Source organism: Salmo trutta, chromosome 35 (assembly GCF_901001165.1).
Source record: "Salmo trutta chromosome 35, fSalTru1.1, whole genome shotgun sequence".
NCBI classification, from domain to species: domain Eukaryota; kingdom Metazoa; phylum Chordata; class Actinopteri; order Salmoniformes; family Salmonidae; genus Salmo; species Salmo trutta.
This window is the reverse complement of record NC_042991.1, coordinates 6,111,156-6,182,864: the sequence shown is the minus strand read 5'-3', so window position 1 is coordinate 6,182,864 and position 71,709 is coordinate 6,111,156. Positions and strand designations below refer to the sequence as shown.

Genomic DNA, 71,709 nt, shown 5'->3' with positions numbered 1-71,709 from the left:
GCTGAGGCGCGCGAGCAGTGTGGGTGCACTGATCGAATAACATGTATGTATACATTTATTTCGCAACGCTCACGCGCGCACACAACACAAGCGGTGTGGTCAGAATGTTAGGGTTACAATCAGAGTTATGGTTAGAATTAAAGTTAGGGTTAGGGGTTAGGGTTAGGAGTTAGGGTTAGGTTTAGGGTTAGATTTAGGGTTAGGGGTAAGGGAAATTAGGATTTTGGTCCCCACAAGGATAGCAATACAAAACTGTGTGTGCGTGTGCGTGTGTTCGTGCCGAGCATTATTGTTTGTGCGAGAAAGGCCTTTCATGCTAGCCGCATGGCGCTCTGTCCATCTGCAGCAGGCTTCAAACACAGGTGAGATCAAACTCTGCAGCAACCTGGAGTGCGATAGCTGGTGGACTGATTCACAGAGGAGAGGGCAGGTATACTGTTCAATAGAATATAAACAGTGACAGGTCAACTGGGCGATGGCTGTTTGGCTTTAATGTCACATGAATGGTCGGGGGTCTGTGCCCTTGACATGTGCTGGTTCCAAGTACTTGTCCTCCCCCCACCACCACCACCTCTCCCTCTCTCTCTCTCTCTCTCTCACACACACACACACACACACATACACATACCTATACCAACACTTGTTATTTGGGCTACTCTGTGAAGCCATCTGTCTGTTCAAGTGTAAGATGCAACCTCTGGTAGCTATGTCATCCATTTACAACATTTGAACCTTTGCATTTTTTACACTCATGCTGTGCACTTATCAAACAGTTATGAAGACTTGCATCCCACCAGCCACAATATATTTTACATGAGAACCACACAAAAGCTGGCAGCATCCCAGCTGTGAGATGGAACTGAAAGGTATGAGATGGCTTGCCATCCCCAGAACAGAAACCTATTTTCAATTACATAGGATCCTCTCCTCTCAGCGTATGTATGTGTGTGTGTGTGTGTGTGTGTGTGTGTGTGTGTGTGTGTGTGTGTGTGTGTGTGTGTGTGTGTGTGTGTGTGTGTGTGTGTGTGTGTGAGGAATCGCTCTGAAATGCAATTCCGGTTCGTGTCATGAAATCCTGTCCAATCTTTCAACAAAACTTCAGAACAGGTTTGGTTAAAGTGAAATAGATTTCTATTTTTTGCTAAACGTTCTGCAGGTACTGTGTTGATGAATATTTATATACTTTTTGTAATTGGAAAAAACAAACTTCTGCAAAATCGTCAGAGAACTTTATGTGTCGATCTGAGTGTGAGTTCGAAGAGAAGAAAACTTGGTAACACTGACACGAATAGCTTAGTAACTCGGATTCAACAGAAGCAGATTCAATTATTACGCCATTGTGGAGAGTGAATCAATCCAATCCAGATAGTAGTTTTAAGTGGTTATTCACGAGTTTGGCTTCTCGCTATCTGACGAAAGGAGTAGTGTAGTTGATAGAGTTTGGTATGAAGGCTTTTGGCGTGGATAGTAGTCCGGAGGCCAACCCCAGGTTGTGGATTGGGCTTGGTAGCTGGCCTCCCGGCAGCGTCAAACAACCCCAAACAGGTACCCAAAAGCACCCCAAACAACCTTAAAGTGCACCAAACAACCTCAAACAAGTACCCCAAAGTACCCCAAACAGGTACCCAAAAGTACCCCAAACAAACCCAAACAGGTACCAAAAACCTTTGTAGATCTGACCCAAGAGAATGCAGTTATGTAGTGAAAATACAGGTGGGAATCACATAGTTGGCAGAATTTAAGCTTAATAGAAAAAATTTAAGCAGTTCACGAAAAAATAACTGCTTTCACCTGTGTGATAGTCAATATCAAGGAATGAATTCTCATTTAACATCTTCCCATTCAATCTCTTATTTCTTGTGTATGTTCTGCACCAATGTAGAAGGCTGTAAGCAGTTCAAGGACGGGAATGATTTCACCTGTGTGCAGTACGCCTACATAATATCCCAATGTTTGTGTATAGCTTTATGTGACTACCCACTGGGCACAGACGTCAATTCAACGTCTATTCCACGTTGGTTCAGTGTAATTTCTTCGAAATGACGTGGAATAAATGTTGATTCGACTAGTGTGTGCTCAGTGGGCATTTCCTTTATTCAATCCCTTCCCACTGAAATTCTGTTGAACCAATGTGGAATAGGTGTCGAATTGACGTCTGTGCCCAGTGGCTTTACTTACACAGAACAAAAATATAAACACAACATGATGGTCCCATGTTTCATGAGCTGAAATAAAAGATCCCTGAAATGTTCCTTATACAAAAAAAAGCTTATTTCTCTCAAATTCTGTGCACAAATATTTCTCTATTGCCTAAGGCAATCCATCCACCTACAATGTGTGGCATATCAAGAAGCTGATTAAACAGCATGATCATTACACAGGTGCACCTTGTGCTGGAGCCAATAAAAGTCCACTCTAAAATGTGCAGTTTTGTCACAACACAATGCCACAGATGTCTCCAGTTTTGAGGGAGTGTGTAATTGGCATGCTGACTGCAGGAATGTCCACCAGAGCTGTTGCCAGAAAATTGAATGTTCCTTTCTCTACCATAAGCCATAACGTCGTTTTAAAGAAATTGGCAGTACATCCCAACCGGCCTCACAATCACAGGCCATGTGTGGGCGAGCATTTTGCTGATGTCAATGTTGTGAACAGAGTGCCCCATGGTGGCAGTGGGGTTATGGTATGGGCAGGCATACGCTACGGACAACGAACACAAGGGCATTTTTAACGATGGCAATTTGAATGCATAAAAATACCATGACCAGATCCTGAGGCCCATTGCGAGGCCCATTCTGTATTCCCAGTCATGTGAAATGCATAGATTAGGGCCTAATAAATTTGTTTAAATTGACTGATTTCCTCAGTAAAATCAATGAAATTGTTGCATGTTGCGTTTATATTTTTGTTCAGTATATATTGAAAGGCATCTCAAACCAGACGCCAGTGCAAGAAAATACCATAAACAGTTGAAGGGTCCAATCATGCTTTGTCTGTGTACAGTCTCCTGTTGGCATTACAAGTCCACTTGGTCCATATACAACAATTCATAGTATTCACTTCCATTCAAACTCGTAGCTCTCGTGTTGTTGGGCCTTGAGGTTTTTGAAGAGGTATAACCTCTAAGAAGCACAATTATGAGTAAGAAGAGCTTCCAACCGAAAAGGCTCTCAATACAGGCCCTCCTTATATCACATCATATTCAAAACTCAATCCTCCTTTCATTTCAATCTTCAGCCATTCAAGCGTAAAATACTTTATTTTTGTCACCGATTCAATTGAATTTACGGAATCAGAAAGCATACCATGACCTTGTCTTTCCCTTGCTTATAGCAGCATTAGAAGTACTTACTTTATTTATGGAGGGGGATGTGAAGTGTGGCAATGTTCAGATTAATTCCTCTTCAAGCCACCAGAGAGCAACATTTAGCTATCTTTTAGTTAGTGCATAACAAACAGATGTTGCAGCTGATGCAGGGAGCTACTGTGGCTTGTTGCCTCTGCATCATAGCTTGCCTTTAATGACTGCCAAAGCAAAAAATGCCCTATACCTTACACGGTGGAAGAGAGTGAGTGAGAAAGGGAGAGAATGACAACACGCACACACACACGCAGGCACACACACAAGGTCAATATTATTATTTATTTTTTCAATCAAGAAAGGTTTGAGTTCTGTTCCTGTTATTTGTATGCAATTACTGGATCTTGTTTCTGGCCCAATCAAGACCCATTCAAACTATTTTCTCATCAAATGATCACACAATAACTGTTAGATTTCATTGTAGAAACACACAATAGTGTATTTTAATCTAACTCACACTGTATTTTAAGTTTCAGGTTTCCATCGTTAGATCCCAAGTATCTCAAGTTTTATATATATATATATATATATATATATATATAAAAGTTTTCCAATGAAATAGCTTTTTGTATGTTGAAGTACTCAAAAGATAATTTCAAAAGTAAATGTATTTTATTTCTTTTTGAAAGTGTTTTTGTACTTTTTTGGTTTAATCTACCTCTGTACATGCTCTGCTCCTTCTCTTCACAGTTGCTGTGAAACTTTTTGCTCCTTTTTCTTTCTTGCTTCCTTCTTTCCATCACTCCTCTGGCCCTAACGAGCCATATGACCGTACCGTAACCCTTCAGATTCATGTTTCTCTCAGTAGGAACCAACAGTAAAGACCTGCTGAAAGTCCTGTTCACATTTCTCCTCCTCCTCTTGCTAATACGGCTAAAATTACAGACATTCATAAAGTCGATGAATCCCCTTGCCTAGCGGCGCTATTCTGTCCCTCTGTGCCGGGTCATAATGCAGTTCAGTCACTTTCAGGCTAATCAGATGCCCTGGGCCATGAAGCCATGAAGCCATCGCCTTTAGAGAGTTCACATGCTCCATCCGCCAGACCTCGTCTGTGAGAACGAACTCTTAAACCTCATGCAGACAATGACTCATAGGCCCAGTTCAAAAATGACAACCTTTTCTCTATGTTAGACTGAATTCCAAATCCACCCCTGGCACCCTTCCTATCGTGAAGGCGATAGATGGAGATGGAGCTAGCTATGAACACAACGCTCATAGAACCTACATATCGGATCCTCTCAGACCGCCACATAATGTCTAGGCGGCGGCGTTCAGCACATCAGGGAGTTAGGGGCGGCGCCCCACTTTTGATAGGTCAAAAAATAAATATATTATATAATTCATGAAATGCTCATAAAAGTGTGCTAAATGTGTACATTTTCCTGTTTTAAAAAAAACACAAGCTGTTCAGTTACTTACTACTCCGCCCCTCAGTGACTGCCAGAAGCAGCAGCAGCTCCACCTCCGTGGGGCACATAAGCCGTGCGAACATTGCTTGGATTGTTTTGCCAGCTATTTACTGTGAGGGAGAACTGCTCCAATGAAATCGCAGGATTTCCTAGGATAAATTATAACAGCACAAAGTAAATGGACCTTCCTGGGGTGCTCAAATGTGCGTTCAGTCAGAACTTCTGGGTCTGCTCTAGTCTCCCTCCCGATGAGTCTCTCACGCCAGACAGCTTACAGTACTTCCACGTGAGACTAGATCTGTTCGATCAGGTAGAGATAGCGCTAAATCAAAAAGCTAATTGTAATGAAGTTGTAAATAAATAATCATAAGAATCATGGGAGCCTGGGACCTGATAAACCGGACAACTACATCCAACAAGACTCGAGGACAGAGGTGAACACTAGCTAGAACCTTCTCATCACGGATCTGATCTACATGTTGTTCATCAGGTTCTACACTAGGTGACATGTTGTGTGGGCTAAAAGAGTCATTTTGAGAAACATTTAAGAAATATTGTAGTTTGCTAAATGTTTTTGTAAATGAACCGGTTCTCTACCTTTAATAAGCAGCTAGATAGCACTCGTTCTAAATAGTATAATCTAAGCTGTTCAAAACAGAGGCAACATGTGCATGTCACGCCCTGACCTTAGAGATCCCTTTTATTCTCTATTTGGTTAGGTCAGGGTGTGACTAGCGTGGGCAATCTATGTTTTCTATTTCTTTGTTGGCCGGGTATGGTTCCCAATCAGAGGCAGCTGTCTATCGTTGTCTCTGATTGGGGATCATACTCAGGCAGCCTTTTTCCACCTTTAGTTTGTGGGATCTTGTTTTTGTACTGTTGCTTTACAGCCCTACAGAACTGTGCGTTTCGTTTTGTTCTTTGTATTTGTTGTTTTTTCGATGTCATCTAATAAAGTAAGATGTACGCCTACCACGCTGCACCTTGGTCCGATCCTTCCATTGACGAGTGTAACAGAAGATCCCACCACAAACGGACTAAGCAGCGTGGCCAGGAGGAGCAGACATCCTGGATATGGGATGATATCTTGGACGGAAAGGGATCCTGGACGTGGGAAGAGATCCGGGCAGGAATGGATTGCCTTCCATGGGAGCAGACGGAGGCAGCAAGGGAAGATCAACGGCAACTCCGAAGTTCACGACCACAAAGGAAGCCCGAGAGGCAGCCTTTTTGGGGGGGCACACGGGGTGGTTGGCGGAGCCAGGTTTCAGACCAGAGCCAACTCCCCGCACTCGCTTTAAGGAGCGTGTGACCATTCAGGCACCATGTTATGCGGTGATACGCAATGTGTCTCCAGTGCGCATCCACAGCCCGGTGCGTTCTGTGCCAGCTCCTCACACTTGCCGTGCGAAAGTGAGCATCCAGCCAGGACGGGTTGTGCCGGCTCAGCGCTCCTGGTCTCCAGTATGCCTCCTCGGTCCAGGATATCCTGCGCAGGCTCTACGCACTGTGTCGTCAGTGCGCCTTCACAGCCCAGTGCATCCTGTGCCAGCGCCCCGCACTTGCAAGGCTTTAGTGAGCATTCAGCCAGGACGGGTTGTGCCAGCTCTACGCTCCAGACCTCCAGTGCGCCTCCACGGCCCAGTATATCCTGTGCCAGCTCCGCGCACCTGGTCTCCAGTGCGTCTCCTCAGCCTGGTACGCCCTGTGCCTGCTCCACGCACCCGGTCTCCAGTGCGTCTCCCCAGCCTGGTAAGCCCTGTGCCGGCTCCACGCACCAAGCCTCCAGTGATGATCCATGGCCCGGAGCCTCCAGTGATGATCCATGGCCCGGAGCCTCCTGAGAAGATCCATGGCCCGGAGCCTCCTGAGAAGATCCATGGCCCGGAGCCTTCAGCGGTCCGGAGCCTCCAGCGACGGTTCCCGGTCCGGAGTCTCCGGCGACAATCTACGGTCCAGAGTCCCCAGCGACGATCTACGATCCGGAGTCCCCGGTGACAACCTACGGTCCAGAGTCTCCGGCGACAACCCACGGTCCGGTTCCTCCGGCAACGATCCACGGTCCGGAGCTTCCGGGGTCTACGTCCCGCACCAGAGCCGCCACCGAGGCTAGATGCCCACCCGGGACCCTCCTCTATAGAGTCAGGTTTTGCGGCCAGAGTCCGCACCTTTGAGAGGGTACTGTCACGCCCTGACCTTAGAGATTCCTTTTATTCTCTATTTGGTTAGGTCAGGGTGTGACTAGGGTGGGCAATCTATGTTTTCTATTTCTTTGTTGGCCGGGTATGGCTCCCAATCAGAGGCAGCTGTCTATCGTTGTCTCTGATTGGAGATCATACTTAGGCAGCCTTTTTCCACCTTTAGTTTGTGGGATCTTGTTTTTGTACTGTTGCTTTACAGCCCTACAGAACTGTGCCTTTATTTTTTTTTGTATTTGTTGTTTTTTCGGTGTCATTTAATAAAGTAAGATACCACGCTGCACCTTGGTCCGATCCTTCCATCGACGAGCGTAACAGTGCAGCAGTGGTCATTCGGTTTTTGACATGCAAAAGTGAAATAGGTGTATTTATGCTGTTGTTCAAATCCACAGATTGCTTTACACAGTATATATTCTCAAAGAAACTACCAGTAGTTCGAAAACTTTGCATCATATTTCTGTCATGCTGCTTTGTTGACCTCACACGGCCGCCACTGTGTCTAGGGCGTGGTTAGAGGCACAGGTTCGATTTGGGATTCTGCATTATTCACTCCCACTGACCCATGGTGCAAGGCAGAGGCCCTCTGGACCTGGCCTTTTTCCATTTCTTTAACCATTTCCAAGCTGAAGCAAAGCCCTAGAGCTGTCACACCTGCCCTGTCAGTTCTAATCTCTCAGCTACACACCATGAATGGGCGTATTAAGAGTTTAACTGAGATCAGCAGAACCACCATCCAAGACATTCAACTGAAAATCTAAAACCAGGCACAAAACCAGGTGGCGAAAGGATTCGTGTCGTTTGCCAAAGCCCTTGGTGTGTTTTCCGTCTCCTCCAGCCTGGCCTCAGAGCCATACGAAACATACTTTAGGTCATTCTGAGCACCTCCAAGATGTATGATTGATACTAATGGTCTAGCTACTATAGACAGAGACTAAAGTAGGGAGGTTTGTTAGGGAGGATGGTTGGGTCTAGAAATCCAAAGGTTGTGTGTTCAAGTCGCGTCGGGGACAACTGTAGCATTTTAGCTCACCCTTCCCCTGACTCTTATTCTAAACATCCTAACCTGCTACATAAATTCACCTGACCTTTGTCGTTTTAATTCCCGTAACCTTCCACGTTAATTATCCTAACCTTTCTCGTTAGTTTTCCTAACTACCAATGTAAATTCTCTGTGTTATTCTCCTTTGTTGTTACAGTGCAACGAGCAACCTGGTCTCAAAGAATGGCATATAATACTACACATCGCCAAGATCTATGATAAGTTACAGTATGTCATTCAATTTGTATGCTATTGTACAACTGGGTAAGACGTATGATACTATACATCCTCTAATTCGTATGATATTGTACGACCGCTATTCCATTCAAAATGTAAGCTAATGTAAAGTAAAATATTATACTAAATGGAGTGTTTCAGATTTACATATAAAATAATACGAAATGCCCTGAGACCATGTTGTCTCTTCTCCTCCTCTCGCTGTCTCTCTGTCTCTGGATTTCAAGTGTGTCCCGGGGTGGTTCTGGCTTTAGAGCAGGGATCACAACTCTCACAACTTAGCCATGAAAAAAAACCTGATCCAAACAAAACAAGATACATTTGTAAATCAATAAACAGCTTGTGGTTGAAAATATCAAAATCATTATTCATTTATGTTGCCGTCCAGGCAATTTGCCATTACAACAACAAACTATTTCATTGCTATATCAATTGACAGAAGGGCAAAAATAATTCTGGATTGAGACAAATGTTTGTAGCAGGAGGATTGCACCATACCTGCAGTGTACATGCAATACCATCCTCCTACACATAACATCCAATAATACTACACACTTCTTCCACTTATTTCCTACCTTAGGGTATAGTTTTATTCAGTTTATCTGCAGATACACCAGACTTGTGTCACACAATCTGCTGCTAAACATGTGTACAACATGAAAGTCATTTGCAGCTTACGTCTGGCATGAGATGAACAGGACTGATGACAATGCTATACACACACCCCCTTCTCCCATCGCCTTCAAATGCTCTCTTTATCTGGCTGTTGCTGCCTCCACCTCAGAAAGCCATCTTGGCTGAACATGGCTCCAGTACACCAAGGCCTCATATCTCCCAGGCAGACAGACTGAGCAGACAGACCCAGCAGCCTGAGCATCCAGTCGCTCCTGTCTCTCTGCCCACCAGGGACCAGCACCAAGTGGACCTTTTATCTGTGTTTATCAAGCCTGAGATGACACGCACAGCACAGCACATGCAGGCAGACAGCAGTGGTAGAAAAAGTACCCAATTGTCATACTTGAGTAAAAGTAAAAATACTTTAATGGAAAATGACTCAAGGGCCTCCCGAGTGGCACAGCGGTCTAAGGCACTGTATCGCAGTGCTAGAGGCGTCACTACAGACCTGGGTTCGATCCCGGGCTGTATCACAACCAGCCGTGATCGAGAGTCCCGTAGGGCGGCGCACAATTGGACTAGTGTTGTCTGGGTTAGGGGAGGGTTTGGCCGGGGGGTACTTTACTTGGCTCATTGCTCTCTAGTGACTCCTTGGTGGGCCTGGCACCTGCAGGCTGACCTCAGTCGTCAGGTGAACGGTGTTTCCTCTGACACATTGGTGTGGCTGGCAGGCGGGTGTTAAGAAGTGCGGCTTGGTGGGTGTAACGCATGACTCAACCTTCACCTCTCGAGCCCGTTGCAGTGATGAGATTGATAAGGGGGTAAAATACAAATAATTTCAAATTCCCTTCATTAAGCAAAGCATGCAGCACCATTTTCTTGTTTTTAACATTTATGGATAGCCAGGGGCACACATAATGCATTTGTGTTTAATGAGTCCGCCAGATCAGAGGCAGTAGGGATGACCATGTGTTCTCTTGATAAGTGCGTGAATTGGACCATTTTCCTGTCCTGCTAAACATAAAAAATATACTTTTGGGTGTCAGGAAAAATGTAGAGTAAAAAGTACATTATTTTCTTTAGGAATGTAGTGAAGTAAAAATAAACATTTTCAAAAATATGAACAGTCAAGTAAGGTAGAGATACGCCCAAAAAAATCACTTAAGTAGTACATTAAGGTATTTTTTACTTTACACCACTGGCAGACAGGCACACACACACACCAATGTATAGGCATTGGACAGCTCTCTCCTCATGTTGTTTGCTGTAAGCCCATGCAGCTCTCAAGGAAAATATTCCATGCTATACTGCTGGTGAAGCTTGTTGTGTATGTCTTTGGGGGATGCTACAGTCTTACATGGCAAAGGCATGTATCATAGCTGGCTTAGTTGGTTTCTCCTGTCTTCAGTCTGAAAGTCAATGTATGTTCAGCCTAACCCGATTTACATACAAATGTTCACAATGGTGGAGAGCATGGTTGTATCTGATATGATGGAGAGGACCACACAGCCAACATTTATCTTTAAGACTAACAATATGTTTTTCTCTCTTATTAATTATGCATGATTTGTGAGGTGTAAGAATGGACTTTTAAGGTGAATTGACTATAATGGTGGATATAAAACCTTTTCCTTTGATACTCATAATCTACTACCTCTATACTGAGTGCACCAGAGGTTTCTTATGGCATCATTTTTCTTGCTTCAGGTAAACATGGTCATTTTGGCCCAACAGGGCTGAGGCACCCCAGTCAGCCTCGTTTAGTGGAAGTAGCCATCTGCAGTGTGATTCATGTCTCGACAGGAAGCCGAGCTCTGATGATCCATAGTGGGGGGTATACTACCCCCGTGTGGCCGTATAGAGTAGCTGCAATTCACTGACGGACAATTTTCTTTTATGTAACCTTTATTTTAACAGGGAGTCATGCTAAGGCCAACTTCTCTTTCACAGATGAGCCCTGTATACACATCAATACACAAAAAGCTAAATACAATCACAGAAAACAAACACATTCTTCAGTAAAAAAGGTCCTCAATCAGACTTTTGAATTGCCCTAGACCAGGACTCTTCCCTCAACCCTCTTCCTGGAGATCTACTGTCCTGTAGGTTTTCAGTCCAACCCTAATTTAGCAGTTCTGATTCAGCTAGTTAAGGTCTTGTTGAGCAGCTAATTAGTATAACCAGGTGTGTTAAACTAGGGTTGGACTGAAAACCCACAGGACGGTAGATCTCCAGGAAGAGGGTTGGGCAGCCCTGTCCTGGAGGCACCAATTCATCCAACTTTAGAGAGCTTTGGAGATCATTCTACAAGTAAAGGTGTAAAAAAAACTAAAAGCAGATTTACCTAACTCAGTAGAGACCGAAGGGATCTCCTTTCCTGAGACGGGGTCTGGTGTCTCGTACGTTAACAATGAAGTACGGTACGGTGGAAGTTTATGCAGGAGTGCTTTATAAACAAAAAGAGTGCAATGCGTTGATCTATGACCCTTCCAAGAGGGCAGGCCTTACTTTCTAATACAGAAAAATTGAATGATACAATGAACGATGGCGAGTGAAATTACGGGGAAGGAGTTCATTTAAGATTGAATGAATGCCTCTACTGAAAACACTATATTTTGTACACAAAAGTTGAAACTCGAATTTTCGAGATTCTCCATTTTACATTTGTAATGCACTTTGGGTTTCTGAAAAGAAAAGTGAGTTACAAATCAAATGTATTATTATTACTAAAATGTCTAATAAAAACAAAATAAACTTCTGGATAGATCCATCATCCAAGTCACGGACTCAAGCAGCCAGACCTTGAATCTAGTGTTACTGCTGGGCTGTAAAAATCATGGGCTGACGCACACCCAAAACATTTGGTAAAGGTGCTGACTAACAGAGAGTAAACTGTCAAAAAAGAAAACAAGTTGCACACAATATATAGCATGGGTACTCAAGTACTATTTGAGAAAGTCCAGTCACACAAATTTCCTAGGTGGCAAAGGTTCAGATGGATACTGCCATATATCGGTGTAATAACAAACACGCACCTCGCAACTCACGGGACCCCAAACTGTTAACACCCCTCTAGTTTTAAAGCACATTTCCTGCAAATTCTACACATTTTGCCATATCTTATGTTCATATACCTGAGTAACGTAACAAAATCAATCGGCACCCCGTAGGGGTCAAGGCCCCTAGGCACGTACTCTGGCCATACAAGATCTGGATAGCTGATTAGCTAACATGGGCTAGTTGATCAACTGGACATTTCTGTCAGGGAATAAAGAGCTCTGTCTGTCAGCGATATAGTAGGCCTGCTGTTTCTGAATCTCTCGCGGACAGATGACGTAACAAATAGTACAGTAATCGTTCTTAAATTGAGCTTCTGAACAAAAATCACCCAAGATTTTAGTTCTGGGTTAACCGAGAAGCCCTGATACAGCTGGTGGTGTGCCAGCATTGTTGATTTAACACTGCACAGGAACAGGGAAAAGCCTCTGTTCCATTAACACTCAGTGTGTGTGTGGGAGGGGGGCATACTCTCTCAGGGGGGATTCCAGACAGGAGCAAGGAGCGTATGTTCACAAGATAGCTTTAGCTTAGCAAAGAAAATGGAGGAAGGACATACCACAAAACAATTCATTCAAACAAAAACAGGTTTCAGTGCAGGGAAAGTATTTCAACATTATCATTAACTTAAAGCATAATTTAATAAAAAATAAACAATGCTTCCAAAGCGGCTCTGCCACAGCTTCACCACAACTGCTTCCCTCTCACCTGCACCTTTCCCTGGGCAGCCACACCACAACCAAAAGAAAGGTTATAAAGGGGCGGGGAAGCACAGTGAGAAAATCACATCACTCAATGAATCAAGCAATAAACTAGCTCTCACTTAAAAGCACATGGGCAGAATCAGGCACAGTAATTAAGAGCATTCGTCACACCTGTGACATTTATAAGACTTGTATGCCCTATAAACAATAATGAGTCGGTAGGACGTCATGAAATGGTAGCCTAAAGTCGTCAGGACGCTGTGTCATGGTCACCTGGAGGTTTTGTCTAGTTCCCGGTTGGTCACGGGGATGTCCCAGAGGACATTTTTAGGACTTTCTTTGGCTATTGTCTCATGGTCCCCTAAAGGTCTCCTGAAGAATTGTGGGACGTTGTCACGGCCTGACCCTAGTAAGATGTTATTTTCTATAGTAGAGTAGGTCAGGGCGTGACAGGGGGTGTTTTGGGTTGTTCCATGTTTTCTATTTCTATGTTTAAGTTCTAGTTTTTCTATTTCTATGTTGGGATTGTTTGGGTTGATCTCTAATTGGAGGCAGCTGATCCTCGTTGTCTCTGATTAGAAATCATATTTAAGTAGGGGTTTTTCTTCCTGGGTTTTGTGGGTAGTTGGTTTCTGTTTAGTGTATGTCACCTGACGGAACTGTTGTCCGTCGTTTTGTTGTTTTTGTTAAAGTGTATTCATTAAAAGTAAATATGAGCACTATACACGCTGCGCCTTGGTCCCCTTTATACGACCCGCGTTACAGACGTTGTGTCATGGTCCCCTGGAGGTTTTTGTCTAGTTCTCGGTTTGTCCCAGGGATGTCACCTGATGGTCACAAAGAAACGTTCCCGCCCAAAAATCTAACATTTTACCCAAGGCACGTGCACCCTAGTTTCATTACAAGGCCCTGATTAGTGAATGAATCCAGTCACAGTTCAATTTATTTTGGCAATGCTAGGGGCATCAACACACACACACAAACAGTGATGTACATATTGGACACACTTTGACATTTGACATACAACATTACAGTGTCTTCAGAAAGTATTCACACCCCTTGACTTTTTCCACATTTTCTTGTGTTACAGCCTGAATTTAAAATGGATTAAACTGAGATTTTGTGTTACAGGCCTACATACAATACCCCATAATGTCAAAGTGCTATTATGTTTTTCTAAATGTTTACAAATTAATATAAAATGAAAACGCTGAAATGTCTTGAGTCATTAAAGGAAACGGAACGGAGCTAAGCACAGACTAAATCCTAGAGGATAACCTGGTTCAGTCTACTTTCCAACAGACACTGGGAGACAAATTCACCTTTCAGCAGGACAATAACCTAAAACACAAGGCCAAATATACACTGGAGTTGCTTACCAAGATGGCATTGAATGTTCCTGAGTGGCCTAGTTACAGTTTCACTTAAAATCGTCTTGAAAATCTACTTGAAAATGGCTGTCTATCAATGATCAACAACCAACTTGACAGAGCTTGAAGAATTTTTTTAATAATAATGTACACATGTACAATCCAGGTGTGCAAAGCTCTTAGAAACTTACCAAGGTAAAATAGCTGTAATTTCTGCCAAAGGTGCTTCTACAAAGTATTGACTCATGGGTGTGAATACTGATGTAAGTGAGATATTTCTGTCTTTCATTTTCAATATATTTGCAAATACTTCAAAAAACATGTTGTCACTTTGTCACTATGGGGTATTGTGTGTCGATCGGTTTGAAGAAAAAAAAAGAAAATCTACTTAATCAATTTTGAATGTAGACTGTAACACACGTGTCAAACTCATTCCACGGAGGGCCGAGTGTCTGTGGGTTTTCGCTCCCCCCTTATCCTTAATTTAAGAATTAAGGTCACTAGTAAGGAACTCCCCTCACCTTGTTGTCTAGGTTTTAACCGAAACAAAGGAACAAAAAACAGCAGACACTAGGCCCTCCATGGAAGGAGTGTGACACCCCTGCTGTGACACAACTAAATGTGGACTAAGTCAAAGGGTATGAATACTTTCTGAAGGCACTATATGTGTATTCATTCAGTAATTATTAAACAGGTCCTTACCTAGGATTTCAACTCACAACCGCATTCCAATGTTCCTGCTACTCCACCATGTCTGTATTAATGACTGATTTCACCTATTATACTTATCATAGCAATTCAGAAGTAACATTAAAACAGAATAATATGCCCCACCAACATAAGACAACTATACTGATAACTAAATGAAATCAATGAGAGAATAGTCAGATTAACCCATAACTAAAATAGCAGTTCAGATGGTACTCTCTTCCTAACTGCAGAGATGTATTACAGGTAATTAATGTTTAGGGGACTTCTACATTTCTACAGATCAGCATACCCCAAATCCAGAAGTTGTGAGTTCAAATTCCAGTTGGGGTCATATTGAAAAGTCACTAATAAATGATCATGTCAAATACTGTAATTCATTCATGTTTTTTTAACTATTTCAGATGAACAGCATACCACTTATCATAAAACCCCCATACCATTTCATTACTTTACTTATACTGGTTTGGGACATCTGGGAGCCATCAAGTGTTGTCCTAAGCACTAGTAAAATGAAAGTCCTGAGAACAGCCTAAAAAGGTCCTGACACAGTCCTCAGTGATGTACTGGTAACTTACAGGGAACTACACAAAGGTCCCCCTGAGAATGTTACCTTTGGACTATCAAGTGACGTTCTCAGAACATCAGTGGGATAACGTTACACCGGAACCCATAAGAAACCTAATGGGAACGCCGCCAAATGTCTTCAGGACGTCCCGATTGCTGGGTGTTGCCATGGTGAGGCCTCTCTTAGGATGAAGTTCACCTCTCATGAATCATGAACCATGCTGGGATGCACCAAGTTCTTTATATTTTGTATTATTGCATTGGGCAATCTTTAAATAAAAAAATATGCTAACACTTGCAAAGTTTGTATTTAAACAAGACTAGCTTCACATTAATACAATGTGAAATTGTATTTTCTATGGTTCTATTCCACCAGTGCAACTAGAGTGGAAAAAACACTAGATCAGCGATACTCCAGACACAATAACGCATACAAAGATCTCCCTCGCCCTCCATTTGGAAATCTGACCATAATTCTATCCTCCTGATCCCTGCTTACAAGTAAAAATTATAATCAGGAAGTACCAGTGACGTGCTCAATATGGAAGTGGTCCAATGAAGCCGATGGTAAGCTACAGGACCGTTTCACTAGCACAGACTGGAATAAGCTCTGGGATTCATCCGATAACATTGAGGAGTTTACCACATCAGTCACTGGCTTCATAAATAAGTGCATCGACGACGTCATTCCCACAGTGACCGTGCATACATATCCCTATCCGAAGCCATCGATTACAGGCAACATCCGCACTGAGCTAGAGGCTAGAGCTACAGCTTTCAAGGAGCGGGACGCTAATCTGGACGCTTATTAGACATCCTGCTACGACCACCGACGAGCCATTAAACAGTCAAAACATATATTTGCAAATACTTCAAAAAAACATGTTGTCACTTTGTCATTATGGGGTATTGTGTGTCGATCGGTTTGAAAAAAAAAAGAAAATCTACTAAATCAATTTTGAATTTAGGCTGTAACACACGTGTCAAACTCATTCCACGGAGGGCCGAGTGTCTGTGGGTCCTACAATTCCGGCTCTAACGTTCGTCGGAAGTGACAGGGCTTGCAAACTATCACGGATTACAAAGGGAAACCCAGCAACGAGATGCCCAGTGACGCGAGCCTACTAGACAAGTTAAATTCAATGCATGAGAGCACCAGCTGTTCCAGATGACTGTGTGATCTCACTCTCCATAGCCAATGTGAACAAGACCTTTAAACAAGTAAACATTCACAAGGCCGTGGGTCCAGACGAATTACCAGGACGCATACTCAGAGCATGCGCTGACCACCTGGCAAGTGTCTTCACTGACATTTTCAACCTCTCTCTGACCCAGTCTATAATACCTACATGTTTCAAGCGGACCACCATAGTCCCTGTGCCCAAGAACGCCAAGGGATCATGTCTAAATGACTATCACCCCATAGCACTCACATCTGAAGCCATGAAATGCTTTGAAAGGCTGGTCATGGCTCACATCAACACCATCATCCCAGACACCCTGGACCCTGGATTGGCTGCATCACCGCTTGGTATGGCAACTGCTTGGCATCCAACTGCAAGGCGCTACAAAGGGTAGTGCGTACGGCCCGGTACATCACTGGGGCCAAGGTTCCTGACATCCAGGACCTATATACTAGGCGGTGTCAGAGGAAGGCCCCAAAAATTGTCAAGACTACAGTCTCCCAAGTCATAAACTGTTCTCTCTGCTACAGCACTTCAAGCGGTACCGAAGCGCCAAGTCTAGGGCCAAAATGCTCCTTAACAGCTTCTACTCCGAAGCCATAAGAATGCTGAACAATTAATCAAATGGCCACCCATTTGATTAAAGGGCTTGTAAGTAAGCATTTCACGGTAAGGTCTACACCTGTTGTATTTGGTGCATGTAACAAATACAATTTGATTCGATTTGATCAAAAATAGACGTTGAATTGATGTCTGTGCAAAGCAGGATGTAGTTGGTGCTTCACTCTGATGGAGGTAAGAAAGACTTAACTCCAGTGCTATAAATCTTAGCTATAATACTCCCTGATATCTCCAGTGTGCCGAAACGTCAGTTCACTCGGTTTAGTCATTCAATGAATACCTGGAAGAGTTATTGAGTGTGTTACTTTCATTATCTTCTCAACGCTATCTGATCATAGCAAATACAGCCACCTGCACTCATATTGATCGTATTAATAAGGTAAGTGGTCCCTCTCCATTGTAGCATGTTGAGCTAGCAGGCGCCACCACTAAGCTAGGGTGGCTTTACTGAGCTCTGGCCGAAAGATTGAGGAAGGCCAAAGTTGATAAGACAACTAGCGAGACGGGTAAGTCATACCAATTACAATTACATTTTTTTTAATTTAACCTTCATTTAACGAGGCAAGTCAGTTAAGAACAAATTCTTATGTACAATGATGGCCACAATGACATGTGTCTTGGACTGTCACCAGTAACACAAGATAAACATAATTTCTCATCAAGCCTACTCATTTCTACGGGGCACATGTTATGTAGCATGATGGAGACATTTGAATGAACAGACCATCAATATGGCATGAGTGAGGCAGCATAACAAGCAAAGGGACCTGGAAGTGTGAACTCGCATTGTCATCGTTTTAGGTTAATTGCAGGTCTGAACTTTGTTCACAACACTAGGGGATAAAAACAACTCACCCTTTCAGAATCAGCTTTCAAAGGACAAAAGGCACCACAACAGTTAGCTGCGTTCAGTGAGAGAAAAAAACGTGCTGCAACGTTCAATTAAATGGAAACGGTGCTGTTCTGAACGACTAGTTAAAAACAGGAGGGGTTCACCTCACTGTCAGCATGGCCGCTGCACTTTAAATGCGTCAGTCATTGCTTCAAGCCACACCCACCAAACACACGTACCTCAAAGTCTGTTCAAGAACGTACAAGAGCGTTTTGGGAAAGCATGTCCTTCAATACAAACCGTTCCGCAACATGTCAAACGTACACCCTTGTTGTAAAATGGAGGAGAATATAACACCTACACCTTGATAAGGCAATAGGCTAACGTCATGTTATTTGGTGAAATAGGGGTACGTCTAACAGGCTAGGCAGTTTAGATATGTAAGCCTATCTGCCCTTTTCTAATCTCAAAATAGAGGGTCATAATCAGATTTGTGAGTGGTTTTCATTTGTAGCCAGAGCTCAGAGCTAAGCAGCTAAATAGATTTTGTTTTTAGTGCAAATATGTACAAAATAAGTCTCTCAGCCTAGCGGTTTTCCTCCTGTACAGAAAGTAGGTCATAGGCCACACGGAAAACAAACAAAGGCTTGAAGTCACAGAGAGAATAGTGGTTGTGAAAGATGACTTTGAAGTTATGTTGTGTGTCATATTTGAGCATAGACCAATGTTCAAGCATACGGACACTCCAAAGCAAATGTGAGTCATATTGAGTGTACAGTGGATTCTGCAGATGTCATCCAAACTGCTAGCAAACCTGTCTCTCTGTCACATCCTCTCTTTAGCTAAATGTTCCTATGATGTGCTTCCTTAGGGCTCTCATTGCTTCCTAAACTTCAGCTCACTCATCTTCGATCACTCACTGAGAACATGCTTTGCCAGAAATGTAGGCTAACACTCAATACACCTCTTTGAGCCCAGGCAAAATCTTCTATTTTGAGATTGTCTAAGTCTACTCGTTTTTCTAAATTATTCCCATCAAAACTGTTTTTCTTTTACACAGACCCCAGTGTACTACAGCACAACAGTAGGGTTATTATTGTGCGGTATGTAGGCCATCTGAGGAAGAGAAACGGATCACTTATTTATGTGGTCATTTTTCTTATAGGTGGCGTCGTGTGACACACCAGGGACATTAACTCACTTTAAAGACTATCCCTGATTGGATGACATCACCCCAGCCTATGCTGTATACCTGTGTGTGTAGGATCAGGAGGCTGATGATCCATCTGCCTTCAGTCTGTTGCCAGCTTATAGCAGTATTTTACTAGTGTTATAGCACCACTGTACAGGGCTCTCCACAGGGATTTCAGTCTATGAAAACGGAGCTCTATTTGAATCTGCATCGCATTCCCAAAATTAAACCGCCCCAAATTATATAGAACTACGGAAAGAGCTACACGAAAAGAACCTCCGTCGAATCCGTTGCCGATCTGTTGTCAACAGCGTAGAGCCTTTAAGTCTGGTAAGAATCCACTGAAGCGGTCTGCCGGCCTTCCTTTCTGGGGGTCTATTTCTGACAATGACTAAAGCACAAACAGATTTCCTTCCAGTCTAGGGATGTGCACTTTCATTAAAGAAGTAGTCGGTTACTTCTGACTAAACATGATTTTTCAGGAGGTGACCATTCGTGCCTCCCTGTTCCACCAGACCTTGTGTAGATTGACAGACACACAGCTGGGAATGATAGGCCTACTAACATGCCTGGCTCTAACCCCTCTATCCCTCTCCTTCCAGACATGGCGCAGCCTATCCAACAGCTCACCTCAGACAGAGAGAGCACAACAGACAGGGAGAAAGCCCCTTTCACACTGGTCCCACGCAAAGAGAAGAGAAGGTAAGGTAAGCTAGCTCCTTCTGTGCGCCCTCTGTCGCCATTAGGGAAAGATGGACTAGTCGACAGGCAGTTGCTTTATATAGCCTGTCTTCTATCTGTCACACCCTGATCTGTTTCACCTGTCCTCGTTATTGTCTCCACCCCCTCCAAGTGTTGCTTGTTTTCCCCAGTATATTTATCCCTGTGTTTCCTGTCTCTCTGTGCCAGTTTGTCTTGTATGTCCAAGCCTACCAGTGGGTTTTCCCCGTATTCCTGCTTTGCCTTGTCTCCTTTTTCTAGTCCTCCCGGTTTTGACCCTTGCCTGTTCTGGACTCTGTACCCGCCTGCCTGACCATTCTGCCTGCCCTGACGTCAAGCCTGCCTGCCACTCTGTACCTCCTGGACTCTGATCTGGTTATGACCTTTTGCCTGTCCACGACCATTCTCTTGCCTATTCCCTTTGGATTTATTAAACATCTTAAACTCCAACCATCTGCCTCCTGTGTCTGCATTTGGGTCTTGCCTAGTGTTAAGATAGTATCCTTGGCTTGAGTTCATTGAGTTTGAGTAAACAGGGGAGAATTGTCAGAGTATTGACGCATGCCTTTGAGCCATTGAAGATGGCTAGATACAGTACATAGGAACAAATCAGTATCTACAGTACCACTTTCTAGGTCTCTCTCTCTCGCTTGCTCTATTGCTATCAAACCCTTCTACAGTGCCCTCTGTAAAGCATTTTTTCTTCTTTTGGCTCTATACTCCAAAAGTTTGGATTTGAAACCAAACAATGTAAGGTTAAAGTGCTGACTTTCAGCTTTAATTTGAGGGTATTTTCATACATATCGGGTGAACCATTTAGAACATTTTGTATGGATAATCGTGAATAATGATGAGTGAGAATGTTAGACGCACACATCATACCCCAAAGACAAGCTAACCTCTCACCCTTACAATGGCATAGGAGGTTAGACTTGTTGTGGGTCTCCCGAGTGGCACAGTGGTCTAAGGCACTGCATTGCTGACGTGGTCTTCCTGTCTGGGTTGTGCCGTGGCAGAGATCTTTGTGGGCTACACTCGGCCTTGTCTCAGGATGGTAAGTTGGTGGTTGAAAATATCCTTCTAGTGGTGTGGGGGCTGTGCTTTGGCAAAGTGGGTGGGGTTATATCCTGCCTGTTTGGCCCTGTCCGGGGGTATCATCGGATGGGGCCACAGTGTCTCCTGACCCCTCCTGTCTCAGCCTCCAGTATTTATGCTGCAGTAGTTTATGTGTCGGGGGGGGCTAGGGTCAGTCTGTTATATCTGGATTATTTATCCTGTCTTATCCAGTGTCCTGTGTGAATTTAAGTATTCTCTCTCTAATTCTCTTTCTCTCTTTCTTTCTCTCTCTCGGAGGACCTGAGCCCTAGGACCATGCCTCAGGACTACCTGCCATGATGACTCCTTGCTGTCCCCAGTCCACCTTGCCGTGCTGCTGCTCCAGTTTCAACTGTTCTGCCTGTGGCTATGGAACCCTGACCTGTTCACTGGACGTGCTACCTGTCCCAGACCTGCTTTTTTCAACTCTCTAGAGACAGCAGGAGCGGTAGAGATACTCTCAATGATCGGCTATGAAAAGCCAACTGACATTTACTCCTGAGGTGCTGACCTGTTGCACCCTCGACAACTACTGTGATTATTATTATTTGACCATGCTAGTCATTTATGAACATTTGAACATCTTGGCCATGTTCTGTTATAATCTCCACCCGGCACAGCCAGATGAGGACTGGCTACCCCTCATAGCCTGGTTCCTCTCTAGGTTTCTTCCTAGGTTTTGGCCTTTCTAGGGAGTTTTTCCTAGCCACCGTGCTTCTACATCTGCTTTGCTTGCTGTTTGGGGTTTTAGGCTGGGTTTCTGTACAGCACTTTGAGATATCAGCTGATGTAAGAAGGGCTATATAAATAAATGTGATTTGATTGCAGTTGCTAGCTGTGCCACTAGAGATCCTGGTTTGAGTCCAGGCTGTCACAGCCGGCCGTGACCGGGAGACCCATGGGGCGACGCACCATTGGCCCAGCATCGTCTGGGTTAGGGGAAGGTTTGGTCGGCAGGGATGTCCTTGTCCCATCGCGCTCTAGCGACTCCTGTGGCGGGCCGGGCGCATGCACGCTAACACGGTCACCAGCTGTATGGTGTTTCCTCCGACACATTGGTGTGGCTGGCTTCAGGGTTAAATGGGCATTGTGTCAAGAAGCAGTGCTGCTTGGTTGGGTAGTGTTTCGGAGGACGCATGCCTCTCGACCTTCGCCTCTCCCGAGTCCGTACAGGAGTTGCAGCGATGAGACAAGACTGTAACCAATTGGATACCACGAAATTCGGGCGAAAAAGGGGTAAAAACATATATTTAAAAAGAATATTAACTAAAATATAAAAAATATTTTAAAAAATTGGTGGAGGTATGATATTAGTGCATCTAACTTTCTCACTCATCATTATTCAAGATTCATTCAGGATTATCCGTAATCATGGTAGCATCTACATTAATGTAGAAGTGTTAAGAAACATATTATATTCTTATTTACAATACATGTGACTCCAAAATGGCACAATACATTATTTACCATTCATTTCTATTGGGCACAAAATAATCTTAAACACAACCAAATCAAACAGCAAATGCATCCAACAAATGTGTAGAGTCACAAGCTTTATGTAGTCATTATGTGCTATGAATGTGGGAGTAGGTGTCGGGGTATGGTAGTAGGTGCCGGGCTCAACTGTTTGTGTCAAGAACTGCAACGCTGCTAGGTTTTTAACGAATGGTTCATCACCTAAAGGACGTCCAGCCAACTTGCCCGACGAATTGAGGCTGTTCTGAGGGCAAAAGGGGGGGCTGCAACCAATGTTCACTTTAATTCTAATTAGCAGTGAACACTGAGGCTGTACCCTTACAGTTTTAGACAGTAGCCAATAGGCTATTGTGGCCTACTAATATAGGCCTACCAACAAAACCAATGGAGCAAATCCCTGAACATTTTCACATGGAAATAGCTTTTGATTTCTATGATATAGCCTACAGTAGCCTATATGAGGTGTTCAATGCAGGCCTACATTGCATGAGACTTTAAAAAAACGTTTTTACATTATGAAGGGCCAGACATGAATTCCTTATTGTTTACTTGGTCTGTAACACCATTGGCCAAATAGGTGACTGTACATTGCATTGCATTGTGTTGTAAGAAACCACAAAATAGAATGTATTATTATTACCACACAGAGAATTCGACAATGTAGGCTACCCCTCTGCCTATTGGCTTATTTGCATATTCAAGCATTTCTCAAAATACAACACTGCCCCTTTAATTAAGACAAGCTTTTTACCTGACTGGCTTTTCAAAGACAGCTTGCAATGTAGCCTACACGTTTTGTGCTCTTGTAAGACGCAGTAACTCCCCATTGCTGACTTATACATATCTATCATCCAGCTAATAACTGGCTAACTAGCAAAGAGTTGTGCACACCCGTGGCTCTGCGCTCATCTGAAAAGCGTATTCACTCGCGGGTGATTGAACGACCACTTGTGGGCTACACCCGCCAATATAATTCTACTCTGTTGCGCTCTAGCTCTGCCTACAACAAAATCACAGGCTCAATCTTGAAAACTCCGATTTGTTTTGGTTTGTTGCATAACACGTGATGCTATGACCTTGCAGCCCTTCACTCATATCCAGCACCACCGCATCCCCTGATTCTTCTCAGGCACTCCGCTGGGTGGCTTCCCAGTGTATACTTACATATTCCATGCATAGCTTGATTTGGCGTCCCATGCTGCCCATATTTTGATGCCATATTTTTCAGGCTTGTTTGGCATATACTTTCGGAAGGATGAGCATCCTCTGAATGGAACAAGGCGTTCATCCACTGTAACATGAGGACCAGGAGTGTACAGTAACTGTAGAATTTCCACCCATTTGTCCCATACATATCTGATTTCAGCTAGTTTGTCTCTTTCACATTGACCGGGTTTGGTATCACGGTTATACAAACGGGTGGAAATTCTACAGTTACTGTACAATCCTGGTCCTCATGTTACAGTGGATGAATGCATTGTTCCATTCAGAGGATGCTGTCCCTTCTGGTAGTATATGCCAAACAAGCCTGAAAAATATGGCCGAGCAGCTGCACACAAACCTAAGATAATCATGTGCAATGCCAAGCTTTGGCTGGAGTGGAGTAAAGCTCGCCACCACTGGTCTCTGGAGCAGTGGAAACGCGTTCTCTGGAGTGATGAATCACGCTTCACCATCTGGCAGTCCGACGGACGAATCTGGGTTTGGCAGATGCCAGGAGAACGCTACCTGCCCCAATGCATAGTGCCAACTGTAAAGTTTGGTGGACGAGCAATAATGGTCTAGGGCAGTTTTTCATGGTTCGAGCTAGGCCCCTTAGTTCCAGTGAAGGTCAAACTTAACGCTACAGCATACAATTACATTTTAGACGATGCTGTGCCTCCAACTTAGTGGCAACAGTTTGGGGAAGGCCCTTTCCTGTTTCAGCATGACAATGCCCCCATGCACAAAGTGATGTCCATACAGAAATGATTGGCCGAGATCGGTGTGGAAGAACTTGACTGGCCTGCACAGAGACCTGACCTCAACCCCATCGAACACCTTTGGGCTGAATTGGAACGCCGGCTGCGAGCCAGGCCTAATCGTCCAACATCAGTGCCCCACCTCACTAAAGCTCTTGTGGCTGAATGGAAGCAAGTCCCCGTAGCAATGTTCCAACATCTACTGGAAAGCCTTCCCAGAAGAGTGGCGGCTGTTATAGCAGGACCAACTCCATATCAATGCCCATGATTTTGGAATGAGAAGCTCGACAAGCAAATGCTCACATACTTTTGGTTATGTAGTGTGTATATATATGCTATAATAAACAGGATATCTTGGTAGCCAGGCTAACAAAGTATATTGTTGTTGACCGTGTACTTTATTGACGCTTTAAAACTGTGTTTACATTTCATTGCATTCATTAAATCCCTGATTGTCATTGTTATAGTTTTTTTGCCAGTCGATGTATACTGAACAAAAATATAAACGCATCATGCAATTATTTCAAAGATTTTACTGAGTTACAGTTCATATAAGGAAATCAGTCAATTTAAATAAATAAATGAATCCCTAATCTATGGATTTCACATTACTGGGCAGGGAAGGGCATAGGCCATGGGTGGGCCTGGGAGGGCATAGGCCCACCCACTTGGAAGCCCAGCCAATCAGACTGAGTTTTTCCCCTCAAAGGGCTTTATTACAGACAGAAATACTCCTCACCACCCAGCTGTGTAATGATCATGCTGTTTAATCAGTTTCTTGATAGTTCTCACTCCTATTTTCATAGCATTTTATATTTTCATCAGTAGACAGACACACGTGATATATCAGTCAGGCCTAAAACAGGGGTTTATAAACCTCAGGTAATGTGTTCATGGTTTCTTGACTATTATTTCAGCAACAAACTGTAGTAGGAAGGAGTCAATGCAAAAGTAGTCACTAACATTTGTCTATTTTTGTTTTTACAAAAGATTAGTAAAAAAAACTGTTGTCTGTCTATAGCTTTGCCTCTTGACGGAATACAACTTATTAACTGCTATACAAAGATTTACCACCAAAATGTTGTAAATATTTTTGTAAGGGATTCACTGATTATACAGACTAAGGTGGGACTCTAATACACTTCAGTTGTGGAAGAATGAGTTTAGAACACAGGCAAAGCCGGGAAAAGGACTGAGATGGTTTCTCTAACACATCTCTACCACAAGGTGGCATCGGAAGGAATTTGATTTACAATAAATTGCAACCCCATGCACGGTCTTGAAGAACATGTCCATATATATAACTGACCACATTATCACTTGCAATTTTCTTACAGGTGGTTTCATTAAATGCACATTATTAATTTGCAATATTCAACATGAATATACACTTTGTATTTTCTATGTTTTTAAGGAAAAAATACAAAGAACTGAATCAAATGTCAGATTTCTTTGTCAGATTTTGCAATCAAAGTCTAAATAATTATTTTCTGGTCCTGTAAAATATATTTATTAAGCAAAGCACTAATGATGATGATCTCCCTTTGCATCAAGGCAAGCCAAACCACAAAAAAATACTGTTTTGTTGCAGGTTAGGAGAAGTTAAGAAGCAGGTTATGAGACGGAGGTTACGGTTGGTGTTAGGGTTGGCGAAAATGTCCTCCTAACCTGCTCCGAAAATCACTTTGTATCGAAGTGGCGTGAAAAGTGTCCCAAAGACTTTACGCCTCCGGTCCTCCCACAACGGAGGTGAAAGTTCAGCAGTGCGCCTTGTAAAATGGCGGCTGAATTGACCAGAGAGTGGAGCGATGAGCAGCTCAAAAGTGATGATCTATCCAAAAAAGACGTTATTAAGTTCATTCAGGACAATGCGGCCCACTCGGTATGTTTTATGTTTGATCAATGCATGCATTGGTTTAACAGCACTAACTAAAACGCCATTTCTCACTTTTAGTGCGCACGCATGGTGATATCAGTTACCTCCGCATTGGCGCACCACTGCCAATTTAGCTTGATGCTAGCTTGTTAGCCTAGCATGTAACAGTTCAACATGGCATGCATGTATAGTCCCATTCGTTCTGTATATCACCGTGCCGTGTTAAGTTTTTTGATACGACTACTTATTTAACTTTGAATATATTTTTCGGCGTTGGGCCAACCGGTAGCAAATGCGTTATTGCACCAGACCGTAAACAACAAGCTACGAATCAGAGATGGTGTTAGCCCGGTGTTTTGGGTTAGTCTGGTTAACACCTCAAATCAATGTGTAGGCTAAACAGTAACACGCTTACGTATAGGCCTTTCCCAACAATGCAGAATATATAGAAAAAAATATTTTTTTTAAAAAAGGAATAAATACACAATGAGCAGTGGTAGCTTGGTTATATACATAGGGTATATTTAGGTAGGTACAGTACATTCGGAAAGTATTCAGACTCCTTTACTTTTTCCACATTTTGTTACAGCCTTATTGTAAAATGTATAAAATATTGTTTTCCTCATCAATCTACGCACAATACCCCATAGTAATAAAGCGAAAACAGGTTTTTAGAATTGTAAAAAAATGTACGCATTTATATAAGTATTTAGACCCTTTGCTATGAGACTCGAAATTGACCTCCAGTGCATCCTGATTCCATTGATCATCCATGAGATGTTTCTACAACTTGATTGGAGTGCACCTGTGGTCAATTCAATGTATTGTACATGGTTTGGAAAGGCACACACCTGTCTATATAAGGTCCCACAGTTGACAGTGCATGTCAGAGTGAAAACCAAGCCATGACGTAGAAGGAATTGTCTGTAGAGCTCAGACAGGATTGTGTTGAGGCACAGATCTGGGGAAGCTTACCAAAAAATGTATGTAGCATTGAAGGTCCCCAAGAACACAGTGACCTCCATCATTCTTAAATGGAAGAAGTTTGGAACCACCAATACTCTTCCTGGGAGACTAGTAATGGAGGGAAAGATGAACGTAGCAAAGTACAGAGAGATCCTTGATGAAAACCTTCTCCAGAGCGCTCAGGATTTCACACTTGGGTGAAGGTTCACCTTCCAACAGGACAACGAACCTAAGCACACAGCCAAGACAACACAGGAGTGGCTTCGGGACAAGTCTCTGAATGTTCTTGAGTGGCCCAGCCACTCACTGTTTCCCATGCTTGTAAACACTGTTTCCCATGCTTGTTCAATGAACCATAAATGTATGAACATGTACCAGTGGAACGGTCGTTAAGACAGTAACAGCTTAGACGGTAGGCAATTAAGATCACAGTTATGAAAACTTAGGACACGAAAGAGGACAAGAAAGATACCCAGGATCCCTGCTCATCTGCGTGAACGTGCCTTAGGCATGCTGCAAGGAGGCATGAGGACTGCAGATGTGGCCTGGGCAATAACTTGCAATGTCTGTACTGTGAGATGCCTAAGACAGCGCTACAGGGAGACAGGACGGACAGCTGATCGTCCTCTCAGTGGCAGACCACGTGTAACAACACCTGCACAGGATCGGTACATCCGAACATCACACCTGCGGGACAGGTACAGGATGGCAACAACAACTGCTCGAGTTACACCAGGAACGCACAATCCCTCCATCAGTGCTCAGACTGTCCGCAATAGGCTAAGAGAGGCTGGACTGAGGGCTTGTAGGCCTGTTGTAAGGCAGGTCCTCACCAGACATCGCAGGCAACAACGTCGCCTATTAGCACAAACCCACCGTCGCTGGACCAGACAGGATTGGAAAAAAGTGCTCTTCTCTGACCAATCAATCAAATGTATTTATAAAGCCATTTTTACATCAGCCGATGTCACAAAGTGCTATACAGAAACCCAGCCTAAAACCCCAAACAGCAAGCAATTACATTCTGTTACATTGTAGACCTCGACATAACCAAATAGTACTTAGTTCTACTTTTGTTTTGATATTCTGCACTATACACAATGCACTCCTCTACCCTTTTCTTCTAGCCTACATTCAGTCACAACAACCTTCACCAGAGTGGTTTGGATGATATAGTGCATCACACAGACGGGGTGAGAGGAGGACAGATGTATCGCCCTGAGTCAATTATACAGAGAGACCAGCCCTCCAGTGATAGCTACTGATGAGTCGCGGTTTTGTCTCACCAGGGGTGATGGTCGGATTTGCGTTTATCGTCGAAGGCATGAGCGTTACACCGAGGCCTGTACTCTGGAGCGGGATCGATTTGGAGGTGGAGGGTCTGTCATGGTCTGGAGCGGTGTGTCACAGCATCATCGGACTGAGCTTGTTGTCATTGCAGGCAATCTCAACGCTGTGCGTTACAGGGAAGACATCCTTCTCCCTCGTGGTACCATTCCTGCAGGCTCATCCTGGCATGACCCTCCAGCATGACAATGCCACCAGCCATACTACTCATTCTGTGCGTGATTTCCTGCAAGACACGAATGTCAGTGTTCTGCCATGGCCAGCGAAGAGCCCAGGTCTCAATCCCATTGAGCACGTCTCGGACTTGTTGGATCGAAGGTTGAGGGCTAGGGCCATTCCCCCCAGAAATGTCCGGGAATTTGCAGGTGCCTTGGTGGAAGAGTGGGGTAACATCTCACAGAAAGAACAAATCTGGTGCAGTCCATGAGGAGGAGATGCACTGCCGTACTTAATGTAGTTGGTGGCTACACCAGATACTGACTGTTACTTTTGATTTTGATAATGTGTTCAGGGACACATTATTACATTTCTGTTAGTGACATGTCTTTGGAACTTGTTCATTTTATGTCTCAGTTGTTGAATTATGTTCATACAAATATTTACACATCTTAAGTTTGCTGAAAATAAACGCAATTGACGGTGAGAGGACATTTCTTTTTTATTTATATTTGCAAAAATGTATAGAAACCTGTTTCTGCTATGTCATTTTGGGGTATTGTGTGTAGATTGGAGAGAAAAATAATACAAATTAATACATTTTAGGATAAGGCTGTAACATAACAAAATGTGGAAAAAGTCAAGGGGTCTGAATACTTTCCGAATGCTCTAGATATGTACATATAGGTAGGGGTAAAGTGACTAGGAAACAGGATAGATAGACAATAGCAGCAGTGTATATGTCGGCGTGAGTGTGGTGGTAGAGTCAGAGTTACTGCAAAAAGGGTCAATGTCGATAGTACGGGTAGCCGCTTGCTTGGGGTAGAAGCTGTTCATGGGCCTTTTTTGTTCCAGACTTAGGTACCGTTTGCCGTGCGGTAGCAGAGCAAACAGTTTATGACTTGTGTCTTTGACAATTTTTAGGGCCTTCCTCTTACACCGCCTGGTATAGAGTTACTGGATGGCAGGTAGTTCGACCCCTCTGTAGCGCGTACTATTTAGTGCAAAGACGCTGTCGGTGTGTTCAAACCGTTAGTTAGCCCTCTGTCTTCCGTCTGTTTTGCATGAACATGCTGTAATATGGCTGCGTGGGAACCCGAACCTTCAAAATTTTTACACATTTTTATGTTTAACATTTTTGTTTTGAAGAAGATAAAATAATGTTGCACTGATATGAAAGATACATTCCTTATGTTTCCAAAACCGTACTACAAGCTATGCGTGTTTAAGTGCAGTCGGGGCACTTAACTTCCCTGGCCAGAAGATACCTTCATTAATAGATACAAAAGGTAGTTAGTCTATGAATGGGCTCGCTAACACCTAAATCGACGTCACTATGTCCCATGAGTCACGTCAGCCAGGCTTGTTTTTTTGGTCGCCAATTTTGGGAAATAATAATAATGCAAAAGCATCAATTTGCACCAAAGGGTTGAGTGTTGCTTTCACGCCACAACTACCCTCTTTGACTTCATTACTTTTCTTTTCCAGTTTCTTGCCGAGCACAAGCTGATGGGAAATATCAAGAATGTCGCAAAAACGGCGAAGAAAGAGCAATTGATTATTGCCTACAATGACTTGTTTGAGAGCAAGGTAGGTGGACAACATGGATGGAGTGATGTATATTTTAGAAGCATATGGCATGACATTATAAGATGTGAATTATGAATGATAAGATTATTTTTTTTTTGTGCGACTAACAGAGGTTTTTAGGGTCGGAACCCATTGAAGATGTGACAGAGCATGTGAAAAATGTGAAGATTGACGACAAGCCCAAAGAAGTTGTGGAAGTCGTGGATGAGGTAAACGACCCGTGTTTGAAAAGCTTTTGATTCAACGTTTCCCGCTGAAATAAGCATCAGGGTAAAAGTGTTGAACAAAATTGAACAAATCTCGAAGTTACTGCAACTCCACTACATCCAATTTCCACTGGTTGTCAGAATAATTTTATTGTTAAAATGGTCACTTGTGTTATGCATTTCAATTCCCAGGGTCCTCCTAAGTTCTTTAAGTCTGTGCTGAAGAAAGGAGACAAGACTAACTTCCCTAAGAAGGGAGACAATGTGAGCTGTTGGTACACTGGCTCCCTGGAGGACGGCACAGTGTTCGACACCAACATCCCTGCAAGTATGTTTTCTCTCTCATACACACACATGCAGACTATCTCTGTCTCAAACACACATATTGTCACTCTGTCACACACACTCCCTTCTCCTCAATTATCTTTCTCTCATTAATACCAATAATGATTTGACTGTTTCCTCTGTCCTCCCCTCTCCAGCTGCCAGAAAGAAGAAACAGAGCAAGCCACTGAGCTTCAAAGTTGGCCTGGGCCGGGTCATCAGAGGGGTAAGACCATAGAGAGATTGATGTTATATTTCGGGCTTCTGAGTGGCGCAGCGGTCTAAGGCACTGCATCTCAGTGCAGGAGGTGTCACTACAGTCCCTGGTTTCAAATCCAGGCTGTATCACATCCAACCGTGATTGGGAGTCCCATAGGGCGGCGCACAATTGGCCCAGCGTCGTCCGGGGTAGGCCGTCCATTGTCAATAAGAAAATGTTCTTAACTGACTTGCCTAGTTAAAGGTTAAATAAAATATACATATGTATGTATGTGCCTTATTGCAACCATTTCCCTTGTGAAAAATAGATTGCAACAGTTATCACTAAGTCTTATGAGAAAAAAAAATTTCTCCACAGTGGGATGAAGGCATCCTAACGATGAGCAAAGGGGAGACGGCCAAACTGGAGATTGAACCAGAATGGGCCTACGGGAAGAAGGGACTTCCTGACTCAAAGTATCCTTTACATTGGAATATCATGGGAACTATGGGCTAATATTTAACTAGGAGATTAAAGTCAAGAGGCTTCACTTTCTGCTATGTTTTACACCACCAGTCATGGTCAGAAAGATTGCCAATCCTCCTAGAGGAGTCTTCTCCTGTACAATGGCTCTATCATAGCTTTGTCGATACTAATTGAATTTGAGCTGGATTTCTAACCACTAAGTCTTTTAAAGATGAACTATATAATGAATGTCTCCCTCTTTGAATCGATATGCAACTGTTTCCTGTGTGCTTTCCTTAACTCTCCCACCACCAGAATCCCACCCAACGCAAAGCTGATCTTCGAGGTCGAGCTGGTGGCTGTCGATTAACGGCAGAAACCAACTCAGCATGCACTTCTCTCCATGGACGGGGGAAACGCAGTAGTCACCAGATGGCCATGCGCAAAAGGACAGAAGTGGCTTTCATTGTCAGAACTTTGAAGAAAGAATCTGTAATATATTGTCTTAATTTACGTTTAAGGTTAGTCTGGTTGTTTCAAGTCTTTTTCTGCTTAAGCCAAGTTCTTTATCATTGTCTTGGCATGTTTGGCATATTGTCTGAAGCAGGAAAAGACATGGGACCAGGTTAGGGTTATTTGTGCTGAGTTAAGTAGGTGCTTTACTTCTGTCCTTTCCAGCATGGCCAGATAGTGACGACTGGGCAACACTGTACAGACGGGGCATCCTTTCTGACAAGTTACACACCGCAGAGGAAAGCCTCTCAGGATATTCTGTTTTATTCCTGTTTTTGTTTTGTTTTTATTGCATGTATAATGTTCTTGTAAAGATTAAACCAATTTTGGAGACTAAATTGACATATGCATCTGAAATCTTGTTTATTGTGCACATTCAGTAAGTGTTTGAATGGTCAAGAAAACTGGGCATCGGGGAATGGTTTGGAAGTAAGTTCCTGCACTTGAAATCAGACGTATGATCAAGTTTCAATGTCACATGCACAAGTACAGTGAGACGCATTTCTTGCATTTCTTTTCATTGAACATTGTAAATATGTTCCTGGAACTGAATGACCCTGTATATAGTATGCTTGCTTTCTTCCTCTTATTTCTAATTTAAATTACTTTGAGTGTTACATTATTGATTAATGCATTGTTGGGTTTGGAGCTTGCAAGAAAGGCATTTCACTTGTACTTGTGCATGTGACAACTTAACTTGCGAGTTCCAATGGTATGTCATCAGATGTCATACCTGTCATTTTTAACCTGAAGGTGGGCAGTTTCATGTAGTAGTAGCACACAATTGCCCTCTGGGCCACAATATATATATATTTTTTAAACAGCTCTGGTTCTGTTGACAAACCTTGTGCTTTGACTCCTGCTGAACATGGCCCAGTTCTTTTTGGAAATGTATACTTGAAACACTATTTTTAGTATGAAGATTTATACTACACAAGAGAAGTCTGGCCTCAAATCACTTTAGATAGCTGTCAGAACTATATATAACTCCTCTTGGACTGTCACGCGGTGTTGGTATTACCAGTTTGATTTTGATAACATCTTAGACTACATCTAGTCAGCAGTTTGAAGTTCCTCGGCGCTCACATCAGAGGACTTGACATGGACCAACAGCGCCTCTACTTCCTAAGGCAGCTGAAGAAATTTGGCATGCCAACCAGGGTCCTCCAAATACCGCTGCGCCATCGAGAGCATCATGGCGTAGTAAGGGAATTGCTCCATCCACAACTGCAAGGCCCTCCAGCAGGTGAAGACGGTACAGGTTCCCACCCACTTGAAACGGTGCCTGCGGAAGTCCCGCAGCATCAAGGACCCCCACATGAGCTGTTCACGCCCTTAATGTTAGGCAGATGGTATTAGACCTCATGCTCTGATAACAGGCTGAGTCATTCTACAAGCCATCAGACTGCTGACTGACTCTCCAGACTTTAGTAATGCTACACAATTTAAACACTTTCCTCCTTTCTCTGATACATGTAAATATTGTTCCTACCTGTATTACACTTATGCTAAAATGTTTTTATTCTGAGCCATTTACTTTGCAACAATAAGAAATCAAATATGAACATTGTCAATACAGAACCTGCAAGTAAGCATTTCATTGGACAGTGTACTCAAACTCAACTCTGGACCTTGAAGCCAGTTTCAACTCTTACCCTATTGAGGTCCAGATTCTGCTGGTTCTGTTTTACCTGAATTGCACCCACCTGTTGTCTCAAGTCTAAATCAGTCCCTGATTAGAGGGGAATAAAAAAGAAAATGCTGTGAAACTGGCTTCAAGGCCCAGAGTTGAGTTTGATGGTTATACACCATATGTAGCCTTTACAAAAAACATTACATTTCCAAATAAACCATTAGAAACTAGAAGAGGAAAATTCATATTGACCTCCAAGCCAGTTCAACTGCTTATTTAAATGTTTGCCCTCTAATCGGGGACAGATTTAGATTTGGGACAAGGTGGGTGCAATTATCAGGTACAACAGAAAACAGCAGTACTGCAGCCAGGCTCAATCACTTGTTAGTTTGTTGTCCAAACAATCCTTTCTATTACAAGCCATTTATATTATCAAGCAACCCAGTCTCAAAATGCATAAACACCCAAGAAATGACAAACAAGTTCTTTAGTCTAAGCCAAATTTTTATTCTGTACAGGAGGAAAACCTTTCAGTGGGTTAAAATGAAAGGGGTGTGATCACAAGCATTCTCCTGAGGGGGGGGGGGGCAGTCTTTTTAGGAGTTGGCGTTGGGGCCCTTCTTCTTGCCGAAGGTGGGCACAACATTGACGAAGCGCCTGTTGTACTGGATGCGACGCTTGGCACGACCCGTCTTCTTTTTCTTCTTTTCCTGTTTGTCAACCTGAAGTGATAAAAAGAGGGACAGTGCTACTATGGTCATTACTCTGCAGAAATACATTACAATCCAGGAGCTACGATGACTTTCAAACAACCAGACAATGTTACAACTGCCACAAAATCATAGCCAACAAACAGTCTAAATATATATATTTTTAAATGCAGCAAGTATCTGCTGACCTTGGGTGTCTGTCCCCTCACTTTACCGGCACGGGCCAGGGAGCCATGGACCTTTCCTGGTGGAGAGAGAAACCCAAGAGTGATTATCCTGAGTGAACATACAGCAACGGAACAAATGACAACAGAAATTCATAGAGTATCTTTGAGTAAACTATTGATCTGGAACTGTATGTGCAGCAGGTGGCCTAGCGGTTAGAGCATTGCACCAGTAACCAAAAGGTTGCCTTTTCAAATCTGAGCCGACAAGGTGAATAATCTATTGTTCTGCCCTTGTGCAAGGCACTTAACACCCCACAACAGCTCCCCAATGTGGCAACCCCCTGAACTGCTCAGATTCAGACGGTTCTGTTAAAAGCAGAAGTCACGTTTCGGTTGGACTGTTTGTGCAATTGCCGATAAAAATAAATGTACCAGAAATCCTTTTAATAAGTCAAAGCTAGGTGTCCACCCTATTTCTTTCAACAATCCAATCCTCATGTGTGATTACTTTCAAGGTGGGAAGGAAGCATTTTCAAAGTATTCAAAATCAGGCCATATTTGATGCACCATCATTGAGAACTGACCTCCCAGCAGTCTGCCGGCCACCTCCAGGGTGCAGTGCTCAGAGATGCCACATTCCACCAGAGAGGAAGCATCCTCCAGGGGGGAGCCAGCCAGCAACAACACCTGGTCCTCCACTAGGAGACCCTCCAGATTCTGGACATGGACCTGAAACCACACACGATGGTTTGATCCACACAATTTACATACATGTAACAATCCAGACAAGAGCATGCAGAATACGATTTGAGACTGTGGTATTGTAGACTCCAAACAGTACACCAGTTTCCATTACAACACAATTAACATTTTCATTGATGTAGTCTAGCTTGGCCTCACCTTGAGGTCTCTGACAGTCTCCTGTCCGGTCACCTCAAGGGTGTGAGTGTTCTGGGCACGCAAGAAGAGCTGCATCTTGATGCTGTGGATAGGAAGAGATGGCCAGTTAGCTTCCAGTATGAAAACAGCAGGCAGGAAGTGGGGTGTCACCATAAGTCCACATGTGACTTGAATCCACTCTAAAAAGTAACAATGACTGAGCTAGGATTGAAGAGACAACTTAAGCAGGCAATATGTTCAACTATTTGTAGATATCTACAAATCAATAGACAGCCATTTAGGAACCAATAACTACAACTTTGCAGGAACGAGAGCAATGCTAGCTAGTTAAATAGCCAACTAGCTAGCATTGCAGTAAGGTTGAGGAATGATGAAGTTCACTGGCTAACATTGTAGTTAGACATAGCCCGGCAATACGTTTGCAAATCAGCAACATGACAAATATGTGAAAATAAGTGATTATACGACCATATATGTATTATACTACCAAATTGTAGCTAGCTAGACATCCATACTTGTTTGCTTACCGACAGTCACGTAATTAACGTTAGCTAGCTAAAGCTAGCCACGAGGCATGCGGTTTCGGAAAAACGATTAAAATTGCCCTATATAAGGCAATCCAAAAAAACTATTGTTCGTCGTGGATGGTGATGTACTTACGACCAATATTCCGACCTGATATGTTGTCTCTAAAGGGTATAAAATTCAACATTTCCTCTCATTTTGCACAGGCCTTACCTCGTTTGATGCTAGTCGTTCAACACTAGGTTAAAAAAGGACTTAGAGAGCGTCGGCGGTGCGCATGTGTCAACGTGTGACGTCGATAAGTAGAGAACCATAGAGATCCTATTAAATTACTAGAGGAGCCATGTCACAAACCCTCAAATTTACGTATTGCAGCGTGAATGGCAGCCATCTTGGTCAGGGAGAAATTCCAAACTAGTCTAGTTGGGAATGAATGGCAGTAGAGACAGGTGATGCTTTTCCTGCTTTTAATTATGAAGAAAAATTAAAGGCATGTGATGTATCAGAAATGGTGTAATGGAATATTAGTCAACCTAAGAAAGTCATAATTACAGAGTTTATACGGGTCTTATACACATTTTCTGCATAAGTAGCCTCTAAAATATAGTGAACAGACCATCAATTACTGGAAAGCTGTGAGTCCTATTATATGATACAATATCAGGACTTGTTGCATTTACAACTTGTCTAAGTCCTATCATTAACTGATTTGAGCCAGTGTATGGTTGTGGATTGACAGCATGGTTCAAATGGAATGTTGGCAGTTAATTTGAAAAAATGCATGGAATCATCCCTCTAAAACTGGCTAGCAGTTTCTAACAGTGCAGATACATTCTTCAAATTCATGTTTTAAACAATATCTTATCACAGCACTGGCAAACCATGACTGATCAATATGGATGACCTTGGGACCATCATAAGGGACACGGTTCTTAGAATCCCTTCTAGTACTGCAATTCCTAATTTCTAAACTCAGCAAAAAGAGAAATGTCCTCTCACTGTCAACTGCATTTGTTTTCAGAAAACTTAACGTGTAAATATTTGTAAGAACATAACAAGATTCAACAACTGAGACGTAAACTGAACAAGTTCCAAAGACGTGACAGAAATAGAATAATGTGTCCCTGAACAAAGGGGGGTCAAAATCAAAAGTAACAGTCTATCTGGTGTGGCCACCAGCTGCATTAAGTACCGCAGTGCATCTCCTTCTCATGGACTGCACCAGATTTGTCAGTTCTTGCTGTGAGATGTTACCCCACTCTACCACATTTCTGGGGGGAATGGCCCTAGCCCTCACCCTCCGATCCAACAGGTCCCAGACGTGCTCAATGGGATTGAGATCCGGGCTCTTCGCTGGCCATGGCATAACACTGACATTCCTGTCTTGCAGGAAATCATGCACAGAATGAGCAGTATGGCTGGTGGCATTGTCATGCTAGAGGGTCATGTCAGGATGAGCCTGCATGAAGGGTACCACATGAGGCAGGAGGATATCATCTCTGTAACGCAGAGCGTTGAGATTGCCTGCATTGACAAGCTCAGTCCGACGATGATGTGACACATCGCCCCAGACCATGACGGACCCTCCACCTCCACATCAATCCTGCTCCAGATTACAGGCCTCGGTGTAACGCTCATTCCTTCAACGATAAACGTGAATCCGACCATCACCCCTGGTGAGACAAAACCGCGACTCATCAGAGAAGAGCATTTTTTGCTAGTCCTGTCTGGTCCAGAAACGGTGGGTCTGTGCCCATAGGCGGCGTTGTTGCCGGTGATATCTGGTGAGGACCTGCCTTACAACAGGCCTACAATCCCTCAGTCCAGCCTCTCTCATCCTATTGCGGACAGTCTGAGCACTCCTGGTGTAACTCAGGCAGTTGTTTCCATCCTGTACCTGTCTCGCAGGTGTGACGTTCGGATGTACCGATCCTGTGCAGCCGTTGTTACACATGGTCTACCACTGCGAGGACAATCAGCTGTCTGTCCTGTCTTTGACGTCTCACAGTAGACATTGCAATTTATTGCCCTGGCCACATCTGCATCCTCATACTTCCTTGCAGCATGCCTAAGACACGTTCACGCAGATGAGCAGGGACCCTGGGCATCTTTCTTTTGGTGTTTTTCAGAGTCAGTAGAAAGGCCTCTAGTGTCCTAAGTTTTCATAACTGTGACCTTAATTGCCTACCGTCTGTAAGCTGTTAGTGTCTTAATGACCGTTCCACAGGTACATGTTCATTCATTGTTTATGGTTCATTGAACAAGCATGGGAAACAGTGTTTAAACCCTTTACAATGAAGATCTGTGAAGTTATTTGTATTTTCACAAATTATCTTTGAAAGACAGGGTCCTGTAAAAAGGGATGTTTCTTCTTTTTTTTGCTGAGTTTGTGTAGTGCACTGGCTGAGGTCACTCCCATCCACAACATAAAAAGCCAATTAGAACTGCTTGATTAAGACCATGATAAACTACATCAGCTTTAAAGTGGTGGGTTGGAGTTGGAACAAAAGCCAGCACACGCCACATCTTACTGTACCACACCATAACCAGGGTTGATGTCTGCTGAGTATGACCTATGCTTTCATCTATAAAATGTGTACAAGAGTAAGTACATGTCAATTACTGAAACTTATGATTGGAGAGCAAATTGCCTGTACCTACCCAATCTTAACAGTTATGCTACAATGGCAGTGATATTAATATTGTATAAAAAGGGTTAATTCAGGGAACAACATAATAAGAAATTGGATATCAATGTCTTTATTATGAAATTAAGTCAAAATAAAAAAAATGAATCTATATTCATTTCTGTTCTTGTCCCACAAAACAAAACAAACCTTAATCTTAGGAAAGCAGAGGAGAGGCTCAGGGAGGACTCGGAGCACAGCAGGTACCACTACCTCCATACGAATCTATAATCTGTATCAAACATAACTAGTTTCCCCACACAGAGATATCGAAGAGGAACCAAACTAAGTAGCCATCCAATCTAAAATTAAAAACATAAAATTTGGCGTAATTTTGACTGTGGGGGGGAAAAAATAATAATCTGAAGTCTGCATCAACAACACATGCATAAAGAACACAAAAAGCAGCAAGTCAATGAATGATGGTGAGATGGTGATTACAGTGAATATGTCAAATGGCCAATGGAAACAAAAGGACATCAAACAACAAATCAAAGGAGGAGGATGGTCTAGCTGAGCTGAGCGGTTGGGCTGGGTAGAAAGGATGCTTCCTCTGAATTTCTTCCTTCAGAAGGACCTCTGTCCATCAGTCTTTGAACACATCATGTGGGTGGAGGGGGGTAGTACTGGTTATACTGCTGGGCATACTGGTTGTACTGTCCCCAGGAATGCTGGCCCCAGTTATTGTACTGTTGCTGTAGAAGGAAAGCAAGGAAAGACAGGGTTAGTTGGCATTCCTTTCAGCGGCACCATATGATAGAGTTCAACACTATCGTCCTCCCATTTTTGTTATTCTAGTGAGAACCAATTGTCATGGAACGCCTTTGTCAGGGATGGTATTACATTTGTCACCTTGCAATACAAATTGCATGTATAACCATGTTTGACTCTGCTCTAGCATAGGACTCACTTGGTACCAGTTGTAGTTGTAGGCAGAGTTGTCTCCCTGCATCATGTGCCCTGAACCTGGGTGCTCGTCTGTACGCTGTCTCTTCGACTCGGGCTCCTGGGAGCTGCAGGGACACGAAGGAACAGGTTCATGTCAATCAAGAGCACCCAACTAAATCAATTCAGGTATGGCGATTCACAACCTGCTATGAAGCATCCTACTGTGTTGTACTCAATGTCGTAAATGTTAAACAAAAAGAGAAGTGAACAAATTCAAATCTTACCCATTCTCTGCTTTCCTCTTTGTCGACTCATGTTCTTTCAGAAGCTTCTGGTGTTCATCGTATGCAGTCACTAACCTGTGAGGATGGAAAAAGAGTACATGGTTGGGATTAGGAGTGCAAGCATGCCATATGGATTCATTGACTAATCAGAACACTGGTCAGTGAAAATGTACTCATTGTTTGAGGGTGTAGGTACTGTAGGTGAACTGACTTATTGATGTCGCTGCCAAAGTCCTCGAGGAACTCGACCTTGCGCTGAGAGAAGGTGAGGCGGCAGTCGAGGGGCAGCGGGCTGCTCAGGGCGCGGTCGAAGCAGGCCAAGATTTCCGCCTCATTCTGCTGCACGTCCCCACTGTACTCCAGCTCTAGCAGGTTCAGGTACAGCTTAGGACTCGTCTGGAGACACACACAGATTAATGATGAACTCAAATGGTTTCTCTAAAACACATTTTCTCTGAATCAAACTCCCTTTGACACCATGTACTGTATCTCAATATCAAGATCCTGAACCAAGTGATTCCATTCATCTAGCTCTGATCTTACCTGGTCCTTGTCTATGGTGTCCAGCAGCACCTTGCGGGCCTTGGCGAGGCTCCTCTGCACCTTCAGCAGCTGCCGGGCCAGCTTCACGGCGTAGAACGACGTCTCGCTGGCGTTCTTCCCCGATGCCATCGCCTCGCTCAGCAGGGCCTCTGCCTCCTCCAGATTGCCGTGGCGACGTTCCAGGCTGACCCGCCGCAGACGCACCATGGCCAGGCCCGGTACCACCTCTTCCAGAGACTTCAGGATGCCGCGTGCCTCCTCTATATTCCCTGCAGGGAAACACACAAAAACTCAGTTCCAATTCTGGGTTGAATGTTTCTTACTAGTCTGTGTAGACAAAGGCTACCAAGGCTTTTGAAATTCTATTACGTGATCGTCTCAGCCTCGTTAGTCGAATGCACTTGTTTGTAAATCACATCAGGTAAAGGTCTGACAAGTGAGGTGTGTGAATCGTGGGGCTGGCACAATAATCGTATAACCAACAATTATGGACAACCACCATGAACCACAATTGTTTTGTCAGAATTGTCTTAACACATTCATTTTAATAGGGTGGGGATTCATTTTTATTTTCAAATAGACAAAGTTTACCTAATAATCATTACATTTTTACAGTTGAAGTTAGAAGTTTACATACACCTTAGCCAAATAGATTTAAACTCAGATTCACAATTCCTGACATTTAATCCAAGTAAAAGTCCCCTGTCTTAGGACCACTACTTTATTTTAAGAATGTGAAATGTCAGAATAATAGTTGAGAGACGGAGTTATTTCGGCTTATTTTTCCTTCATCACATTCCCAGTGGGTCAGAAGTTTACATACACTCAATTAGTATTTAGTAGCATTGCCTTTAAATTGTTTAACCTGGGTCAAACATTTCAGGAAGACTTCCACAAGCTTCCCACAATAAGTTGGGTGAATTTTGGCCCATTCCTCCTGACAAAGCTGGTGTAACTGAGTCAGGTTTGTAGGCCTCCTTGCTCGCACACGCTTTTTCAGTTCTGCCCACATATTTTCTATGGGATTGAGGTCAGGGCTTTGTGACAGCCACTCCAATACCTTGACTTTGTTGTCCTTAAGCCATTTTGCCACAACTTTGGAAATATGCTTGGGGTTATTGTCCATTTGGAAGACCCATTTGCGACCAAGCTTTAACTTCCTGACTGATGTCTTGAGATGTTGCTTCAATATATCCACATCATTTTCCAACCTCATGATGCCATCCATTTTGTGAAGTGCACCAGTCCCTCCTGTAGCAAAGCACCCCCACGACAAGATGCAGCCACCCCCATGCTTCACGGTTGGGATGGTGTTCTTCGGCTTACAAGTCTCCCCCTTTTTCCTCCAAACATAACAATGGTCATTATGGCCAAACAGTTCTATTTTTGTTTCATCAGACCAGAGGACATTTCTCCAAGAAGTATGATCTTTGTCCCCATGTGCAGTTGTAAACTGTAGTCTGGCTTTTTTTAATGGCGGTTTTAGAGCAGTGGCTTCTTCCTTGCCGAGCGGCCTTTCAGGTCATGTCGATATAGGACTCGTTTTACTGTGGATATAGATACTTTTGTACCCGTTTCCTCCAGCATCTTCACATGGTCCTTTGCTGATGTTCTGGGATTGATTTGCACTTTTCACACCAAAGTACGTCTCCTAGAGATGAACAGAACGCGTCTCTTTCCTGAGGAGAATGACGGCTGCGTGGTCCCATGGTGTTTATACTTGCGTACTATTGTTTGTGCAGATGAACGTGGTACCTTCAGGCGTTTGGAAATTGCTCCCAAGGATGAACCAGACTTGTGAAGGTCTACAATTTATTTTCTGAGGTCTTGGCTGATTTCTTTTGATTTTCACATGACGTCAAGCAAAGAGGCACTGAGTTTGAAGGTAGGCCTTGAAATACATCCACAGGTACACCTCCAATTGACTCAAATGATGTCAATTAGCCTATCAGAAGCTTCTAAAGCCATGACATCATTTTCTGGAATTTTCCAAGCTGTTTAAAGGCACAATCAACTTAGTGTATGTAAACATCTGACCCACTGGAATTGTGATACAGTGAGTTATAATTGATATAATCTGTCTGTAAACAATTGTTGGAAAAATGACTTGTGTCATGCACAAAGTAGATGTCCTAACCGACTTGCCAAAACTATAGTTTGTTAACAAGAAATTTGTGGAGTGGTTAAAACGAGTTAATGACTCCAACCTAAGTGAATGTAAACTTCCGACTTCAACTGTACATGTGGGTAAGGTTGGTACATTTTTTTTTACAAGCAAAAACAGCACAGTCGGGAGGAGATGTTTCATTTCCAAAAGTTCCAAGCGGTCAAAAACATTTAAATTAGACGGGAGGGGGGGGGGGGGGGGGGTTACCAAAGCTGTGTTGCATTCATTAAGTATGCATGTAGTAGCTGATTTTCAGAGATGCATTATGGTACATTACAAGTTCAAAACCATTTAACAAAATTGACAACCATGGTAATTTGCTTGACAATTAATTCTTACCCAAAATTCCATAACCGTCACAGCTTTATGTGAATGTGATGTTAAGTGGGAACTAGAAACACCACTCACCCTGCTGCTCCTCGAACGCGGCCCACAGCAGGTGAATGTTGGGCTTCTTGGATAGGTGGATGGTACACGCCTTCTTGTACACATGTCGCACTCCCTCAATGCTGTAGCGCTCTAGATATTTTGCGTACTTCAGTGTGAAGCAAGAAAAAGAGAGGAGGGTTGGAGAAAGAGGGGAGGACGGGGTGGGTGGAGAGCAGGAGGTGGAGAGAAGACGAGGAAGGGAAGGTGACAACAACATTTTAAAACACCCATTTCCGGTTTGCTCAACCAGTGAATTTCTTCATTGACAAGATCGTGTTTTTAGAAATGTTCTTTGTAAACCCATCAGCACCTTCATGGAACCAATAAGATAAGTTTCTGTAAGGTAGTGGGAGACGGAGAAGATGCAACGTAGTAGTTGGCAAATGCTGGAGTCAAATCTTGTGTGGCAAAGCTGGCCATCCCCTAATACAACAGATACAGTGATTAACAGATCAACGTTACACGCAAAGAAGAGATGTTCAGGACGATTTACTGTTGTCAGGAAGTGATGCAATCGTTGATGGGGGAAGTGCAGGGGTCATTATTTTTGAGGTGGGGTTGAAGGTCAAAGGTTAAGGTTGGGTTACCTTCATCCAGAAGTCCTCGTAGAGAGCACAGGCGATGAGGCAGCGTTCGAACAAAACGACCACGCGTTCGGGAGTGCCATTCTCGATCTCAAAGTCCAGATACTCCTTCCAGTTGCTGAGCTGGGTCTTCTCCAGGGCTTTAACGTGGAAGTAGGGCCGTTTTATCTACGAGGGGAAAAGGGAAACACGGCATTCAAAATGGCAGCGGACCAAAATGTACAATCATTTCAAAAGTAATGTTATTAACAATGGAAGGAAATGAATGAGGGATAGTTCACCCCAAAAATCAACATTTGTCAAATATTTTCATACCTCGTATTCCATCTATTGTGTAGACATCTGTAGGACTCAATCCCAAATGAATGGGAAAGAGTGGCACCATCCAATTCCATCTCCACCCAGCTTGACAAAGCCCACTTTAGAGGTATGAAATCTTTGAGGTGAACTATTCCTTTTAACAATATGAAATAAAATTGGATGATATTCTGATCATTAAAAGACAGATGTCAGAACTCACCCCTTCCTCGAAGGCCCAGCGTTTGCTGACCTCCTGCTCGTTTTGGTTGAACACCTCCTGGCGCGACTCAATCACCTTGTGGCGCATGTTCTCAATCTCCGTCACTCTCTAAACATAGCACAAGACACTCAACGTTAACTGCTTGACTTTCAAACAATCTCGTAACCATCTCATTCTCCACTGATGTGTAAACTGCATGTCCAGCTGCCAAGGTTATTTACATCACCCTGAGGCTGAAAGAGAGCCAGAGACAAGCAGGGGCTCTGCCTGTCGAAGGTGTTGGGGCCTACCCAGGGACCGAGGCCCACCCCGGGGCAGGGTATGTACCATATACACCCTGTCTGTAGGCCAGTCCTGGTGCTGGGGACTGGAGAGGACGAGGGGAGTCACTCAACTAGGCCAGCCAGCCCACGATCTGTCCATTCCAAATCCCTGACTGGATGATGCCCACGTACTCATTGGCTTGGCTGCTGATGGAAAGACACCTCTTCAAACCTGCACAGATGTGTGTTTCACCCCATGGATGTCGTCTCCATGGGTGATGATGAAGAGACAAGGGCCTCCTTCTTAACCCTCTGGCATGTTGTGGTACATCAACCCCCCTGAAGGTGAGGCAGCGGAGGCGTACCTTAGCAGGATCTGGGAGGTCCTCGGTGCCGGCTGGGAGTCCCTCGGGCTCCACGGGTGTTGCTTCCTCTCCCTCCTCATTGACGGTGACTGCATTGGCTTTGGCTAGCTCCACCCTGAGCTGGACAAACTCCTCCTCTGACAGGAAGTGTTTGGGGTTGTTGTTCTGCACATGCTCTTTGAACCTGAAGAATGACAAATCAGTACATCACTAAGAGAACAAAAAGTACTACCAGAAAATAGTGCCCCTGAAAGTAAGTGTGGCTGACAAGGTTAGAACTAATGCCAGTGTTTGATTTCTCTGAGCTACCCACTACCTGAGATGTAGACCATAACCCTCATGGACGGTTTATCAAAACCTATTGTGAATGAGCTGACCCGTCATACCTCTGGAGGTGCTGTGAGTAGAGCTGGGTGGGTATGCCCAGGATACGATCGTAGATGGCCGTGACTTTGGCCAATTTCTCCTGCTCCGTCTCCCAGTTGATGTAGGTCTCCCACAGACGGTCAGAGCGGAAGTCTGTCCCTGCTGCCAACACGGCATGCTCATACGCACTGTAGGATAGAACACAGACGACATGATTAACGATCAGGGTTGGGTAGGTTACTTTCTAAATGTAATCCGTTAGTTACCTGTCCACATTTATCAGTAATGTAACTGTTGGATTACCCAAACTTAGTAACGTAATCTGATTGCTTTCCCTTTAAAAAGGCATTAGAAGAAGACAAAAAGGATCCGTGTCATCATAGTGGTCTTTGACTTGTGGTCAGACTAGCTCAGGTGGAACAAACTTGCACCCCTTTTCAATGCTGAATGGAAGATCATTGAGAAAACAAAGGTGTCAATACATTTTTTCCACAAACATCTTTTCTGAATATTAATAATATTTTTCAAAAGCATTTGTAATCTGATTAGTTATTTTTTTGGAAAACAAATGACTCCCCAACCCTGTTAACAATACACTATGACCTGTAAAATCAGTAAAACACTTGGTTGTGGAATTGTCACAAGGCTCTCGCGCACCTAACTTGTGGATATACAGGAGTGTGTGTTGAGGTGCAGCCTTTCACTTTTCAGTGAGGACAGAGCTCTTTACTCACGCTCTAATGCGTGACGGTGTCTCTGGGTCTTCAGGGTCAGCGTTGTCCTTGATGAAGGACAGGTAGTGGAGCCACAGGTCCACACTGAGGGGGATGGCATGCACACCCCGCCGGTACACCTGGGGATAGGAGGCAAAAATGACATTGGGGAATGAGACAACCAGTGTGAAAAGCAGAACAAAGCTCCAGCCACTAACCCTGTCAACCCCTTTCAGATCAGGACAGAGGATAGGAGGAGAAGATGTCCATTTACACTATTAAATACCACTGCATGAGCCCAGCCATGGAAGACAGAGACTTACCTCCTCTGCCACCTGTGCATTGCCATGTTTCTTCTCAGTGTCAGCTAACTTCTTCCAGTAGCCGTAGCAGTAGGGGTAGCGCAAGAAAAACGCATCAAACGCCTCCCTCACCACACCAAGATGATTCTGAGGCGGCAAAAAAATTACATTTACAACTTGCTTCCTAACAGAACAACCTCAAATGTTTACATGTAGTTTAACACAGCAGATAAAACCTAGTCACAATACAAGCAAGGGTCAACAAACATTCCAGGACTTTTCCACACTCACCTCTTGCTCCACATACTGCAGCAGGTAAACCCAACCATTGAAGTCATCAGGGTTCTCCTCACACCCTTTAGCCAGCTTCTCATACTCAGAAGGGATAAGAGGCTCTGTAGGGACAGCTGGTTCTTCAACAGGTTCCCCCTGCTCCGTCTCTTTGGATTCTTCAAGTTCCATGTTAGCTGGGCTACCATCTTCTGCAACCATTGGTGGCTGGGCTTGGACTCGATCTTGTTGCTGTTCTACAGCGTCGGACAACTTCTCGCTCTGTATCAGAGGCTCTGTGGCTGTGTTGTGCCCATCCTGACTCTCGTCTGACGATGCCTCCATTTGGTTCTGTTGTTCTGCCTGTGGAGAACGAGACTGCTCATCTGAATCCTCATGCTCCCGACGCTCCTCTTGGAAGAGTTCAGCGCTCGCTAGCTGGAAGTGCTGCACTGCCTGTTCAACAGATCCTAGATCAGACTGCTGGATCTGGTGCTGCTCTATTACCTCTGGTGACGACTGATCGGACTCTGAGTCCGAGTCGTGGATAACCGTGGTGAGGTTATGGGGATCCTGGACAAGGGGGAAGGAAATTATTACCAGCAAGCAACTAAGAAAATAGGCAAGGGACTGCCTCATGTTTGAGAGAGCACCACTATTGAAAGATGGAAGTGTTGGTGTTTAGACCTACTAGTAATGCAGGCAGACAAAATAGCATTTGCTATATTATTGTACAGAATAATAACAAAAAGGATACATTGGCCTTGTCATTACAACTACATCCAGGGAAAAAGAGGTTAAACCCCACGTGCATTTCCCACTGACCTGATCCATGGTCCATTCAGCAGCATGCGTGAGGACAGGCAGGTCGGGGAGGAAGTCCTCTCCGTTGCCCTCCATTTCTGGGGACTCCCCACTCTCCGGGCTGTCTGTGTCCAACATCCCCGTCATGGGCTCGTCTGAGAGGTGCAGGTCTGGGGAGAGGAACACATATTGCACGTCAATATCACAAGATCGAGAAGGGACAGTAATTATTAGTTAGTATTACAGGAAATTGATGTGGAATCAGGTATGACTGGGTGATATGGCTGGTCCCATGTTTCATGAAATATCACAGAAAAAGTCCATACTAGGAGTGTGAACATTAAATCAAAGTTGGGATCCTTAACGTTAACTTCTTATGGCTGGATGGCAGTATTGAGTAGCTAGGATGAATATGGTGCCCGTAGTAAACTGCCTGCTACTCCGGCCCATAAGCTAAGATATGCATATTATTAGTAGATTTGGATAGAAAACACTGAAGTTTCTAAAACTGTTTGAATGATGTCTGTGAGTATAACAGAACTCATATGGCAGGCAAAAACCTGAGACAAAATCCAACCAGGAAGTGGGAAATCTGAGGTTTGTAGTTTTAAGTCTTGGCCTATCCAATATACAGTGTCTGTGGGGTCATATTGCACTTCCTACGGCTTCCACTAGATGTCAACAGTCTTTAGAACCTTGTTTGAGGCTTCTACTGTGAAGTGGGGGAAAATAAGAGCTGATTGAGAGAGGACTCCCAGATGGGCATGAGCTTCAGCCATGTGCGCGCCCGTGAGAGGTAGCTGAGTTCCATTGCATTTCTAAAGACAAAAGGAATTCTCCGGTTGAAATCTTATTGAAGATTTATGATAAAAACATCCGAAAGATTGATTCTATACATCGTTTGACATGTTTCTACGAACTGTAATGGAATTTTTTGAGTTTGTCTGGCCTGCGCATCGTGAATTTGGATTTGTGAACTGAAGGCGCGAACAAAAAGGCGGTATTTGGACATAAAGGATGGACTTTATCGAACAAAACAAACAGTTATTGTGGAACTGGGATGCCTGGGAGTGCATTCTGATGAAGATCAAAGGTAAGTGAATATTTATAATGCCATTTCTGACTTCTGTTGACTCCAACATGGCGGATATGTATGGCTTGTTTTTGTGTGACCGCCGTACTCATTGCATGGTGTGCTTTTTCGGTAAAGCTTTTTTGAAATCTGACACAGCGGTTGCATTAAGGAGAAGTGTATCTGAAGTTCCATGCATAACACTTGTATTTTCATCAACATTTATGATGAGTATTTCTGTAAATTGATGTGGCTCTCTGCAAAAATCACCGGATGTTTTGGAAGCAAAACATTACTGAACATAACGCGCCAATGTAAACCGAGATTTTTGGATATAAATATGAACTTTATCAAACAAAACATACATGTATTGTGTAACATGAAGTCCTATGAGTGTCGTCTGATGAAGATCAAAGTCTAGTGATTCATTTTATCTCTTTCTGCTTTTTGTGACTCCTCTCTTCGACTGGAAAAATGGCTGTGTTTTTCAGTAACTAGGCGCTGACCTAACATAATCGTTTGGTGTGCTTTCGCTGTAAAGCCTTTTTGAAATCGGACCCTGTGGTGGGATTAACAAAAAGTTTCTTTAAAATGGTGTAAAATACATATGTTTGAGGAATTTGAATTATGTGATTTCTGTTTGAATTTGGGGCCCTGCACATTCACTGGCTGTTGTCATATCGATCCCGTTAACGAGATTCCAGCCATAAATCAATATAAACCCCTAACCAAAAAACTGTCTTCCCCCACTGCACTTAAGTAAAATCACAGTTACACACAAAATATTTTGTACATGTTATAGCCGATAGGCTATGAAGGCCTGTGGAGATTTATTTTTTTATTTTTTTTTATTACACAGAGGAAGAGGCAAACTTCAGGCTACTTGGTGAATTTGCAAGGCATTCAAGACAAGATATTGCGAGATGCAGATTACCAAAACATATGAGCACGCTTCTTCTGCCCCTCTCAATCTCTCCATCACGCTGGCTTGCCTGCTCTGTCTCTTCACTAATGATGCAAGTGTGTGATCAAGCACGGGGTAGCCTACTCAGTTTTTGCCTCATGAAATCAGTAGGCTACCGCTAGCATGTATCGATTACGCTTTTCAGGCGTAATGTTATGTGGCCCCTTGAAAGTGCCTCGGCTACAGCATATCTGTCTGTTAGGGTAGGCTACACTACGTTTTATTGTTTTATGCCAGCACAAAACCTTCTCTGGTGATATGAACAGACATTTTACTTGTCTGTAAAGGAACGCCACTTCTGAAGCCGGACTAAAGTCCATCACTAGGCAACCAGAACTGTCAACCAAATAAATCGAGCTACTTCGTGCAACTCACTACCATCTGAAAAAAGTACAAAGATTTTTTATTACTAACCCAAGAATGGAAAAGACAGGCTGTGGTCAACGGGAACAAATTAGTCAGTGGGCAGAACAAGGAAGGAGGTTGGAGATTCAATTGGCGCGTTCTAGCATGTATTTGCATATTTCCGTTAGGGAACACCTACTCTGAAGTGTGCAATAACTCAATTTGCCTTTGCACTCCTAAACCATTTTTTTTTATTTTTTAACTTGGCACACGGTGAAGTCAACAAAACTTAGTCCCTCTATTCATAACAGCTTCTAGTTTTGGGAACAGAAAACTGTAGAGAGCAATTGTTTAAAATCGATGAGAAAATGTGCAGAATGTCTGCCGAAATCCATCTCGTTCCATCTTCTCTCCATATTTGGTAGCGAGTGGAAACGCCAAGCGGATGCTTCACATTTATACATCCCGTGAAATATCTGTCTCATTGTGTTGTGGTACAGACCAGAGGCACCACCTTCTAAAAATTGTCTGAAAAAAGGTATCAATTGTCACTATTAGGGTTGCACATTTTGTGGAATATTCAGGTGGAAACTTTCCGTGGGAATTAATATTAAAACCATTTAAAATGTAGATGTTTATTGCATTGGATATATTTACCATATGGAGACAAACATAAGCCTTAACCTTATAATAAGTAGACATAATTGCAAGTGATTAAATCCTTCCAATAGAAATAAAAGAACAATTTAGTAACAAATTGAACTTTAAATGAGTTGACGCTTTACATGGGATGATTTCACTGAACAACAAAAGAAAGGGAATATTGAATGATCCCCGATGATCCATCGCATCTCCCAAAAATATTTTCAACATACATCTGTAAAATGATAGTCCATGTCTTCTTCCTGGACCTCCTCAATGTCCACCTCTTGAACATCAGACTGAGGCCTCATCTTCACTGTCACTTTCCAACCTTGTTGAGGATGGCTCGCTGTCAGGCTCACAAAGCCTCAAATTTTCCCAGATGGCCACCAATTTTCAACCCTTGTATTGGTCAGCCTGTTGCGTGCTTTGGTGTGCGTGTTCCTAAACAAGGACCAGTTGCGCTCTGAGGCGGCTGATGTTGGTGGGATTAGCAGGATGATGGAGGCAACAGGGGAAAGAGCCTCAGATCCACAAAGTCCCTTCCACCAGGTGGCTGATGAGATATGTTGGCACGACTGCCATATTGCATCTCCATCCCAAAGCCCTTGCTTGGAAGTGTACTTCACCAGACTGCCAAGAACCTTGCCCTCATCCAGGCCAAGGTGACGAGACACAGTAGTGATTACACCATAGGCCTTGTTGATCTCTGCACCAGACAGGATGCTCTTGCCAGCATACTTGGGGTCCAACATGTACGCTGCGGTGTGCACGAGCTTCAGGCAGAAGTCTTCACGCTTTTTGATGTATTTCAGACTGCAGTTTCCTCTGCTTGGAGCAACAGGGAAGTGGGCAGAGCAAAACGGATTTCTTCTCTTACATCTGCAAGCAGAGTCAGAACATCAGACAGGATGGCATGGTCAATCCGTGCAACGGCTACTGCAATAGGTTTCAGGAGTTTCAGGCTGCTTACCACTCTCTCCCAAAACACATCGTCCATTTAAGCAAAATTCCCCAAATTTCAGGGCTTAACTTCCCATGGAAAATATCTGGAAATTTACCGGAAAGTACCCGACCCTTTGCAACCCTAGTAGCTATCAACACTTAACTGTAGCTGCGTTCTGTCTGTAAAGGGTTGCGGTAGATATAACTTCGTCGCCCGGCCCTAGAGGTCATACATGAGTAATAGCACCATTATTCTGCATTGTAAATTTACTTGGAATTTTATGATTTATCGTTTTGATGGAAAACCGATTAAGAAAATAGCAGTTTAAATGTTAAGCAAATTTGCCAATTTGACACAGCCCTATTCCATATGCACAAAGAGCTTATTTCTCAAATCTCAATTTTTTCCAACGTTCTCTCAATAAGCTTTGTTATACAATGAAAGGTCAATACACTGCATTTCAAACAGCCAGGAATATTGTAATTAAGTCAGGGCTTGTAAAATAATACCTTGGCTAAATATAGGCTTTCTACAAACATAAGACCCACTAATATTGTAATTATTCTAACAAAATAAATTGTATCTGCTTTTTTGCAACAATCACTGATCTGGCTTTCAAGTATATGAAAATGCCATTTTTGTTAAACACCAGAACCATGCACATCCATGATAATGACCAACTATTAGCAGCAGGCATTATAGAACATTAACACAGGTCCCATAATCACTCAAGTGAGTAACCAGCTAAACTTTACATTTAAAAGTCTAGCCAACTTGGATCTACTTGCTTGCCAACAAGGTAGCATAGTTAAACTTATGAATACACCATGTCCTGTCCATCACCAACTATTTGAACAACTTAGCCTATTCACTTTGTTTAGACACTGAAATCAAGTGGCCTACCTGTATAAAAAGATGCTTAGGCTATTTCTCAGAATGAGAACGAGTTGCCAATGTCTTATATAAATGCATCTTATGCTCATTGCACATTTATAAAACAGACAAGACATCGAGCACCTAAGTCTGTGGCTAAAATGCTGCTAGCAGTACGTTGTGAGACAAACTGAGCATACACTTTCCACAATCATGTTCATTGATACTCTCGTTTTAGTAGGGTCTGCTCTGTTCTACATTTTGGGAGTTGAGACAAAAAAGGTATCATTAGAAAGGATGTTCTCCTCTATTACAGTAAAATAATGTCTGTGTGTTTCCGGAGCCCATATGCCCAATTCTGTTGGACCAAACCTCAAATGCAAATAGCAAGTTTAAACTGTTCGTTGTCAGAGAGGAAGAAGTTATCTTTTGTCGTTGTGTGTGTGGCAGGGGCTTGGTGTCTGTGTAAAGGTGCCTAGTGCACACAGCACAGAAGGCGCGAAGGAGAGAAATGATTAAGGTAGGACAATGTAAACCTTGATACTTGAAACAACGCTCTAACACATGAAGAGGTCGACTGATTATGATTTTTCAACGCCGATACCGATTAAATCGGCTTATTTTTTATTTGTAATAATGACAATTACAATACTGAATGAACACTTATTTTAACTTAATATAATACATCAAAATCAATTTAGCCTCAAATAATGAAACATGTTCAATTTGGTTTAAATAATGCAAAAACAAAGTGTTGGAGAAGAAAGTAAAAGTGCAATATGTGCCATGTAAGAAAGCTAACGTTTTAAGTGCCTTGCTCAGAACATGGGAACATATGAAAGCTGGTGGTTCCTTTTAACACGAGTCTTCAATATTTCCAGGTAAGAAGTTTTAGGTTGTAGTTATTATAGGACTATTTCTCTCTATACGATTTGTATTTCATATACCTTTGACTATTGAATGTTCTTATAGGCACTTTAGTATTGCCAGTGTAACAGTATAGCTTCCGTCCCTCTCCTCGCTCCTACCTGGGCTCGAACCAGGAACACATCGACAACAGCCACCCTCGAAGCAGCGTTACCCATGCAGAGCAAGGGGAACAACTACTCCAAGTCTCAGAGCGAGTGACGTTTGAAACACTATTAGCGCGCACCCCGCTAACTAGCTAGCCATTTCACATCGGTTACACCAGCCTAATCTTGGGAGTTGATAGGCTTGAAGTCAAACAGTGCAATGCTGTTCGAGACTGCTGGTGCCTACCACCGCTCAGTCAGACTGCTCTATCAAATCATAGACTTAATTATAATATAATAAACACACAGAAATACGAGCCTTAGGTCATTAATATGGTCGAATCTGGAAACTATCATCTCAAAAACAAAACTTTTTTTCTTTCAGTGAAATACGGAACCGTTCCGTATTTTATCTAACGGGTGGCATCCCTAAGTCTAAATATTCCTGTTACATTGCACAACCTTCAATGTTATGTCACAATTACATAAAATTCTGGCAAATTAGTTCGCAACAAGCCATGAACGCAAGAGAAGTGACACAATTTCATGTTAGCAGGCAATATTAACTAAATATGCAGGTTTAAAAAATATATACTTGTGTATTGATTTTAAGAAAGGCATTGATGTTTATGGTTAGGTACATTGGTGCAACGACAGTGCTTTTTTCACAAATGCGCTTGTTAAAATCATCACCCATTTGTCGAAGTAGGCGGTGATTCGATGAGAAATTAACAGGTACCACATCGATTATACGCAACGCAAGACATGTTAGATAAACTAGTAATATCAACCATGTGTAGTTAACTAGTGATTATGTTAAGATTTATTGTTTTTTTATCTTAAGTTTAATGCTAGCTAGCAACATACCTTGGCTTCTTGCTGCCCTCGCGTAACAGGTAGTCAGTGCAATGTAAGGCAGGTGGTTAGAGCGTTGGACTAGTAACCAGAAGGTTGCGAAAACGAATCCCCCCTGAACAAGGCAGTTAACCCCCGTTCCTAGGCCGTCATTGAAAATAAGAATGTTCTCAATCTGACTTGCCTATTTAAATAAAGGTGTAAAAAAATAAAATTTAAATTAGAAATAAATTACATTAAAAAAAATTTTTTTAAAAAGGCAAATCGGTGGCCAAAAATACAGATTGTTATGAAAACTTGAAATCAGCCCTAATTAAAATCAGCCATTCCGATTAATCAGTCGACCTCTAACATGAATTTTAGTTAATACGATATGGTCGCCCAGCCCTTGAGTCAGAGGTGGATCCAGACAGTGTTGACATAAAATGCAATGCCAAAGGTCACATTGACATGACTGGGTTATGGGTAGCCTCCTTTAGAATCCAAGAGTGAAATACTAACATGTAGGCTCAGCATCCCTGAACAGTCCATTACAAGTAAGAATGCTTAACAAACTTCATTTCAACTTTACTTGTTGTCCCCTGATTTCGGCAACATATAGTCTTGGTGGTTCCAAACTTCTTCCATTTCAGAATGTTGAAAGCCGCTGTAATTGGAGACCTTCAATGCTGCAGAACATTTTTGGTACCCTTCCGCAGATCTGTCTCGACTAAATCCTGTCTTGAAGCTCTACGGATAATTCCTTTGAACTCATGGCTTGGTTTTTGCTCTGACATGCACCGTCAACTGTGGGACCTTATATTGACAGTTGTGTGCTTTTCCAAATCATGTCCAATCGATTAAATTAGCCACAGGTGAACTTCAATCAAGTTGTAGAAACATCAAGGAGGATCAATGGAAACTGGATTCACCTGAGCACAATTTCGAGTCTCATAGCAAAGGGTCTGAAATAAGGTATTTTTTAATTTGCTAAAATTACCCAAAACCTACTTTCGCTTTGGCATTACAGGGTATTGTGTGTATATTGATGAAACAAATTATTCAATTTTAGAATAAGGCTGTAAAATGTGGAAAAGGATAAAGGGTCTGAACACTTATCGAATGCACAGTAACACAAAAATGTGGGTAAACACCATTATCTCCACGTCCTACCACCAAAAAGGACCAAGAGCATGTACAACCTGTTGAGTAGATACATTTTTATTCAACATTCTGGCCTGTAAAGACTATTGCATCTTTTTAGGGCGACTTCGGTCAGAATGAAAGTCCATGGAGCAACCATGGTAACAATTTGATGTTTAGGCAGGGTTATATATAGGTTCCTGTGGCATCTCTAGTAATGCACTAAAACAGTTATCTGATCCAAATGTCCACATATCCAGATATGGCTAAGTAAGCTGAAAACGAGTAACAAAATAAATGTCATACATGCTCCAGATTCGTGACCTGAACCATTCAAGTCATGCTCAACTTTATTCAAGTAGTTGTAAACCAAAGAATCCCCACCGACCGCAGCTCTTGACTTCTTCAGTCACGTTGACTTGTTCAAGCATGCGTACTTCCGTGTTTAGGAACATAGCTAGCATGTCAGCTAGCACAGGCGCGCGTAATGGCGTATAGTAACGTTAGTTATCATATCTAACTAAAAAATGTATTTGCTCAATCAACAACGACCAAAATAGCTAACTATCTAGCTAGCCCACTTGTAATGATAGCTAGCCAGACATCATTGAAGCACGACGCGGTAAACACAACAGTGAAGTTGGCTTAGTAACCTAACTAACCGTAGCTAGTTAATTCAAACGGATCGAAATACCTAACTTACCCACTGACTGTATATCCTCAAATAAGACGTTAGTAAAGTTCACATATGCTGCGTGTCATTGTAATGATAGTAGGGAAAGGCGACCGTTTAATTTTAATCCAATAATAGGCTGAAAGTCTTACAAACAGTACCACAGCGTATTGATGTTTTCAACCCTGCCTCGGTTTGGGCCTAACGACGTTAGCTGCTAGCTAGCTAGCCAGACCGCACACGTCCACCACCATCTTCACATTACAGCAAGCGGAGTGGTAACAAGTTCAGGTGAAAACATGTATAAATACTTTTTGCCAACTTACCAGTATCTTCCATGAAATTCAGTTTAGACAAATGTGTATTTCCGTTACTTTAAACGTATCTAACCAACAACATGTAGCCGCGTTTCTACTCTCATTCTCCAGCGACAACTTTGAGGAAGCTTCGGAAGGGCAGACAGAATGTGCGCATGCGTAAGGTTTTCAATAGTTACCACAAACACAAAGTCAAAATGGCTATATCGTAAACATTTGCTTTTGGTTTAAGGTTTGGGTCAGGTATAAGGTTAGCAGTGTATTTCATGTTATGTTTAAAAACAGATCTTAATTAGATTCATTGTAGAAAGAGGCGGGAGTTTAGCCATAATGTATTTGTGGCTGTAGTAACTATTGACGACCCATGCGTACTGTAGGGGGGCGGATCCACTAATATAATGGCTGTGTTCGAGAGGATCAAAACCGTAATATATCATGGCTAAATGGCGACTGACTGATCTACAAAAAATAAAGAGTAGTTATTTATGATACAATGTTATTTGTTGAGTAGTCAGTCGGCAGTCGCCTGCAGCCGACTCCAATGTCGAACAAGCCCAAAGTAACCAAGAATGGTTACACTGTATATCTGTCGCCTTGTGTTTGTCTGGCTACTTTGTAATGAATCCAACAAACGTAGCCAGTAGAGGCTGCAATAACGATTTATGCAAAAAGGTGAATAAGAATAAGATAATAATATACCTATTTGTCATTGGCTTTGATGCCACTATTTTACATGATTTAAAAAACAAACATTAATTTAACATTGAACTGTAGAAGAATTGGAATGGGAGCATAGATTTGACTAAGGTCTAGATTAGAAATAATAGAAGAAATCCAATGTAGGCGAGTGTATTCACTGACATTTAACCTCTCCCTGACCTAAATGTTTCAAGCAGACCACCATAGTCCCTGTACCCAAGAAAGCGAAGGTAACCTGCCTAAGTGACTACCGCCCCGTAGCACTCACGTCGGTAGCCATGAAGTGCTTTGAAAGGCTGGTCATGTCTCACATCAACACCATCATCCGGAAACCCTAGACCCATACCAATTCGCATACCGCCCCAAAAGATCCACAGATGATGCCATCTCAATCGCATTCCACACTGCCCTTTCCCACCTGGACAAAAGGAACACCTATGTGAGAAGACTATTCATTGACTACAGCTCAGCGTTCAACACCATAGTGCCCACAAAGCTCATCACTAAGCTAAGGACGCTGGGAATAAACACCTCCCTCTGCAACTGGATCATGGACTTCCTGACCGTCCGCCCCCAGGAGGTAAGGCTAGGAAACAACACATCTGCTACGCTGATCCTCAACACTGGGGCCCTTCAGGGGTAGATGCTTAGACCCCTCCTGTACTCCCTGTTCACCCACGACTGCATGGCCAAGCATGACTCAAATCAAATCCAATTTTATTTGTCACAGGTGTAGACCTTACAGTGAAATGCTCACTTACAAGCCCTTAACCAACAATGCAGTTAAGAAAAATACCTAAAAAAATTAAATAAAAGTAACAAATAATTAAAGAGCAGCAGTAAAATAACAATAGCGAGGCTATATACAGGTGGTACCAGTACAGAGTTAGTGTGCGGGGGTACCCGTTAGTCGAGGTAAATGTGGCAATATGTACATGTGGGTAGAGTTAAAGTGACTATGCATAGATAATAACAGAGTAGCAGCAGTGTAAAAGAAGGGGGACAATGGGTAGCCATTTGATTAGATGTTCAGGAGTCTTAGCGCTCTGGTACCGCTTGCCGTGCAGTAGCAGAGAGAACAGTCTATGACTAGGGTGGCTGGAGTCTTTGACAATTTTTAGGGCCTTCCTCTGACACCGCCTGGTATAGAGGTCCTGGATGGCAGGAAGCTTGGCCCCAGTGATGTACTGGGCCGTACGTACTACCTTCTGTAGTGCCTTGCGGTCGGAGGCTGAGCAGTTGCCATACCAGGCAGTGATGCAACCAGTCAGGATGCTCTAGACGGTGCAGCTGTAGAACCTTTTGAGGATCTGAGGACCCATGCCAAATGTTTTCAGTCTCCTGAGGGGGAATAGGTTTTGTCGTGCCCTCTTCACGACTGTCTTGGTGTGCTTGGACCATGTTAGTTTGTTGGTGATGTGGACACAAAGGAACTTAAAACTCTCAACCAGCTCCACTACAGCCTCATCGATGAGAATGGGAGGATGCTCGGTCCTCCTTTACCTGTAGTCCACAATCATCTCCTTTGTCTTGATCACGTTGAGGGAGAGGTTGTTGTCCTAGCACCACACGGCCAGGTCTCTGACCTCCTCCCTATAGGCTGTCTCGTCATTGTCGATGACCAGGCCAATCACTGTTGTGTCATCGGCAAACTTAATAATGTGTTGTTACTTACCCTTACCACCTGGGGGCGGCCCGTCAGGAAGTCCATGATCCAGTTGCAGAGGGAGGTGTTTAGTCCCAGGGACCTTAGCTTAGTGATGAGCTTTGAGGGCACTGTAGTATTGAACGTTGAGCTGTAGTCAATGAATAGCATTCTCACATAGGTGTTCCTTTTGTCCAGATGTGAAAGAGCCGTGTAGAGTGCAATAGAGATTGCATCATTTGTGGATCTGTTGGTGCGGTATGCAAATTGGAGTGGGTCTAGGGTTTCTGGGATAATGGTGTTGTGAGCCATGACCAGCCTTTCAAAGCACTTCATGGCTACAGACGTGAGTGCTACGGGTCGGTAGTCATTTAGGCAGGTTACCTTAGTGTTACAGAAAAAGGACGGCCGAACACGCCACCATTCTCATCGAAGGGGCTGTAGTGGAGCGGGTCGAGAATTTCAAGTTCCTTGGTGTCCACATCACCAACAAACTATCATGGTCCAAAAACGCACCACGACAGTCGTGAAGAGGGCACTAGAACACCTTTTCCCCCCTCAGGTGACTAAAAAGGGTTGGCATAGGTCCCTAGATCCTCAAAAAGTTCTACAGCTGCACCATCTAGAGCATCCTGACCGGTTGTATCACCGCCTGGTATGGCAACTGCTCGGCATCCGACCGCATGGCGCTACAGAGGGTAGTGCGTACGGCTCAATACATCACTGGGGCCAAGCTTCCTGCCATCCAGGACCTATATAATAGAGTACCCCATGGTTTGAGTAGGGCTATGGTATGGGCAGGCATAAGCTATGGACAATGAACTCAATTGTCTTTTATCAATTTCAATGAACAGAGATACCATGACGAGTTCATGAGGCCCATTGTTGTACCATTCATCCGCTGCCATCACCTCAAGTTTCAGCATGATAATACACAGCCCCATGTCGCAAGGATCTGCACACATTTCCTGGAAGCTGAAAATGGCCCAGTTCTTCCATGGCCTGCATACTCAGGAATGTCACCCATTGAGCAAGTTTAGGATGCTCTGGATCGACGTATACAACAGCGTTTTCCAGTTCCCGCCAATATCCAGCAACTTCGCACAGCCATTGAAGAGGAGTGGGACATCTATCCATAAGGCCACAATCAACAGCCTGATCAACTCTATGTGAAGGAGATGTGCCACGTTGTATGAGACAAATGAGGGTCACACCAGACACTGACTGGTTTTCTGATCCACGCCCCTACCTTTTTTGAAGGTACCTGTGACCAACAGATGCATATCTGTATTCCCAGTCATGAGCAATCCATAGATTACAGCCTAATGAATTTTATTAAATTGACTGATTTCCTTATAAACTATAACTCGGTAAAATCTTTGAAATTGTTGAATGCTGCATTTATATTTTTGTTCAGTGTATATAAACAGTACCAGTCAAAAGTTTGGACACCTACTCATTCCGAGGTATTTCTTTATTTTGTCTATTTTCTACATTGAAGCATAATAGTGAAGGAATCAAAACTATGAAATAACACATATGGAATAATGTAGTAACCGAAAGTGTAAAACAAATCAAAATATATTTTATATTTGAGATTCTTCAAAGTTGCCACCCTTTGCCTTGATGAAGGCTTTACACACTCTTGGCATTCTCTCAACAAACTTCATGAGGTAGTCACCTGGAATGCATTTCAAATAATGTGTTTGAGCCAATCAGTTGTTGTGACAAGGTAGTGTTGGTATACTGAACATGGTCTTTAACCAAATTGGGCTAAGTCCCTATTATGGCAAGAACGGCTCAAATAAGCAAATAGAAATGACAGTCTATCATTACTTTAAGACATGAAGGTCAGTCAATTTGGAAAATTTCAAGAACTTTGAATGTTTCTTCAAGTGCAGTCGCTACACCATTTTGTTATCGCTTTCAAATAGGCACATTCTTCTCTTCTCTTCTACCCTGCAACTCTTCCTGGGTCCTTGGTGTAGAAGATATGTTTTCTGTCAATATACCTGGTAAAATAATGGTTAATCAACAACTCTATGGGAGCCCCGTAAAATTATATTAGGTATTTTCCTGCATTCTGTTTTTTCTCTCCTGGACTTTTTTCACACTAAATATTACAATTATTCATAAGGAAACAATGGAAATTTTAGACCATTTTAGGTATTTTTTTGGTGTAATTCCCCTTTAATTGTGTACCAGGTGCCTGGTTATCAATAATGTATATGATCTAACGAGATTGGAATGTGTCATCTAGTGCTGCAGAACATACCATGGCAGAGTTTACAAAACAATTGGCACCCAATTGATTCAAATCATAGTTCTGTCAGGTAAGCCATCTTTGCAGTTAACGTTCAACTGAGAAGTCTATCTACCCACAAGACAGTTATCATTGGGGCTCCCGAGTGGCGCGGTGGTCTAAGGCACTGCGTCTCAGTACAAGAGGCATCACTGCAATTACTGGTTCGAATCCAGGATGCATCACATCCGGCCGTGATTGGGAGTCCCATAGGGCGGTGCACAATTGACCCAGGGTCATCGGGTTTTGGCCGTCATTGTAAGTAAGAATTTATTCTTAACTGACTTGCCTAGTTAAAGGTTAATAAAAAGTGGCTAATTGGCTACATACAAAGTGATAGTCAAACGTGCACACCAAAACAAACAGGTAGAAATGAATTGGCAGTGTTACATTTGGCTTTTTAAGGCAATAGTGGCTAACCAGGGGTGGGGTAATGTCAATATGGCTTGATTGTATAGTAGCAGGGAGCTTTATGTTGAAAAATGGCAAGCTCCTCATAGGTGGGCTGCAAGCTAATCGTAGCTCGTGATCTAGCTGTTGGAGATGCCTGATCTAGACTCTAAAGCCTACATGCTTACCCTTTCAAAGTAGGAGGTACAGATGCAAATAAAAGATGACTGACAGTTGGTCAGAATATTCAGATCAGATAGTGATGTCACGATCTGGGCAAAAAACTCCATCCCACCTGAACAGGCTGAAATTCCTGGCATTTTTTTTTTACAAACAGCTCTTACACAAAAAGGGCATTATCATAATTTTCACAATATAAAAAAATAAAGGTTCTCATGTTTTTAACTTCACTGCCCCTTTAAAATAATCCAGAGCATGCAAACAGAATTAGGGATTTCTAATTAATTGCATTGGAGTTTGCACGTAAGCCATTTGCAATTTGTTACGTTAAATGAATGTTCAGGTACACAGCAGGGACAAGTATATCAGTAATTGTAAATTCTTAATCCTCATGGCTATTAACCCAATAGCCTACTCTGCAATGCGTCCACATCTTCTGTCTGTTTGTAGGTAGGCTACAAACAAAAAATGTGGATGCAAGCGTATGGTAAGCTTGACATTACAGTAGGTGTAATGTCAAGCTTACCATACGCTTGCTTCCAAGTCAAAACAGTTCACACATTGTAACGATGTATGCAGAGAGTCGGGAACAAGTGCAGGGCGTTTAACAAACAAAACAAGAACCACTAACAGCGCACCGGCATGAAACCGATACAGAAACAATAACACCTGGGGAAGGAACCAAAGGGAGTGACAAATTGTCCAGGTGAGTATCAATAAGCGCTGGTGCGCATGACGATGGTGACAGGTGCGTGTAATAATCAGCAGTCTGGTGACCTAGAGGCCAGAGAGGGAATATACGTGACAGTACCCCCTCCCTGGCGCACGGCTCCAGCCGCAAGGACGTCCCGGGGATCAGGAACGGACCGGCCACCTCTGCCAAAGCGCGGGAACCTGCCGAGCCAGATGTGGCATGGGAACCTGCCGAGCCTTGAAAACCTGACGAGCTAGAAGGGAGTGACATAAATAGGGCAGGTAATCAAGGAGGTGATGAAGTCCAGGTGGTTGTCAATAAGCGCTGGTGCGCGTGACGATGGTGACAGGTGTGCGTAATAATCAGTAGTCTGGTGACCTAGAGGCCAGAGAGGGAGTATATGTGACACACATACAGCGCCTTCCGAAAGTATTCAGACCCCTTGAATCTTTCCACATTTTGTTACGTTACAGCCTAATTTAAAAAAAAAGTTTTTTAAATCCTCAGCAATCTACACACAATACCCCATAATGACAAAGCAAACACTGTTTATTTTATTTTAGCGAATGTATTAATAAAACTAAAAAAACTTATTTACATAAGTATTTAGACCCTCTGCTATGAGACTTTGAAATTGAGCTCAGGTGCATCCTATTTCCATTGATCATCTTTGAGATGTTTCTATAACTTGATTGTAGTCCACCTGTGGTAAATTCAATTGATTGGACATGATTTGGAAAGGCACACAACTGTCAATAAAAGGTCCCACAGTTGTTAGTGCATGTCAGAGCAAAAACCAAGCCATAAGGTCGAAGGAATTGTCCGTAGATGCGCCGAGACAGGATTGTGGAGAGGCATCAAAACATTTCTGCAGCAAGGTCCCCAAGAACACAGTAACCTCCATCATTCTTAAATGGAAGAAGTTTGGGACCACCAAGACTCTTTCTAGAGCTGGCCGCCCGGCCAAACTGAGCAATCGAGAGAGATGAGCCTTGGTCAGGGAGGTGACCAAGAACCCGATGGTCAATCTGACAGAACTCTAGAGTTCCTTTGTAGAGATGGGAGAAACTTCCAGAAGGACAACCATCTCTGCAGCACTACACCAATCAGGCCTTTATGGTAGAGGGGCCAGACGGAAGCCACTCCTCAGTAAAAGGAGGCTGCACATGACAGCCTGCTTTGAGTTTGCCAAAAGGCACCTAAAGACTCACAGAGCATGAGAAATAAGGTCATTTGGCCTGAATGCCAAGCATCACGTCTGGAGGAAACCTGGCACCATCCCTACGGTGAAGCATGGTGGTGGCAGCATCATCATGCTGTGGGGATGTTTTTCAGTGGCAGGGGCTGGGAGACTAGTCAGGATCGAGGGAAATATGAACGGAGCAAAGTACAGAGATCTTGATGAAAACCTGCTCCAGAGCACTCAGGACCTCAGACTGGGGTGAAGGTTCACCTTCCAACAGGACAACGACCCTAAAAACACAGCGAAGACAACGCAGGAGTGGCTTCGGGACAAGTCTCTGAATGTCCTTGAGTGACCCAGCCAGAGCCCGGACTTGAACCTGATCGAACATCTCTGGAGATACCTGAAAGTAGCTGTGCAGCAATGCTCCCCATCCAAGTTGACAGCTTGAGAGCATCTGCAGAGAAGAAGAATGGGAGAAACTCCCCAAATACAAGTGTGCCAAGCTTGTAGCGTCATACCCAAGAAGACTGCCAGCAAATACCGCCTCGAAAAGGTGCTTCAACAAAGTACAAAATTTCAAAAAATGGCCTCCCGAGTGGCGCAGTGATCTAAGGCACTGCATCGCAGTGCCAACTGTGCCACTAGAGATTCTGGGTTTGAGTCCAGGCTGTCGCAGCCGGCTGCGACCGGGAGACCCATGGGGCGGTGCACAATTGGCCCAGCGTCGTCCGGGTTAGGGGAGGGTTTGGCCGGCAGGGATATCCTTGTCCCATCGCGCAATAGCGACTCCTGTGGCGGGCCGGGCACAGTGTGCGCTGACACGGTTGCCAGGAGTACGGTGTTTCCTCCGACACTGGTGTGGCTGGCTTCCGGGTGAAGTGGGCATTTTCAAGAAGCAGTGCGGCTTGGTTGGGTTGTTTCGGAGGATGCACGGCTCTCAACCTTTGCCTCTCCCGAGTTCGTACGGGAGTTGCAACGATGAGACAAGACTAACTACCAATTGGATACGACGAAATTGGGGATTTTTTTTTTATGTAAACTTTTTTCTAAAAACCTTTCATTATGGCGTATTTTGTGTAGATTGAGGGGAAAGAAACAATTTTAATCAATTTTAGAATAAGTCTAACATGACAATGTGGGTAATACTTTCTGAAGGCACTGTATATTATGACGAAATGTTGACCTTTTTTTGTTAGTTTTGGTCTTCGGGTGTTTGGTTTATTTGGCTGGTGGTGCGCACAAAAAATATTCTTGAGACAGTTTCAGTAGTATACGCCCCTTCGTCAGAGATTGGTCAACAGTACTACTCCAAGTAGGAGTGGGCTATGGACTGGATTCTTCAATGAAGTGTTTGTCATTCAACGAGATTACTAATTTTCATGCAGTTTTTCACTTGGAAAATACTGCACCAAACATCTTAGATATAAAATTGCAAACATTTTGGCAAAAACGTTCAAATGAATTAGATTTCTTGAGCTGCAAAAACTTTTTGGGCGACCTGACCTTCACATAGAAATGCGTTATCTGTAATTCTCATTGAAAGTGAGTCTAAGAAGTTGTAGATCTGTTCTATTTCTATGCTTCCCGTTAAATGTAGTTTTTGCGTCTTTTACTTTCGGTTTTGTACACTAGTTTGCAAAAGCTGAAAATTCAATATTTTTGGTTATGGAAAAGATATTTCACAGCAGTTTTGTCACCAACTGAAATTAAGTAAACTATCATTTTTGTAACCAGGAAATGGCGGAATGATTTCTGCATAGCTCATCTTTAATTCTGACTAATTTGAGAAAGTGTTACTAGCTATGTTGTTGCTACAGTGTCTCAAGAGGGACAAATAGTAATATTGCTGCTTTTTTCCCCAGTCTTCAAGCGAAAGTCTTTTAAGGGTGTATGCAAGTTCGCTTCTCCGGATTTTTATCAATGAACAAAACATAATATAAAACACGAACAATGCACAGACATGAAACCGAAACAATGACGACTGGGGAAGGAACCAAAGAGTGATATATATGGCAAGTAATCAAGGAGGTGATGGAGTCCAGGTGAGTGTCATTATGCGCGTAACCATTGTGTGCCATAACGAGCAGCCTGGTGACCTAGAGGCCGGTGACAAACCTAGTCAAATTGACTTGTTGTAGATTAAAGGCTGTGTGTGACGGCAAATTTCTTTTTTGCGGTTAAATTTCCTATGTACCGAATAAAAAATACACAGTAAATGTGTTTCCATCGCATTTAACTCTACTGATGGTTTTCTCACTAAATGTAGTATTGGCACGTGCGCTCTAGCCAACAGCTCTCAGAAATAGTGCTGGTGAGATTATTATGGATAAAAGGGCAATAATATTTTAACGCCACCAGAATAAGACCCTCAATATTTATTGGAAAGGAGCATAAAGCTCATCACCTTGCACTTTCACCAACCTGTGAAGTTCATGTCACGTGTGGTCACCAGGCAGCGCCATATGACACTCACCTGGACTCCATCACCTCCTTGATTACCTTCCCTATAGCTGTCAATCCCCTTGGTTCTTTCCTCAGGTGTTATTGACTCTGTTTCATATCAGTGTGTTTGTGATTCTTGTTTTATGTACCGTTTATTTACTAACCATTCACTTGCTTCCCGACTCTCAACGTACATCGTTACAGTTCATCATAAGTTATTTCACCTGTAGCCTAATAAACTGCATGGTTTCCCGAGTCATAGGAGGAGGAACACACACCATATAAATATACAGTACCAGTTGTTACATTCCCCAGTTTCTGTGTTGTGGGTTTGTATGTGTGTGTATTTCAGGAAATGGCTTCCTGGATTCCTAAAGCAGCTGATTGGTCGGCCCCATCGCTGATTGGCGCTCTGACCCCTCCCTCTCGTCAGGGATACAGCTGTCTCTTCAATTACTAACTCCTTCTCCAGCTTGATAAAAGACAGTGTTCCTTCGTCAGGGAAGAGAGCTTCTTTTTATGTCTTGTGTTGGTTATTGTGGTGGCGGTCAGTAAAAGTTAAAAAAAATAATTGTAGCCGCTCTTTCAGAGGTATGCGAATAGGACTTAGAGTTTTTGGTTAATGAAATGTTTCACTTAAAGTCTTGGTAATCATTATTTTTCATTTGTTCCAGGGGGGAGAGGGGAACGCACCTTGGAAGTGTTTAGGCAAGAGGCCTGCGGGCATACATAACCCGTAGTATTTAATCTGTCTATGCACACTAGGTAAAACCTGGGCGGACCACCCCTTGTACTTTGGTTAGCGCACCAGGTGGTGCTAAAGGTTGGGTAAGAAGTGGGAAGGTAGGAGAGGGGACGCTACCTTTACATTTCTTTGCTTTTGGTTCTGTCCAGACCCTTTTTTTCCCCACTTTACCGTGTTTATGTAACAGTGTAGGTTCTGTCCCTCTCTTCGCCCCAACCCGGGCTCGAACCAGGTACCCTTGCACACATCAACAACTGACACCCCACAAAGCATCGTTACCCATCGCGCCACAAAAGCCACAGCCCTTGCAACGCAAGGGGAAAGCCTACTTCAAGTCTCAGAGCGAGTGACGTCACTGATTGAAACGCTATTAGCGCGCACCACCGCTAACTAACTAGCCATTTCACATCGGTTACATTTAGGAATAATAAATTCCCATTAAACGGTATTTTTCTCTGCTTCTGTTGTCCTTCTCCACACCTACGATCACATACTTTTTTCATTCCACGGGGAGTTGAGATGTAGCGGGGTGTTGCATTCCCTCCAAGAGGCCTACGTAACACAGTCAAAGGTTTGGACACCTACTCATTCAAGGGTTTTAATTTAGTTTATCAAAATATATTTGAGATTCTTCAAAGTAGCCACCCTTTGCCTTGATGACAGCTCTGCACACTCTTGGCATTCTCTCAACCAGCTTCACCTGGAATGCTTTTCCAACAGTCTTGAAGGACTTCCCACATATGCTGAACACTTGTTGGCTGCTTTTCCTTCACTCTTTGGTCCAACTCATCCCAAACCATATCATTTGGGTTGAGGTCAGGTGATTGTGGGGGCCTGGTATTTTGATTCAGCACTCCATCACTCTCCTTCTTGGTCAAATAGCCCTTATACAGCCTGGAGGTGTGCTGGGTCATTGTCCTGTTGAAAAGCTAATTATAGTCCCACTAAGCGCAAAACAGATGGGATGGCGTATCGCTGCAGAATTCTGTGGTAGCCATACTGGTTAAGTGTGCCTTGAATTTTAAATAAATCACTGACAGTGATTTTGACCATGAAGGCCTCCTCATGAGGGACAGTTTCATCATAGCGCTGAATGGCTTTTGCGGCTGCACTTGAAGAAACTTTCAAAGTTAATGAAATTTTCCGAATTGACTGACCATGTCTTTATAGTAATGATGGACGGTCGTTTCTCTTTGCTTATTTGAGCTGTTCTTCCATTTTACCACAGAGGGCTCTTTTGTGTACAACCCCTACCTTGTCACAACACTACTGATTGGCTCAAACTCATTAAGAACTAAAGAAATTCCACAAATTAACTTTTAAAAAGGCACACCTGTTAATTGTAATGCATTCCAGGTGGCTACCTCATGAAGCTGGTTGAGAGAATGCAAAGCTGTCATTAAGGCAAAGGGTGGCTACTTTGCACAATCTCAAATATAAAATATATTTTTATTTAACACTTTTTTGGTTACATGATTCCATATGTGTTACGTCATAGTTTTGATGTCTTCTACTATTCTACAATGTAGAAAATAATACAAATAAATAAAAATCCTTGAATGAGCAGGTGTGTTCAAACTTTTGACTGGTACTGTATATCTCATGACTAAGTTTCTGCCACCATTTCTCGCATCATTAATTTTAACACAAAGATCCTACCATGTCAAACGAACAAATGATCTGTCTGCATTCTGCATCAACTACCAAAACTATCGTTTTCCATCACAGCTGTAGTGATTTATTTATTTTTTCTCTCAATTTGGGCATTGCAACAAATCTTGCATTACTTGTGTCATTATTTAAACTCACAACGTCTAGTGAACAACCATGACGTCATAATGAGGCGCATTATCACGGAATATGACGTAGACAATAGGGAGATCAGATTGGTTTCTAGATTTGTAAACACAGAACCAGATAATCACAAGACAAAATTAAACCGTGCCGTTTTCGTAATAATAGCCAACAACTGGCGTCCATTTCAACTATCATACGATCGGTTTGCTGTTGAAGTCTCTCGGTGTGCGCATGCCAAATGGCGTAGTGCATGAGCAATCGAGAGGAAGTGGCGGGTGATCTGGGTCCGCACCTTTTCCGGTAACACAGCACCGCCACCGCTTTGACTGAACGACTGTAGAGAGAGGCAAGAGCGGGGAGAATCAACCTGGGGACCGGGGGTTGCCGCAGTTGCAAGTAAGCTACCTATCACATTTTCCAACGCGACGCCTTTTTGTGTAAGCTTTTAAATTATACTGCGCGCTATTTTCAGGCTGGAACAGTGCACTTTTGACATAAGGGTAGCCGATTAAAGTTGTGCTCTGTCTGTCTGACACCCCTCCCTTTTCTGAATTGCTCTTGTGTTACAGGGAGAGAGAGAGAGAGAGAGAGAGAGGGAGGAAGAGCGGAAAGTCGGATGAATCAATTACCTTTTGAGCATTGTAGACCTGGTTGTCCCGGCGAAGATACGACTGGGGCTGATCTTATTTGTCTCCGGTACAATGAACTCCCGAATAGAATCGTTATTTTGAATCCGCCGATTGGAATAAGGGCAAGCGGACAGCCGGCAGACAAGGAGGAAGTCGGAACTACTACGGGCTTTTGAGAGGGCCTACTTTCTTCAACGCAACTATTAGGCTATATGTTTGGTATTTCTTTCTACATTATTGAAAACACCAAGGTACGCACCGGGACCTGAAATTTAGATTCAAATAATGTCGGGTTGCTAGGCTAATCGTTTGAATCAAATAGACTGAATTATAGTGTTGTGGATTATGAAAATATTTCCCCACCCTCTCCCGGCACCTAGACGTCAAATTCTCAACCACTTCAGTTTCCCTTTGCAAACCTCTCGTAGTTCCTAGTTATTTTCTGACAGCTGTTAAGGTAACGGAATATTTGTATCTTTCAGTGAATACTTTTCCATTGCTTGCCCGCCATTCTAGACACAAGAGTTTCTGGAACAGTCGTTTGTAACTGCCACCGTCTTTAAAAAAAAAAAGTAGACTTGTGTCAACCTACCACTGATAGACTGTCACGTGGACGTCTGCTGTCAGGCAACCTGCTACCGCAATAGAAACGAAACCTGTAACTTAAAAAAATAATAATAATAATTCTGCTCTCTTGAAATCATAGGGAAGCAATTTTGATTTTTTTTCTAAGGAAGTGGATGTTCATGCACAGCCTACAATATGGGGAAAATGCTCTCGAAGATCTTTGGCAACAAGGAGATGAGGATATTGATGCTTGGACTTGATGCTGCTGGCAAGACCACCATCCTCTACAAACTGAAGCTGGGCCAGTCCGTCACCACCATTCCCACTGTCGGCTTCAACGTTGAGACGGTAACCTACAAAAACGTGAAGTTCAACGTGTGGGACGTCGGGGGCCAGGACAAGATCCGGCCGCTGTGGAGGCACTACTACACCGGCACCCAGGGCCTCATCTTCGTGGTGGACTGCGCCGACAGGGACCGGATAGACGAGGCCCGCCAGGAGCTCCACCGGATCATCAACGACCGGGAGATGCGAGACGCCATCATCCTGATCTTCGCCAATAAACAGGACCTGCCCGACGCCATGAAGCCCCACGAGATCCAGGAGAAGCTGGGCCTGACCCGGATCAGGGATAGGAATTGGTACGTTCAGCCATCGTGTGCTACCACCGGTGATGGACTATACGAGGGTCTGACCTGGCTCACCTCCAATTACAAATCTTAATGTTCATCACTTTTATGTTCAGCCTGGACTGTTTAGTTACAACAAGCAAAAAAGAAGTGAAATGAACGAGATGGAAAAAATTACAAGCTGAGGCAATTAATTAATAATATGACTTCTCAGATGATTATATGAAAAGTTTGATTATACATTTTTTCTTTTGATAATGACTTCCCTATAACCTACATTTTCTTTATAAACCAAAAATACTATTGTTTTGGCTGGCTTTTCTTTCATATTTTTTCCCGCTTTGGCAATGTAATATACTTCGCTCACATTCTTATCACTCAATACTTAACTTTCAGAAGCTCTGAAAGATGCGTAGTCCAAAAAAAAAAAAATCTCTTGTATGATGTTTTGGGGGATGGCAGGGTTCTATAGATACATTAGACAGCCTTTTCATACAGTATTCTCATGTCCCGACTTCCACCCAAAAGATGGGAAATGCCCCTTTGAGGACGTTACCCATTCATATCTGTGCCCGGAAACCTTGGGGCAGCATCAGCATATCAGTTCAACTGCCACCATGTTTTTTTTAAAGAATTAAGATTGTGTATTACGGACATGTAAGGACCTTATGAAGAAGTACTTTTTTCACTATTGATTGTAAACAAAAAAAAACAAAAAAATGCTGAGATTGAGGAAAAGGTGTTGGTATGTAATTCCATCCATGATGTCTGCTAGGGACGTTTTCTAAAAAGACACTATATGGATGCTGGAATATATGGAAACGGACATGGATGGATATTGTTATTTTTGTTCTGTTTTCGGATCAGAATCTTTTAGCACTGATCTCGTTTTGCCTCTACCAAGCGCTTCCATTTGCAGTTCTGGCTGGCTTTTGCGAAGCCCTGAGTTTATAGGTGCACCAACAGACTGACGGCATGGCGGAAAGCACACTCATAGCTGAGTCTGCACAATAGGTGGGAGGGGACTACCCTATCCATGAGAGGATGGGAAGACGCATACTATAGACCCCTTGACCAAAAGTGCACACTTGACTCTTGACTGACTCTTGGACCCCAGTAAGCGTTTACTTTTCAACCCCCCACCATACCACTTCAATGGTGCTCTGCTCTCCAGTAACTGGGGCCTTCTGCGCTGCTCATTCACATCAGCTGTACAGCTCATGTCATGCAGTCAGACAAGGCTGTACTTTTTGTTCAGTATAGATAAGAAAATGCTTTGTTTTTTTTTGTTTTTCGATTTGCTATGCTGACTAAATAATAAAAAAAGATATCCAGACCAACATGGAAGTGTAGCTTTTTCAATATGATGCCTGCAACACAAGTTGATTAACATGTACATGCTTAAACTATTTGAATGTCACGAAAGAGGAAGTAAAATTTGGCTGTTAAAAAAATTGATGTGTGAACTGTGAAGTCTGTTTGGTGTGTTTCCGTTGTGCTCTTTCATGGCGTGAGTCACAGGCTTTGAATAAGTGATGAGATCTCTGGTTTCGGGTTGTGATTGTCAGGTAGCTTAGACCTTACTTTCAAGGCCTCTATGTATCCCATAGTCCATTAGAATACTGTAGTAGGAGTCTCTAGTGTATTTAACCCAAAGTGCTTTTTGACATTTTAGGGATGTGTAAGCAAATCATGCCAAAGCTGTTTTTCTTTTGTGAATTTGTAAGGGGTTATAGTTTGAAACTCACTTTCTAAAATCAATTTTCATACTTGATGTTGAAGAAAGTTAGTCCTTAAGTTAGTGTTGGTTTGAACGTAGGAGACTGCTGACAGATTGAACCCCACCACCTTCTCGATTAGCCTCAAATGCC

At 43.1% G+C, this 71,709-nt stretch overlaps 4 protein-coding genes across 7 annotated transcripts; 2 read left to right on the top strand and 2 right to left on the bottom strand.

Annotated features, from left to right (window-relative positions):
• The first annotated feature begins 26,084 nt into the window (after positions 1-26,084).
• On the top strand, positions 26,085-32,333 carry LOC115174514 (peptidyl-prolyl cis-trans isomerase FKBP3-like). The gene is made up of 7 exons (XM_029733124.1): positions 26,085-26,231; positions 30,183-30,284; positions 30,395-30,493; positions 30,683-30,818; positions 30,973-31,040; positions 31,392-31,489; positions 31,794-32,333. Exons 1-7 carry the CDS (start codon positions 26,127-26,129, stop codon positions 31,846-31,848), a joined length of 663 nt encoding a protein of 220 aa, XP_029588984.1. The 5' UTR covers positions 26,085-26,126; the 3' UTR covers positions 31,849-32,333.
• A 1,777-nt stretch (positions 32,334-34,110) lies between these two features.
• Positions 34,111-36,242, bottom strand: LOC115174513 (ubiquitin-like protein FUBI). Its single transcript, XM_029733123.1, has 5 exons — positions 36,140-36,242; positions 35,402-35,483; positions 35,086-35,230; positions 34,523-34,578; positions 34,111-34,346 (listed from the first exon to the last, which is right to left on the bottom strand). Exons 2-5 carry the CDS (start codon positions 35,474-35,476, stop codon positions 34,221-34,223), a joined length of 402 nt encoding a protein of 133 aa, XP_029588983.1. The 5' UTR covers positions 35,477-35,483; positions 36,140-36,242; the 3' UTR covers positions 34,111-34,220.
• A 2,428-nt stretch (positions 36,243-38,670) lies between these two features.
• On the bottom strand, positions 38,671-56,092 carry LOC115174512 (pre-mRNA-processing factor 39). The gene is made up of 15 exons (XM_029733122.1): positions 55,943-56,092; positions 47,133-47,281; positions 46,329-46,880; positions 46,059-46,184; positions 45,757-45,875; positions 45,043-45,210; positions 44,657-44,840; positions 44,029-44,136; positions 43,512-43,676; positions 42,904-43,030; positions 40,329-40,597; positions 39,997-40,181; positions 39,786-39,860; positions 39,524-39,626; positions 38,671-39,308 (listed from the first exon to the last, which is right to left on the bottom strand). The coding sequence occupies exons 1-15, from the start codon at positions 55,953-55,955 to the stop codon at positions 39,216-39,218; spliced, it is 2,436 nt and encodes an 811-aa protein (XP_029588982.1). The 5' UTR covers positions 55,956-56,092; the 3' UTR covers positions 38,671-39,215.
• A 12,027-nt stretch (positions 56,093-68,119) lies between these two features.
• On the top strand, positions 68,120-71,292 carry LOC115174511 (ADP-ribosylation factor 6). Of its 4 annotated transcripts, none has more exons than XM_029733121.1 (2): positions 68,120-68,409; positions 68,595-71,292. In XM_029733121.1, exon 2 carries the CDS (start codon positions 69,405-69,407, stop codon positions 69,930-69,932), a length of 528 nt encoding a protein of 175 aa, XP_029588981.1. In that variant the 5' UTR covers positions 68,120-68,409; positions 68,595-69,404; the 3' UTR covers positions 69,933-71,292. The 4 variants fall into 4 exon arrangements, with proteins under 4 accessions (XP_029588981.1, XP_029588978.1, XP_029588977.1 ...); XM_029733118.1 differs by having other exon boundaries at positions 68,589-71,292; XM_029733117.1 differs by having other exon boundaries at positions 68,583-71,292.
• Positions 71,293-71,709: the final 417 nt, after the last annotated feature.

Excerpts from the sequence above, each read along its gene's own strand:
- LOC115174511 (XM_029733121.1), top strand. The coding sequence starts at position 69,405 with ATGGGGAAAATGCTCTCGAAGATCTTTGGCAACAAGGAGATGAGGATA.
- LOC115174512 (XM_029733122.1), bottom strand. Across the intron at positions 46,185-46,328 it reads TGCAGTATGTGGAGCAAGAG|AATCATCTTGGTGTGGTGAG; the intron begins GTGAGTGTGGAA and ends TTGCCGCCTCAG. Across the intron at positions 44,137-44,656 it reads ACCTCCCAGATCCTGCTAAG|AGAGTGACGGAGATTGAGAA; the intron begins GTACGCCTCCGC and ends TGCTATGTTTAG.
- LOC115174513 (XM_029733123.1), bottom strand. The coding sequence starts at position 35,476 with ATGCAGCTCTTCTTGCGTGCCCAGAACACTCACACCCTTGAGGTGACC. Across the intron at positions 34,579-35,085 it reads GGCCGGCAGACTGCTGGGAG|GAAAGGTCCATGGCTCCCTG; the intron begins GTCAGTTCTCAA and ends TCTCTCCACCAG. Across the intron at positions 34,347-34,522 it reads TGAGGGGACAGACACCCAAG|GTTGACAAACAGGAAAAGAA; the intron begins GTCAGCAGATAC and ends TTATCACTTCAG.
- LOC115174514 (XM_029733124.1), top strand. The coding sequence starts at position 26,127 with ATGGCGGCTGAATTGACCAGAGAGTGGAGCGATGAGCAGCTCAAAAGT. Across the intron at positions 26,232-30,182 it reads AGGACAATGCGGCCCACTCG|TTTCTTGCCGAGCACAAGCT; the intron begins GTATGTTTTATG and ends TTTCTTTTCCAG. Across the intron at positions 30,285-30,394 it reads ATGACTTGTTTGAGAGCAAG|AGGTTTTTAGGGTCGGAACC; the intron begins GTAGGTGGACAA and ends TGCGACTAACAG.